This window comes from Phodopus roborovskii, unplaced genomic scaffold, assembly GCF_943737965.1.
Source record: "Phodopus roborovskii unplaced genomic scaffold, PHOROB, whole genome shotgun sequence".
Classification (NCBI taxonomy): Eukaryota; Metazoa; Chordata; class Mammalia; order Rodentia; family Cricetidae; genus Phodopus; species Phodopus roborovskii.
The window spans coordinates 18,362,360-18,434,448 of NW_026126480.1; the positions used below are offsets into that span (position 1 = coordinate 18,362,360).

Here is a 72,089-nt window from a genome sequence, read left to right on the forward strand (position 1 = left end):
TTTAGAATGCCAAGGAAACACACCTGTATATGATAGTTTACAAGACAGCTTAACTGAGGAGGAAGACCCATCTTCATTGTGGGTAGCAGCATCACATTGCCTTGGGGCCCAAACTGAATAACGGGGGCAAACAAGCCAAGTGCTAGCATTCATCTCTGCTCCGTGACTGAACCAGTCCTCGTGGCTCCTGCTGCCAGGAAGGACATCACCAAACTATATGATCTTCCTGCATTAAGTTGCCTTTGTTAGATATTTTGTCACAGTGATAAGAAAATATTAATCATGCCATGTGTACTAGTAACATTCCTTTTTTCAAAGTGTGTTCAGACCATAAATTATTATACCACCAAAGTCTAAGTACAAAGAACATGGCTCTGACAGACTTCTAGAGGTTAAAACCATCTCCATTCCTCAACATACCTCCGAGCCCAATTGTTTTCCTACTATGACCACATTAAGGGATCTTTTGGTTGAATACCCACTTAAGTTACCAAGTATAGTCCTAGGTGACATGCGGTGGCTTCTTAGGCCAGTTACTGCTATAGTGTCCCAGGGGTTAGTATAGACCTATTGGCAAGGCCTTGATGAAGTCTACAGCCTTTAATACTGAAAATGAATATCACAATGAAAACCCTTGATGTTGGTCTCCCTAGACTGAATATACATGTAAAATCATCATACCCAAGGGATACAATTCTGGGAAATTAAAAAAAAAAAAAAAAAAAAAAAAAAAAAGCCTACATTCTAAATTACTGAAAGAGTACACTGAAGTTTCTGATGTATACAGACAAATATATTTCTATATGCAAACTAATATCTAAAGTGGCAAGACCCACAAAGGATTAGTCCTTCTGGCAGGCAGGAACTGTTTCCATAGTTAATCCCCGTTAAAAATCAGAGTTGGCTCTGTAACTCCTTTCAACTGAATATCCATCTACACACCTCAGTTTTCTTGCTAATCCACTCTTTCTGCCAAAATGTTCTCTCTCTTCCTTGTTCATGTTCTTAGCTGCCACAAAGTCTCTTCTGAAATGCATTTTGGTAGTTTGGCAAAAAACATTACTGTTCTTCCATGGTCCTGTAGTTTGGGGTCCACACTGTAATAAAATAGCTACCATATGATATGTTGTTATACAGGAGCTAGTTAGGCTGCCCTACTCACACTGACTAGTTCATTTACATTTATAACCCTGTGAGACCTGCATTTTTACTACCCTTACTTTACAGATGCCCAAACCAGGCTCAGACTGCCTAAGGAGTCAATCCAAAATTATACAGCCAGAGTTTCAGGGTAGGATCAGGACCCAGTTTTCTATTAACAATCTCTAGCCTTCCTATAGTCCACAGAGCATCTGTCAGGCTCCCATATTAAACTGAAACTCTTCAAGGTACAAATTCAGTCTTAGTACTCAGCATGGGGCAACTGTCCGATGAATGTACGAGAAAAACAAATTCTTATAACAGGATCGTATCCTATGGACAAATGAGAACCCAGAGCTATCCTAAATCAATTTCAACCACTGGATAAGGGAACCACACAGAAAACTTTGCCAAAACAAGAGTACCTACACTTGTTTTTACTCTTAGTTATGCCAAGATTATCTTCAGTACACATTAACTATATTCTTGACAATTTCAATCAAATGTTCTACACAGGGATTGATGTAGTACAGTATAAAGTTTTGTAGTAGCTGACTATCTTAGTGTGGTTGCATACCTTCTGATGGCAGCCAGGATGCTCCTGAGTAGTCCAAACTGTCTTCTGGCCTTATATTTGTGACAGGCACAATAGAACACTAATCCAGCTTCACAGATTCCGTAAATTTTGAGTTCTCCATTTCATGTCTGGGAATGTCTTTGGAGACATACCTTTTTTCAACTTGCAGGTCTTACATGTAACCAAATTGATTCACCCTTGTTAGGATTCACAGCCACCTGAACTCCTCATAGAAGGACCACCATACTTAGGCCATCCTGTAGCATCAACAGCCTCAAACTTCAGCTTTGTGAGACACAGACTAGTACTTATGCCTCAAATTTCCCCTAGCCACAGATGACCAGATGTACAAAGGTGCTTCTGGATTGGCAGTTCTGTTCAATAGAGTAAGGACAAGGGAAACTAGGGAGCAAGGCGATATATAAGCAAAATGGTCTCCAGATAGGACTGTGTGTTCATGGCCTACTATTCTGGAGGAGCCAGGAGATCTTAACCTAGAAGGCTAAGGGAGGTTGCAGCTCAGTCAGCTGTCTTGCTGTGCTCTGGACCCCTTAGCCTCACAAATGAGCATGCTCACCTCAGGGGACTACTAACCAGTTCAAGGCCCAAAGAATAAGGCATTTGGGAGTCTACAATCTTAAGTCCCCAACATCTGCTAATCCAATCTCATTCATAGGTAAACCATCTGTTTCTCCTATGAGGAGGGGTCAGACCTTTGCAAAGGTGATACCGCCTCTAAGCACAATCAACTAAGTATAATTATCTAATGGGTTAGTGTCTCTGATGCAGAAAAGCAGGAAGAGAAAGGTGATATTGTCCTGTGTTCACACTAATGTCTACTTTACAAGGTGACAGGTGTGCAAGCACCAGAAAGGATAGATAATATCCATGGTAGTGGCCCAAGTTCTATGATACTGAACACAGAGAAGAAAGTAGAGGGCAGAGGGCCATGGATGAAATTGAGGAAAGATACCTTGGGAGTAGAGCAATGGATATCTCTTCAAACAGGCTGCCTTTACTCTAAACTCTGGGGGTTGCGCTTCCTCAACAGGCCACCCATGGGTGTGTTATCGGTGCTGACCCCCAACCCTTCATTTATAAAGCCTTGGGGCCAGTCTTCCTTGGTGGCTTCCTCTTGCTCACTGTAGCCATCTGCACTGAAACCAGCATTCTCTGCCAAGACAGCAGGATCCTCCTCTTCATGAAAACAGCAGGAGCAGGGTTCTGGGTTAGGGTCACACAGGGTAACTGAATTATCTTTCTGGGCCCCAGAGTCAATGGGCAAATGACCCCAGCTCAAATGCTCTGACCCTTCCTCTTCCATGGCTCCCATACGTTCAGCTATTTCTTCAGCAGAGGGCTCTTGTGGATCAGGGTAATCTACTAGGATTGTTTCTTGCCTACGCTTGATACCATCAGAAAGGTCATACACCGGATAAGTCTCTTCAGGGTAACCTAGAGAGGAAAGTAGAACAAAGTCTTACAAAGAGCATCTTTGAAAAATAAATAATGTCGGGATCAGAGAGGATTCTCTGGCAGCAGCTATCCTATCCTAACAAATCCATTCAATAAATCTCTAAGATGGTTCTAATAGTACTAAAGTTTCACTTGAACAAATTCCTAGCAGTCTGGCTGACTGTCCCTGTGCTCCTTGAAATAAAAACCAAGGCAGAGGAAGAGCCTTCTTAAGGTGCTTGGGGTAGAGGGATGTCTCACCTCTCATGTCTCTGCAGCACTGATTAAGATTAAGCAAATAGTGTGAGCCTTCAGCATTAAAAAAAGAAAAAAAAAAAAAAGTCACCAGTACCAGATGGAGAGGGCTGAGCTTAAGGCTAGCATTTACAATTTCTATTTGGAACCATTTCATCATCTTCTGGTGGGGGTGAGGCTGGGAAAAGGAAGGCTAAATCCTTTGAAAAATAAACATTGGTGCTTTCTACTTATCAAAGCAACCAAAATAGTCTGTCAGAAGCAGGGACAAGTTAGCAAAACATGACCAAGACCACACAGGACAAGAGCTGCATTTTCAGAGACAGAATTCTCATTGTCATCTTCGTCTTCACAAAATGGAACAAAAGGAAAAAACAATATACAGGTAAGCAAAATGAGTATCCCTGGCACTGAACCTCAGCTATGATAATGAGAAAAAGGCTATGCTGCCAAATAAGGAATGAGATGAAATAAATGTGTTTCATTCAGCCAAGCCCAGCCTGAGCAGCAGATGGGCCATGCTGGAGTTCATATGCATTGCAGGCTGACAATGACAGTATATTCAGCTCTGACAGATTTTTGTTCATCAATTGTGAAAAACGGCAATCTTTTGGTACAATGTAAGGTATCTAAAGACATTTTTACAACATTTCTGATTATAAAAGTTATTCTGACTTTGCAGAATTTTTGAGGAGAGTAACATAGCCTTCATTTTGTTTATATTTTCCTACTAATTTTAATTATAGACAAGTTTAAAAAGAAAACACAATTCACCTAGAATTCTACCACAAAGATAAATTCTCTGACTTTTAAAGTCATATATGGATAGTATTTTCCAGCCTTTTTAATAAAGACATTGTTGAGTATGGACTTTTGCTCTATACTTTTTCATTTAATATGTGTTATGGATATTTCTCTATGTCAAACAACTGACATGATATACTTAAAAAAAAAATAGAATGCTTCATGAGTTTTCATGTCATCTTTGCACAGGGCCCATGCTAATCTTCTCTATATTGATCAATTTTAGTATATGTCCTGCTGAAGCAAGCACTATTCTTATATAAGACGTTCAAGCAGATTCCTTTCAACTTGTTCCCATTGTAAGCTATGTGACAACGAGGCTGAATATAAAACCAGACCACCTACCCCAATTCTTCAAAATGGATTTCTAGAAATATAGAGAGTAGGCCAAATTATTTTCCAGAAGAATCATATAAAAAAAATTTCAGTCCTCCCAGAGATGTAAACACTCCCTCTTACCAACCCTCACCAGCACTGACTTGAGTGTCAGAATCTTGCCCATGAACAACTTTAAACAAAGTGCTGGGTAAAACAAGAGTGTAAGCACCTCTGTGGTTTGAATGTCACTTCCAAAACCCTTGTTGAAGCTCAATCCTTAAAGTCATATGTTAATGGTATTTTGAGAGGAGACTAAATCAGGTTTAAAGGTAGGTTCCACATGATGGCATTTATAGATTTGTAAGAAGAAAAACTGAAGACATCAAGCTTGCTCTATCTGACCATGTGATGTCCTCTGACATACAGTGACACTGCAAGAAGGCTCTGACTAGATGCAAAGTGGATGCTGACACCACGCTCTTAGACTCTTAGAATCATCAACTAAATACGCCTCAATTCTTTTAAGTGGACTGCAATAGCTATCCAAGGCTTTTACAACCTCAGGGCAGGAGCTTGCAGCTTAGATCTCAACTCCTGACTTCTCAAAGTAGTCCATTTGCTTGCCTTCAGTCTTCCCCAAGAGCACAACTTACCTTTGCATTTCAATGACTACCTGCTTTGGTATAGGAGGGACAACAATTAGACTCAAGCTCTAGGCACAATTCAGCAGCCCCAGGACTCAGGTCATCCTGGCATCAGGGGCTCTAACACAAAGTCCAGGACAGTCCCATGACCATAGTTATCATGCTTACACCTAGCAATCTCTATACAGGCTCCCACAGAAACAGGGTCCAGGTCCACCCAGCAACAAGAAAGCTTTGGATTCCATACCAGCCCTGAACCAGTTAGCAAACCCAGTCACAGCTTCTAGGTCTGTCCAGAATCAAGATACCCAGTTGTTAAATGCAGAAACCCAGTTGTTAAATGCAGACACAGGCTCCAGACTTACCTACTGATGGTACAGTCCTGAAGCTAATCTCCACACTCTAGTGGATTCAGGACCTATGCTTATTCCAGTAGATATGAGTACCAAACCAATACACACAACTAAGCTTCCAGATCACCTCTATGGATCCCACAGCCCCAAAACCTAAAGGTAGGCCCACAAGGCTTTCTCAAGCAAAATAGGCCTGTAGATGGCCTTGGAACTAGACCTTATAGACTCAAGGTTCCAGGCCCATCCCAACACATAGCCTCTGCAGACTCAGTCTTATGGCCCATTTCAACTCCAGGTCATCCACTGGAGATCCAGGGTTTAAGAAAGCCACCTAAAGATACAAACAAAACAACAAAATCGAACAGAAAACTGACTGGGAGGAAAAGAACAAAGAATCTATAAAAGAAACAGAAAACAACTATCAAAATAATAGTCCGGTTTGTGAGACAGCTCAGTGGGTAAAGGCACTTACCTTACCACCAAGTGTAACAACCTGGGCTCTATCCCCAGGATCAACATAATGGAAGGACAGAAAGAACCAACTTCAACAGGTTGTCCCCTGCCCTCCACACACACACACACACAGACACACACACACACACACTGTTGCTCACCCACATGCATAAGAACACACACACAAATGTAATAAAATGTTTAAATGACACTAGTAAGTCCTTACCTATCAGTTGTTAACTGAATATAAATGAGTTAAATTTTCTAATCAACAGAATGGCTGAATAGATTTGGAGGGGGAGGCCCAAATGAATGCTGCCTATGAGACACTCATTTCAACTCTAAGACCATACATAGAGTGAAGGAGAAAGGACAGAAAGAAGATATCCCATATAAATGGAAAACTAAAAAATCAAGTATTCTTAATAAAATTAATGTTAAACCCCAAACTATCACTAATGACCCACCCCAATGCTGAAGTAGCTCATGTTAAATGACTTACTACTTTAAAACTTTATTAAAAAAAAATATAAGCAAACAAGGATTCACTGCTTCTATGAAAAACACATCAGTTAAAACATGAAAACCAAACTAAGCAAATTATATAACAGCAATCAATAAAACAGTCAACATGGGGAATGGATTTAACATGTCAACTTATCCCTAGTGACATTCAAGAGGATTCAGAGCAATGGAAATATAATTCCTGTAAACAGACATGATCACAAGATGAAAATCTTATACCCAGGAATAAAGTAACAAGATTAAAATGGGCATGGCTGAAAAACAAATCCATGTATTAAAAGTTTACACTAAAGAATTCTCCTGTAACAAATACAAATGGAAAGAAATGGAAATTCTGATAAATTGTGGAGGTTGATCACTGTACCCAATTTTGAATCACCAGACCATGAAAGCAAAGTAAAATAGATCGAAGCACCAATAAAAAATGATGAAAGGAAACATTTATTCACTGATAGGAGGCTCTTAACTGCTGGGCAAAAGTAGTATAAAAACACATTCACGTATCCACAGATAGAACCAATGACTGTGACCATTAAAATGTAAGATGAAAATGAATTCCCAGACAGAAAAATAATAACTACTATAAACAGGCTACCAAGATTTCTTGTTTTCAGTCAAGTGAAAGTACAGAGTGAAAAAGGATTTTCCAACGTTAAGAAAAATGGCATGGCCATGAATTTTCTAGCAGCAAGATGAAAACTCCATATAGATAGCCAAGTGTTCTGACCTATGGCACCTTACACAGAGTAAAAATGTTTGATGTGCTTGTGTCAGCTCTACACCATTACAATGAAATACCTAAGATAATGAGCTCATAAAGAGAAAGGTTTATTGTGGCTGAAGGTTCTGAGATTCCAACCCAAGATTGGAAAGCCCATTGCTTTAGGCTTCTGGCAAGAGCAGCACATTACAACAGAAGCAAGAGGCAGAGCCAAGCTGCTTACATGGGGCAGTAAGTAAAGAGGAAGTGATTAGGGTGCCACAGTCCCCTTTGAGGGCATCCATGAAATATACAATGGACTTTCCCTGAGGCCCCACTTCCTAAGGTCCACATCCAAATAATGGCTGTTTTGGGATCAAGCTTTTAACACATAAACATCAAAAGTATGGCAGGACATTATCTTGACAAATACAAAAATTCATCAAAAGTTAAATTCAGACTTTCTGCTCAAGCCTGAGATCATAGCTACCTAGGATGAAAGGTGCAAGGCAACTTCAAGGCCAGACTGGGCATTTTAGAAAGACGAATCACACCTTTTAAATGGTTTGCAGACGGAGCTTAGTGGTGAAGCACTTGCCTGACATGCAAATTATGTTCAAAGACTGTAAGTTCAATTCCTAGTAGACACAGGGAAGTAGTTAAGTCGTATACAGCCGTGTTAGGATTAGGAGTTCAAGGCTGGGCTATATGGTGAAAGCCTGTCTCAGAAAAAGAAAGGATGGAGAGAGATGGGTAGGGAAGGAGGGAAGAAGAGAAGAATAGAAAAATGGAAAGGGTGACTTATAAATGTAAAATAATTAATCATTGGTAATGTAGCAGGAAATTTAATACCATGGTTAAACTATACTTAAAGCAGAAAAAGCAGGTACCTTTCAAAGTTAGTACCATAGCTAAAATTCTTTGACTTCAATGTAACCTACAATGCAGGGAGAAAGTGATGGGGAAAAGAGTAATGTTTGGGAATAAGTGTGTAATTCTGATTTACAAACTGGAAGAAAAAAGAAATTTTTTCATTGATGATTGCTGAGGTTGAAATATTTTCACAAGTTTTACAGCTGGTAGAGTTTTTTTCTTTTGTAAACTGTTTATGTGACTTCTGCATTAATCATAGAACTTATTATATATTAAACCCATCAACTTGTTTCCATCCATATTTGCCATAGATACTTTTCCAGTTCAGTGTTAGCTTTTAAACTCTTATACCATCTTAACTATAGAAGGTGGAAGTATTATGTATAGAAAGCTTTACTACTAACCTTTGTGTTGTAACTTGTGTTACTTTCAATAAATTACTTTTCTATCTTGAGATAAGTATTGATTGATGTATAGCTTGAAGAAAAATAGAGCATAATATCATAATCAAGATGTCTTAGTTAGGGTCTCTATTGCTGTGAAGACACACCATGACCAAGGCAACTCTTATAAGAAAAATGTTTAACTGGGGTGGCTCGCTCAGTTTCCGAGGTTTAGTCTATGACCATCATGGCAGCATGCAGGCAGACATGGTGCTGGAGAAATAGCTGAGAGTCCTACATCTTGCAAGCAACTGTAAGTTGACTGATAGACTGGGAAGTATCCTGAGCATAGGACACCTCAAAACCTGCTCCCATAGTGACACACTTCCTCCAACAAGGCCATACCACTCTAACAAAGCCACACCTCCTGGTAGTACAACTCCCTTTGGGGGCCTTTTTCTTTCAAACCACCACACAAGATAGCTAAATCAGCAGAACAGGAGCTAGGGAGATAGCTTAGTGGAAAAGCACTTGTCCAACAAGCATGAGACCTGGAATTTAATCTCCGGTACCCAGTACAGAGCAGGTGGGCATGAATGACCTGTCTGTAATCCTAGTGCTTGGGAGGCAGAGATAGGAACCTCAAGACAAGATGGCTAGCTGGACTACTGAAATTGGATAGCTTTGGATTTAAATAAGAGGTCCTACCTTAATACATAAGGTAGAAAGCAATTAAGACACCTGACTTCAACATCTTGCCTGAACACACATGAATGTGCATACATACACATATACCCCACATACATGCATGCATGCATCATATACAACAAGAAAAAAAATATAGACGAGAACATATCCATCTAGACGGATGCCTTATGTTGTTGCCCTTCATGGCCACACCCACTCCTTCATACTGGCATGTTGCTCCTCAGCCCCTACCAACTACTAGTATGTTATCTATTCCCACAATTTTGCCATTTGAAGAGTATTCTAGAATCATATCTTTTTGAATAAGTTTCTACCCTTCACTCAGCATAAGTCTCTGCATGTATCAGTAATTCATTCCTTCTTATTGCTTAGTGGAATACTATGTAATACATATAATAGCATTTAACCATTCACCTGCTGAAGGACATTCAAGTTGTTCCTAGGTTTTACCTATTAGATAAAGCTGCTAATAATATTCATATACAAGTTCTACATGTCCCTGTCTTCATTGCTTGGAGATAAATGTCAATGCTGCAACTACTATGTTACACAGTATTTATATGCTTAGATTTTTTTTTAAAAAACAAACTACTACATTGTTTTCCAAAACATCCTTTTGTGGATTAAATACAAAATGTCCCTAACAGGCTCAAATTTTGAATGCTTGGTTCCCAGCTGGTAGTTCTATTTTGGGAGGCCGTGAAGGAGACAAAGCCTAGTTGGAAGACACAGATTGCTGAGGATGGATACCTGTTCACTTCTCTGACTTCTGGACCCTCCCTGTTGTGAAATGGCATATTCCACTAAGTCTTCCTGCCATTGGCAAGGGAAGTAATTTGGTCACAGAGACAGAAAAGTAACTAATATACATGCATTCCCTTTTATAGCTCACTACTGATGTATATATAATACTTTCTTTGTGTCCTAACCTACTACAATTTCTTATTTCACTCATTCTGAAAGGTATGGAGAAGCACACTATTCTAGTTTTTTTTTTTTTTTTTTTTTTTTTTGTGCAGGGTGGCGGGGATGATATTGTCTCACTATGTAACCCTCTTGCCTGGAATTTACTATATAGACCAGGCTGGCCCCAAACTCACAGCCTCTGCTTCTGCTGGAATTAAAGGTGTACATAACTACACCCATCTATCATATTCTAACTTTAATATGCATTTTCTAAGAAGGAAATTATGTTGAATATGCTTTAATGTGTGTATTTGCAATGTGTATATCATCTTTGCTGAAATGTCTGTTTATATCTTTTGCACATCTTCAAATACTGTAAAACAAGTCATCTATAGTAATCCCTGAGAAGAGATTCCTTTAGTTCCTTTAGTTCCTTTAGTTAGGAAAAACAGACATGAGAGTTCAGAGAAGGAAGGGAAGTCAGAATTTGCTGAGAACTACAGAGCTTCTTAAACACTTCAGAGACATGCAAAGGGAACTTCATGTTTGTAGATAAGTAGTGACACAGGAAGAAACAAGATGCCACTGAGCGTCAGCAGTAAGAACATCCTAAGCATATACACAGATAGGAGCAGTTACTTGTCCCTAGAGTAGAAGACTTGTAAGACACCAGGTTCACACAAGGCTTACTAAGGCTAACTCAGCCCTCGCGTATCCTCCAGAGCCAACCTAACAATGAGAAAAAAACACAGGCCTTTGAAAAGATCAGAGTTATACATCTCTGTCCAATTGATCAAGAAAAAAAAAAAAAAAAAAAAAAAAAAAAAACGAGAGGAAGAAAAGATTATTAGCATTAGTACACACTCCCCTTGTGTCACAGACATTAAGTAGGTAGGGAAGATTATGAACGTTTTTCAAACAAGACATTTGTATGAAGTATGTAAAACTTTTAAAACTACTTTCAAAGCTCACTTAATGTATTAAAGAAATTCAATTTATTCTTGCAAGTCTACCCACATGTGCCTTTACACACATTCCAAAAACACAAAAACAGATAAACTCCACTAATGATTATGGATTAACAGTATTTTACACAAACTCTTCCAGAAAAGACTGCAACCCAATGCAATTTATGAGGCAGTGCCTGGCATTACTCTGAAATAAAGTCCAAAGACAGATTTGGATTAAAGAAAATCACTAGTAAGTAGCCTTTATAAATACCAGTATATATATATATATATATAAAAAAATAACAGTTGCAAACACAGAGACCCACAGCTAGACATTATACAGAGAGGTAGTCCTTGGAACCACAACTCTAAATGGGATGTCCCATCAAATCCCTCCCCTTAGAGCTCAGGGGACCCCAAGGCAGAAGAGGCAAAAAGAGTTTAAGAGCCAGAGGGGACAGATGTAGGACATCTGGAGAACAAGGCCTTCTAAATCAATTGAGCAAAGCTCAAGCAGCAAGCACAGGGCCAACATGTTTCTGTACCAGTTTCCTCTGCATATATATTATGGCTTTCATCTTAGAACTTTTATGGGACTCCTGTGTTTGTGAAAAGTAGGTCTCTGATTCTTATGCCTTCTCCTGGGGCTCTCTTCCTTCTGTTAGTTTGCTTTGTCCAACTTCAATGTGATGGTTTTTGTTTTTATCTTATTATATTTTATTTTGTTATGTTTTGTTCTTATATCTTATTTCTCATTATTTTCTAATGAGATCCAGAAAAGGAATGGATCAGGAGGAGAGGGGAGGTAGGGAAGAACTGGAAGGAGTAGAGGGAGGGAAAACTGTAATCAGGATATATGAGAAAAGAATCTATTTTTAATAAAAGGGGAAAATGTTCTGCAAACTGAGTCTAGCCATATATCATGACAAAGTAGGTTTTAACACATGATTGTAGCCATTCTAGAACTCAAAAACCAGTGTAGGACTCTCTTTCTTCAATGTATGTATGTATGTGCATTCCTAAATATATAAATACAACCTGCTCAATCTGTATGTTACAAGTATGTATATGTTTTTCAGGGCTGACATTTGGTATTGAACTAAGAATGGAGCTCAGCATGTGCCCACATGTGCAAAGCTTTAGATTTCACACCTAGAACACACACACACACACACACACACACACACACACACACACACACAGAGAGAGTCAATTGATTTTCAACCAATGTGCTAAAGCAACTAATCAAATTAAAGGAGAGTGATATAGTATTGATATCTGCAAAAGCAAATTTAAGTTCTGATGCTTCACCATCCATAAAGATTAACTCAAGGGAGGGATTGGAGGGAAGAAAGGGAAGAGAGAAAATGATATACTTTAATTTAAAATATTAATTAAGAAATATTCTCAAAATAAGCCTAAATGCAAGCACTAAAGCCATATAATTTCTAGAGGAATTAGGATTAGGCAAAATGTCTTAAAAAGAACACACAGAAATATGAATTAAAAGAAAAAATATGACTTCATAAAAAATTAAGACTTTAAGACTATTAAGGAAATGAAAAGGTGAGTTACAGGTTATGAGAAAATGTATATAAAATATTTAATTGGTAAAATACTTGCATCCAAGATACATAAAGACCCTTACATCTGGGTATGGTGATACACACATGTAATCCCAGTACTAGGGATGTTGAGGTACAAGGGTGATACATTCAAGACTAGCCTGAGTGCAAATATAGCCCCAAGTGCTACTGTATCACAAAACCTTGTCTCAAAAAATACCTCCATACAATAAATAAATATGTTACAACTTAATAATAACACATTCAAACCAATAATCAAAAATAATAATTTGAATAGGTTTTTCAACAAAGATATAGCATTTGAAAATAAGCACATGAAAAAAATGTTCAGCATCATTAGTCACTGGGGAAGTGTAAATCTAAGTTGTGACATCAATGCCACCCTAATCTCATGGAATGGCTAACATTTACAAGACAGTGGGTTAGCAAGGATTTGGTGGGAATGTGCAGACACTTCAAAGCCAGCTTACAATGTCTATAAATTTAAACACACACTAACTACAAACCTTGAAATTCCAATCCTAAGCATATATCAAGAGAAGCACAGTATATCCAAAAGAAGCCTTGTGAAGTCTTGCATGCTAATCTCACAGGAGCTCAGATCCTAAAGTTCAGAGCTAGAAAGAGTCCAGGGTTAATCAGCTAGTGAGTGGATTAACAAACTGTGGTATATTTATGCAATACTGCCCAGTAGTTTCAGAAAGAACTTGTGATACACTCAACAACACACATGAATCTCAAATGTATCACTCTAAACAGAAGACACCCGCCATAGCATATCTGCAATACGATCCATTTATACAGGAAAAGCTAAGCTACAGGGGTGAAAAGCAACTTAGCTACTGCCAGAGACAGGAGGGAGGGACTTTATAGGATGATGAAATTGTCCTATTCTGAGGCTATAGTGTGATTACAACTGTACACATTTGCCAAACTTTCCAATTGCACGTTTATAAATGGTAAACATTATACAAGTAAGAACAGAGATTTGTCATGCCTCAGTACCAAACTGATTTTTAAGGAAACCCATAAGATGTCCTTTCTGAGTGATAAGCTATAAAAGTAAAGGGACATTTTACCTTCCCAGTCCTCCATGTAAGGGGCTTCCTCTGCTTCTTTCTCTGGAGTAGATGTGTCAATGAACTTGCCTTCTTTCATGACCCTGGTGATTTCTCGGAGCTGATGGAGTAATTGTTTCTCTTGGTCAGATGTCACAGTCTGTACTCTGCTGAGACACATCAGACAATCCAGCCATTTGGTGGTCAGCACTAAGCAACAGGAAGAAACTTCATCATGATCTATCTGGTTCCTCAAAGAGGGGGTCTAACAGCAGGTGATTATTCTAGAATTGATTCTGGAATATCATGGTTGGCACCAGGGATGTTAGTTCCACGTCATGGTTTTATAAACGGGAACCTAGTCTCCAGAATTCTTCAATGACTGCTTGAGTCCATGATGTGCTGACATGGAAACAAGACCCCAGTGGTCTCAGCTATACACCAGTCTGAGTCCCCAGCCTCCTGCAATTTCCCTCAAACTCATATATTTATTCCCTTTACTCTGAGACACTGTCTCTGAAGCAATGATGGCAAATATTCTAGGCTAATAGTCCCAACCACAGAAAAATACTGGACTGGGATCATGAGGCCGATTCTTAGAGATATGTAACTCCGAACATTCCACCATGTAGGTAGAGAAACAGAGGAACTGAGATCCACAAACTGAAATCTATGCATGATGGTTCGTTTGTACCTTTTCTTTTTCCATTTCTCCTTTCCCACTTCCTCTCCTCTCCTTTCTTTTAGAACTCCATCCAATAAGCAAACACTACCAATGAGCCCATGTCCCACGACAGTACTCAACTTCTACAGTTTAGAAGATCTCATCTGACGGCCAATTTAGCAGTGGCTCTGGGCAAATACCTGCAAGAACAGCACAAGGCTTGAGCATAACGACACACCTGAGAGGAAAACAACCTAACAAACTTGACCTAACATGAAAAAGAGGCTTCTCCTTCAAACATTAAGATTGTAACTGAGGGGGACTGGAGAGATGGCTCAGCGATGAAGACTACTGACTGTTCTTCCAGAGGACCTAGGCTCAATTCCCAGCACCCACATGGCAGCTAACAAATGTCTGTAACTCCAAGATCTGACACTCTCACACAGACATGCATGCAGGCAAAATAGCAATGCAAATTAATTAAATAAATAAATAAATAAATAAATTGTAACTGTGGAAAAGGAGGGTGTGCTACTTCCACCATCCTCACTGGGAAAGAAACAATATTAGCTCAGTTCTCCAACTTCCTCTAATGAAAATGACCCATTTTGTGGGAGAATTTAAGGGCAGAATAGGACAAAGCTCTATCTAACAGCTTTTACAGATCATTTCTCTAACTGTACATGGAGTATTCTGACACTTACTAAACGAGACAAAATTGAGCCTCTGCTTCCTAACTCCTGGAAAATGGAAACCTTTAAAATAGAACAGATAAAATTTCAAAGTAAAACATCCTTTTAACTTTGAAAATGTGTGTCTCTGCTACTGAGTGCAGGACACACATGATCATATCTTCAGGATTTACTACAATGAACACTTAATGGAATTCTTACTGTCTCAGCCTGCCTTGAAAATGCCGAAGGGCAGTCAGACATGTTCATGACAGCACGGCCACAGACTCATCATTCTGAATGCCTACACACCCATCTGGCTGGTTCTCACTATTTGTTTTCTTCTACCACTCTGAATTGTGGTCTTCATTCTATCATTTACCAAAACTTAACAAAAACCATCAGTGACTGTTTTACTCCTGAGTCCAGGAGTCTTATCTTCCAGTTTGTTCATTGTGATTCTTCTTACTACAAAGCATCCTTCTGAAACTCTCTGCTTTAGCCAGGAACACACCTGCATCCCTCTCACTTCTCTAACCATTTCTTTTAGTTCTGACCTTGACCCACTCTGTCCACATACCAAAGCCCGGCCATCATGAAAGGACTCCCAAGTCTCCATTCTTACAGTCACACTCCAGAAAGGATAACCCAGGATCGCAAATTAAGCCATTACCCTAAAGAAAAGATGTCCTAACCCTATCTTTAGTCTTTACTTTTTACCCAGATGTCCATGTTGACCAATTATTTCCTCAGCATCTCTACTTGGGGCCTTGTCATCACATTAAATTTTAAATTACTCTTAAATTCAATCCCTCAAAATGGGGATCCACATGGCCAAGAATCATGAGAAGCTACATGGACAAGCAGAGCAAGATAATAGGTTATTTATGGCAAATTCCAAAATGCTATATGATCACAGGTGTAAAAATGATGTCATCTGACTTTTAACCAAAGGAATCATCAAGCCCAAAGCCAAGAGTTAAATATATAAATATAGAGAGAACAAAACAGAAAGGAAAGACCAAGGCTAACTAACAACAGAACATGATGGCCTCAAAGATTTGGTGATCTCTTCCTACATCATGACCTTAATCTTAGCACCAACAACACATAGTCCTCTTGCTGTTACATATTTTATGTAGATATTCTGACAGCATCCCAACCATATTCATAGTTCAGTCCATGTCCACTATCTCAAAATCTCTTATCTTCTTTCTTTTCTTCTGTGTTTTATCTTAGTTAATGCCAGAATCTCCTAGAAAGTACTATAAATCTTCAGGCATCTTTGTATCTTTTTTTTTTTTCCCCCTTCCATGTTCTTATCTAATTAGTTTTCCTTTGGAGGCAAGTCTCTGAAGAAAAAAGGAAAAAAAAAAAAAAAGGTAATTTGACTCTACAAGATTTACAACTTTCACAAACTCTCACAATAATTTGTACTACATTTAATGCTTGAAAAGAGGTTTCTCAATAATATGAAAATGGAAATGTCAATTGAGAAAGAATACATATATTCATATATTACACCTAAGCTGACAATTACATAAGACAAACATGTAGTCTAAACATCAAAAGCAAAGCATGTAGTCTAAGTACTATTTGATGAAAACTTACCTCTCAAGCCAGGCATGGCAGCATGCACCTTTAATCCCAGCACTTGGGAGGCAGAGGCAGGAGGATCTTTGTGAGTTTGAGTCCATTCTGGTCTGTAGAGTGAGTTCCAGGAGAGCCAGAGCTACACAAAGAAACCCTGTCTCTAAAAAACAAAAACAAACCAAAAAAAGAATCTTTATGTGATGAGCCATCACAATGCCCCATTTCTTCCACTCAGAGGCAAAGGCAGTCAGATCTCAGTGAGTTCAAGTCCAGTCTAGTCTACAGAGCTAGTCTTAGGACAGCCAGGGCTACACAAAGAAACCCTGCCTCAAAAACAAACAAACAAACAAAAGGGAAAAAAGAAAACTTACCTCTCACCATTAGGTCCCACTCTATTGATTAATTTTTCCATGGCTTCTTCTGTCTCTTTTAGTTTTTCTTGCAGTTGAACAAGCTCAAAGTTGGCTGAAAAACAAGCACCAATCTAAGAACCATTATATGCGATTCCCTAAACCCTTCCAAGAAACGGCTAGCAGAAATGATCTGTGATAATCTAGGCTTCTTCAGAGACTCAAGAGAATAGACATGAGCTTCTCTAACTAATACAGTCAGCACAGAAAAGGCTTGGAGGTCTGGCAACCAGGATCAACAGGACACATACTCACTTAGGGAATGATAAATAAATCCCTCTCTCCTCCACAGAGTAACCCAGTAGAGCCAACTAAAGAAAACATCCAACACTGAAAACACACCCTGCAAAGTCACCCCATAATAAATGAAGGTAGCAGATGACTGGTTGTGATCCAAACAGTGCTTCTGGGTAAGGCACCAAGCATAGACAGTACTAGAAAAAGGATCAGGACTCTGAGGTGAGCACTGTTTGCCTATACTTAAGGTCTGGAAGAGTCATTGTTACGTTTCTTCAAAAGGAAATCCTGAACTATGGTTGAGACCTCCATGCCCTTGCTGTCTAGGATAAAGAATAGACTGCTTTAGGGTGTAACTTTGTCCCCTAGATGTAGTTATTTTTGCATGATTTCTATGTAAAGGATAAAGCTGATTCACTGCTATTGTTATTGTTATAAAAAGCAGTCTTAGGAGTCCATTTGACATAACATCTTTCTGTCTCTGACAAGAGATAGTTTTAACAGTCTTTCTTTTTTCATTTTATTTATTACTAGAGTGTATGTTTTGGTTTGTTTTTATTTACCTTTGTGTTTTGTGTATGTGTTGAGTATATGTGTACACGCCTGTGTGTGTGTATGTGTGTGTGTGTGTGTTCGTTCTGACCTTCCACTCTACTAAGGCAGGGTATCTCTCATTTCTGGTGCACTTCATACTCAAGGCTAACTGGCCTGCAAGCTTCTGGACAATTCTCCTGTCTCTGCCTCCCATGTCAGTAAAGGAATGCTAGAATTAAGAAGCATACCACATCTTGTCTTTTCACATGGGTTCTGGAGATAAAACTCAGCAAGCATTTTCACCCACTGAATCCTCTCATCAGTTCAAGACTTCCTACTGTCTACAATTTCTTTTAATTGCTGATATATGTACCATTATTACCTCATGATTGGACATAGCAACTTTTAGATTCTTGACTATTTAAGATTTCCAAAAGGAAATGGAATGTGACTGAGGATTTAACACAACAGGGAATACACAAATAATTCCTAGGGCAGATGCTTCTGTGGCTCACATTCATTTCATTCTACTGATGCCTTTCTTTTAAAAACTTTTGATGAGGAAAATGTCTTTTAATTTGAAAACTTTAAAAATAAATGTAAAAGCAAACAAGAAAACCTTTGACGGTCAGGTGGAACAGACCTTTAATCCTAGTACTCAAGAGGCAGAGGCAAGCAGACCTCTGTGAGTTTGGACTCCACAGTAAGACCCTTTCCACAGCTGCTGCCCATGAACACCATCCAGCCCTCAACAAGCTCAGGAGTTCATGTTTTCCATAAGTTTTACTCAAGAAATTCAGACATGATTCCATAATGCCTTTGACAAGTCCTCTCTTTCTAGGTAGTGCCTTCTCACAAGTTATTTTTTTCCTGTGTGAAGTATATGTGTGTGTGCAACCCATGCAAGTTAGTGTGCAGAAGTATCCTCCTCTGTCACTCTCTCCCTTATTCCCTTGAAATAGGGTCTCACAGCAAACGAGAAGCTCACTATGTTGGCTAGGCTGGCCGGCCAGGGAAACCTAAGGCTCCCCAGTGTTAGAGTTACAGGCATGCACAGCCATCCTGGCTTTTCACATGAGTCCTGGAGCTTCCATCTCAGGTCTTCATGCTTGTGTAGCAAGCACTTTATGCCACAGATTCTATTTCCTGGCATCATTCTAATCTATAAATTCTTAGAGAAAGGACTACACTATATACATTTCATTTCCCCTGACAGCACAGAATACTCAGATGGGAACTATTATGACAGCACATTTCAAGACTCCAAAGTGTCAACAGCTAATACTGGACTGTGACAGTGATGCAATTTCTCTCTCACTTTTCCTCAGAGAAATAAACACTTTTGCTACAAATATTTTGAAGTCTGAAAGTGAAAAGTAACTAAGCCAAATGTTGACCATTAATTCACTAACATGTACCAAAGAACTAGCAGTCCTGTGCTTTTTTTTTCAGCATTAGCCCTTTAAGGTCCCATATCCATGCACTTTTGAGAAATGCTTTAGGGACGTAACCACAGACTGTCCCTCTGGCTGTGTTCCACTCCAACTCAGTAACACTGAACACAAGGGAAGGAGCACTTACTAATCTTCCTGTGGGTGTTCCCAGGTGGGGTAGTGGAGCAGTTGCGAGTCTCTGCAGTTTTCCCCTTTGAAAGCTGAGGATGAAGGAGGTACAGCACATCAACAGCAGCTCAGAACCTCAAAGTCATGGAACACCACATGTTAAATGAAAGAACAAAAAAGGCTGGGAGACAAAAATTAAGTCAGAAATCAAACCAGGTATCAACAGTAGAGAAGTGTCTTTTTAAAAGCCACTGAAAGAGTCAAGAAGGTAAAAATGATCAAAGCAAAAATCAAAGCACAAAGAAAACACTGTCTCTTTATAATCATCTGCTGTACCTGTGCAGTCATCTAAGCGACAGGTGATATGTAGCACCTGGGGACATTCTCATACTCAACTCATGTTGCCTGCAGAATTCCCAGGTGAGAAGAAACTAACATCTCCTCACTTTACTAGAAGCATGAGTATAAGGCAAAGATTCTACACCTCTTCACAGAGAACAAGCCTGTAGCCTACAAAAACCTGCTCGGAGTTAAAACTAAATTGGGGGTCTGCCTTAAAAGACCCAGCAGAACATCCCAGAACCAGGAAATATTGGGCTTAGTGTCTAGATATGACAGTTTTGTCTTGGGAGAATTACAGAGGTAACATCAAACACAGTATCTTATATCCTGGTACCATTAAATATGGCCTCACAGTGGCTACTTGGAAACCCTGGTTTTCATCCTACAAACAAGCCTCTCAAGCCTAGTCTTTTGTTCTTTTCCTTTGAATTATGGTGCTGATTGGATCATGAACTAGAAGATCCAAGTTTAAACCCTGACCTTACATTTTAGTTGTAAATTCATGCTAAGATTTCTCATCTGTAAAACTGAGATGACAGCAATTCTAACTAGTTCAAAGAGATAAGATTTTTAAAGAGATGATGGCTTTGAAAGGGCTGTGTGACCTTTTCAGGGTTTTACTGGAGATGATTTTTATTACAATGACATTAGCTTTTTCTCTGACACATGTCTAAAACAATTCCACTTACCTTAAACAGAATGTACAGTATGTACAAAAAAATTCCAAAGCCATAGATTGGAATGATCTGGCCCATCAGGCCTCTTCCATTACCCCCTCCTCCAGCACCCCCACCTGCTCCTTTGGCCTTTGTGAAGGCCTCTGCAAGGTGGGCCCTCTGGAAATGAGGCATCTGACCATCTGAGGGTGTCGAGTGGTGATGCATCATAGGTGGAAACCGGCCCAATTTTCCTGAGAAAATTAATTACTCAGTTTTATCCCTTTTGTTTTAAATATGGATAATGCAAAAACATCTTATGCATTGAAATCCAAATAACAGAAACAATTCAAATATGCTTACAGAAAAAGTAACAGGAATTTGATTAGAAAGAAGTATCATACAGACACAAAGCATGTTGTGGTAATCTCTACTTATTCACTAAGCCCATTTCCTCTTCCTTCTGGGTACATAGATAAACTACATTTCCCAGCCTTCTGTAGAGTTAAATGTGGCCATGTGACAGAGTTTCAGCCAAAGGAACTTGGCCTATAAAGCTTCCCATGGGTTCAAATACATGATCATTTCCTTATGTACGATGAATACTAATAGCCAGGGAGACCTTGAAAGTCATGTTCCTAAGTAAATGTAGCACAGGCCTCTACTGCTGCCACCCTGCTTACAGCCATCTTGTCCTGTCTGTGTAAGTGAAAAGTGAGCTTTTATTGTGTAAAGGACATTATATACTTTGGAGTCTATCTGTCACAGTGGTTAGCCACCCCTATCTAATACAAAAGTAAATGTAATGTAGCCTCAGGAGAGATCAGAACCAGAAACTGGAAAGCCATCAGGATTCAGGCTGGCTACTTTCACATTCCAACTCAAACTCTCTCCTCTCAATGGGACCACAACTTTTTCCCTTTGTTTCTTTGTTCACATCTTCAAACTCTTTCTTCAGATAGTTCTTCCAGTTTGTGACCACAGTAGAAGATAGTCATTCCAAATGTCTCAATTTACAACTCCCTCAATAAACTAGCTAAGACTTCAAGAATCTAGCTAAGACTGGCCTAATTCCAAATTCCTTGGAAGAAGACTGAATACACAGCTTTGGGAGACAAGTGTCTCTTTGAATTGGCAATAGCTGAGCAGACAGGGTTCATACAATAGAAACCGGGTCAAAAGCCAATCCTGGAGGAGCTTAGAGAAGGGGAGGTTTGTCATCCATTTTCTTGCATTTTTAAAACTCATTAAGAACAGCCAAAGTTAACAACCAGGCCCAATTGGAGACTAACGATAAGCCTTCAAAAAGCCACAAATAAAAGTGTTTGAAAAACCAGTGTTGGGATAACACTCTAAAGTATAAAACACCAGAAGTTAGAAGAATCTTAAAGAAACCCTGAAAATACAAGTTTTCTGCATTTGACTTCAACAAAATTAAGGTGTTCTGTCCAATACAGAAGACTATGAACAGAATTAGGAGGAATAAAGTCAAGGGAAAAAAATCCAGCATTTAGAACTGAAAAAGGATAGATATCTACAATATGAAAGAAGAGCCTTCCATTTAGTGACACCACAGGAAATTCACAACAAAAGGGACCAAAAAAATGAAGAAAGAACTTACAGAAAGGGAAGCCTAAGTGGCTGCCAACACATAAATGGTGAGATTCAAAGTATGACAGTGGCTGGTCAGTGGTGAATTATCAATACTAACAGGGTGTATGACCAAAATGCATAACTAATGAGAAAGGACTTTTTATCTTGCAGCAGGGTGGTGGAAAGTAGCAAAAGTTGGCCAAGACATGGGAAGGTAAGACTTGTGCAATGAGGTAAGAATGCAAACACACAGCCACCCTTCTCTGTGGCACACCTGTCCTTTGTGATCCCATACACAGGCTGGATGATCCTAGTGGTCCCTCCCTGGTAAATTCGGGAGACGTTCTCAAATACAGTTGTGGCAGGGTGGGCTGAATGGCTCATTACAGATCTGTGATGGAATGCTCACCATGATGATGTAGCAAGGAGCTTCAAGTGCCTGAACTCTCTAACTGGAAACGAAAAACTGAAATGGAATTGACACAAATACAGAATTCTTTGCTTTTGGAAACCATATTGTAAGAATGCCTACAGACAGACATGGTGGCACAGATCTATAAGCTCAGAACTTGGGATATGAGGTGGGAGGACTGTGGGTAAAACTGGCCTGACAATATAGCAAGATACTGTCTCAAAAGTGGGAAAGGGAACTGATATATAATAGCTCATAGGTAAACAGCTAGCCTGTCATACCAAAAGCTTGAGATTGGTATGAAATAAGCAGGATAGAAAGAGTAAAGAAAAGGACAGAAAGGCAAAGGATGCCTCACCACCTCCTAGTCTGCTTTGCCTTTCTTGCTGGCTGAGAGTCAAGAATTAATAAGCAGCTAGGGTACAAAAGACACTGTCTCAAAACAAAATGGGGTCAGGAAAGGGGGGCACAAAGAGATGATAGATAAACTAATGACCATCCTTAAGTCCCAAAGGACAAAGTTTAACTTTATTACCATTCTTTTCTCATCTCTGAACTGTATTTTTGTGAGAAAATCTTACAAGCAGGTGTGTGAACCATATTTATAATCAAAATGCACGCCTGGACCTACCTCTTACTATACAGTAAAAACTACTTTGACTTGATGGGAGATGTCATTCTGTAAATATGTTTCTTATACTGGTTAATGAATAAAGCACTGTTGGCCAATAAGAAAGCTGGCCAACAGCATTATATCAAATACAGAGTCTCGGTGTGTTAACTGGGGCTGGCGCGGCAGCAGGACAAGACCAGCAGCGGGCGGAAAAAACCTACTCCTTACATTGACTTTTTTTTTTTAAACCTATGTCTTTATCTTAACAGCATTCCTTTCTCTTGTTTTGTTTTTGTTTTTCAAATCAGGGTTTCTCTGTGTAGCTTTGGAGTCTGTCCTGGAACTAGCTCTTGTAGACCAGGCTGGTCTTGAACTCACGTAGATCCACCTGCCTCTGCCTCCCGAGTGCTGAGATTAAAGGTGTATGCCATGACCATCCAGCTCCTTTCTTATCTGTAAATATGTACCACTTATCTCATAAGCCACCTTTGGATAAAAATCCTTTAAACAAAAATCCAGGGATGTGGTTCATTTCACAAAGCAGCTACCTAGCTAACATGCATAAGACTTTCCAAGGTAAATCCTCAACACTATTCCACAAAAAAGTACACCAAAATATTTTTACTTAATCTTTTAAACTTAGATATCAATAGCATCATTTAAACAGTGTAACTTCAAAAGCCACAAAAATCACATCACACAGAGAGAGAGAGAGAGAGAGAGAGAGAGAGAGAGAGAGAGAGAGAAAGAGAGAGAGAGAGAGAGAGAGAGTTAAGGTACCTAAATGTGACTCTCTTAAGAAGCCCACACCTACATATTGGATTTGTAGTATCCTTTTCTTAGTAAACTCAGTTCTGCTTTATAACTCCTGAATTCTTTCCTGTGGCATAAGTGAAGATCCTGGCTACACACAATGTGAGAGTATCTCTGAGGAACTTCTCAGGCAAAACAACCAACAACCATGATGCATTGCATTTCTTGCTTCAAATGGTTGAACACACATAATTTCTTTTAAGCAAAAACACAAAGGCGTAAGAGCTCAAAATAAAGACATTAGAGAAGATACATATGACCTGAGGAAGGGAAGGCCACATGGCTTGAGACTCAGTAGATAAAGTGCCTGCCTGCTTTGCAAGCAGGAGGACTAGAGTTTGATTCCAAGACCAGGCATGGTTATGTGCATTTGTCATCCTAGTGATGGGAAAGTAGAGACAGAAGGATACCTGGAACTTCACAGCCAGCCACCTTCACCTACTTGGCATGTTCTAGGCCAGTGAAGTACCCTGTCTCAGATAGAAAGATAGATAGACAGACAGATAGACAGAGCCCAAGAAAAGATACCTGCGGTTTTCAATGGCCTCCAAAATACACAAAACACACTCAACACGGGTCTTAAAAAAAAAAAAAAAAAAAAAAAAAACAAAGGAAAGAAAGAAAGAAAACTTTTGTCCTTATAAAACAAATTTTGAAGTTCTATGAAGAGAGCTGTCTGTCTTTAAGTGTACTCTGAAGTAGGAGGAAGGGAGGCAAGGATCGTTAGCTACTGGACATAGGAGCTGCCTTCTGCTTTGCATTCCTTCTTACCCCCACTCCCCTCCAATAATGAGGAAATTTAATTAATAAATTAAGTATAATAATACATACCAGTAACTAAAAATTAAATTTCCTCATAGCTACTTACATGCAGGAAAAATACATACACATACATATATAGACATATTTAGAAGGAATGGATTTAGCCTTTGAACAAATGTGTAGGGACAGCCATACCACATTCCATAGTCATGTGTAAAAATAAGGAAATGGATCTATATTAACATGAAATAGATGGAAGACTTAAGTATAACAATTAAAAAAAATATTAGAGAAAACAATAAAGTCTTCATGATCCTTAATTAGGTAGTGGCTTCTCAAATATAATACCAAAATAATAAACAAAAAGAAAATGAATTTGACATAATTAAAATTTTAAAATGTGTCCTGTAAAAGACACCATCAAGGAAATGAAAACAACCCAGAGTGGGAAAAAGATTTACAAATAATTTTTCTAATGAGGGCTGGTATCCAAATTATTATTGCACTCTGAACATTCAATAGTAAAAGACAACCCAAGAACAGAATGAGAGCTCAAAGCCAGCAGTGCGTGAATCCTGATGAGGGAAGAAGTTAATACACACCCATCAGACCAATTCAACAGGTCATTGACAAAACTCATTTTAGAATGAAAAGGATGCTCATGACATCGCAAAGCTGTTGAAAAACTTGATAATACTTGGGAGGCAGAGACAGGCAGATCTCTGTGAGTCCAAGACCGGCCTGGTCTACAGAGCTAGTTCCAGGACAGCTTCCAAAGCCACAGAGAAACCCTGTCTTGAAAAACCAAACAAACAAAAAACAAAAAAACAAAAACAAAACAAAAAAAAAAAACCAAAAGACTTGATAATGCCACTTTGAAAGGTGGGAAAGTAATTTGGATAGAAATGGAACATATGGAACATATAGGCTAGATGGTAAAAATAACTTTTATAACCCAGAAGTAATTCTTCATTCTAACAGTTTACATATTCACCACTGAACACTTTACAACGTCTGGTGCTGTGGCAGACAGACTAAAATGGCACAAGGCTAAGCCACAGGCCCAGAACATTTGCAAAGGAGAGGGTTCTGAAGCACTTGTTCCCACTGCCTCAACCAAGTCAATGGCTTTCTTGGTTCTCAAGCATATACTTTCTCTGTAACACAAGAAAAGTGGCTATCAACTGTCACACAGTCACTCCATAAGCTCTGTCGGAGTTTCCTACCTTGATCTGTATCGACATCTCTCTCCCAAGCTGCCTGGTCAATTCAACTTGATCCCTTCTCAGTTCTTTAATTCTAAGACTCTGTCTCAACCCCTCCCCCTTTTGCAAATGTGTTCATTCTTAAGGAATTCATTATAATCTCCAAAATGTATAACCATGATCTTGATTTTTCCCCCTGAGCTCCTTGTTGTATCTCCAACACCACTTTTTGTATGTTTATCATCTCAAATCCATTTTCACCTTCTAAACCCTGCTTTTGCAGATTCATTGTCTCAAACTTTGTCTTTGATCTAAAACCTCTATAACCAAGGATGTACTTGAGCCAGTAGGCTATAGTCAGAACATCAAAGATGAAGGGATTTTTCTCTTTATACAGATAAATGGCCTCCATGGGGAAACCTCACCTCTCAGAGTTTGGTGAATCAAGTTTCTTACAACAGAAAAACCTCAAATGTTTTAAAAGTGAACAACAATAAGACATGTGGAAACCACATATGATATTTGCACACCTAGCACCCAGGGCTCCTGCCCTCACTCTCTGAGTTTGGCGTTCATCACAATCATTTAACTTAACAATAGGAATACACTCTGACGCTGCAGTGTTAGCAGCTCAGATATGTGAAAATCAAAGTATACTTACACAAATTAAGATGACAATGCCATCATTAGGCAATATAATCTTATGGCAGTGGTTCTCAACCTGTGGGCCACGACCCCCAAACAACCATCAGAAAATACAAACATTTACATTGTGGTTCCTAACAGTAGCAAAATTACAGTTATGAAGTAGCAACAAAAATAATGCCATGGTTAAGGATCACCACAACATGAGGAACTGCATTAAAGAATCAACGGCATTAGGAAGGTTGAGAACCATTATCTTATGGAATCATACTATCTATATGGACTTTATGCAGCTTCCATGGGCCTATTCTCATATTCCCCTTCCATCTAACTTGTTTGCTGTCTAATATTTTAATGTTTTCTGCTATTCAGCCAGGCCTTTTTATCCCCACCATCTTTTATTAACATCTCCATAGCCAATTCACCTAACAAATTATTATGTGTCCAAGCTGCTTGGCACAGGGCCTATCTCATGCACTCAGTGTACAGTACCAATACCTAATATATGACTTAATTTGAGTGTGTACTTTTACATTTCATTGAAGTAATCATGATTTGTAATGATTAAGTAATCATAAAAACATATGTACTACTGGGGCTGGAGAGATGACTCAGTAGATAAGAGCATTGGCTGCACTCTGCAGAGGACCGGAGTTTGGTTACCAGCACCCACATGGCAGCTCACAAATCTATAACTCCAATTTTATGGAATACAGCACCCTCTTCTGGCTTCCATGAGCACTGCATACATAAAATAACATATATACAATATTATTTGAACAACAAAGACATCTGTTCAACTATGTTCATAGCAGTATTATTTGTAATAGCAAGAACTTGGAAGCAACCTAGATGTCCCTCAACTGAAGAATGGATGAAGAAGATGTGGCACATTTACACAATGGAATACTACTCAGCAGAAAAAAAAAAATGAAATCTTGAAATTCACAGGTAAATGGATGAAACTTGAAGAAACCATCCTTAAACTTGAAGAAACCATCCTGAGTGAGGTAAACCCAACTAACAATCTAAGCAATAGTGGAGAAGCTACCTTAAATGCCTTTCCCTGATAATGAGATTTAACTTATATGCCATCATAGAGCCTTCATCTAGTAGCTGATGGAAACAGAAGCAGACACCCACAGCTAAACACTGAGCCAAACTCTTGGAATCCAGTTGCAGAGAGGGAGAAGTGATAAGAAAATGAGGTCAAGTACAGGCTACAGAAACCCACAGAGAGAGCTGACTTGAACAAGGGGGAGCTCATGAATCCCCAGACTGATAGCTGGGAAACCAGCATTGTACCGACTCTGACCCCCTGAAGGTGGGTCTCAATTAGAAGGCCTAGGCAATCTAAGGGACCTCTGACAGTGAAACCAGGATGTATCCTTGGTGCACAAAAGGACTTTGGGAACACATTCCCCATGGAGGGATACTCCCTTAGCCTAGAGGCAGGAGGGAGGGCCCAAAAGACTTGACAGATTTTGATGATACCTTCTGGAAGGCATCACCCTCCCTGTGGAGTTGGGGGGGTGGAAATAGGATGGAAGGGGGTTGGAGGGGCATGGGAGGGAAGGAGAGGGAACTGGGACTGATATGTAAAATAAGAAAAAATAATATATAAAATATGATTTGAATGTTTTGAAACTTTATATTATGAAGGGAGGTGATAGTTGTAAACATGTACTTAGTGACACTGAATTGCTACGTAAATGTATTTAAATTTTAAGTTTTGTGGTACATATATGATCTACCACATTTTTTCAGCCAGATGGTTTATGTCTTTCATTCTAATATTTTATCACTTTTGTCCTAAATATATGGCCTTAACTGGTTGCTATGAATTTAATTTCTTCTTGCCTTAAATCATTTACACATTTCAAAGTGCAAATATTCCTGTCAGGATGTAACAGCAAATGCTCTGTTTTATTTGGTACTAATGGCTGTCATCAAGGTGGCTTCTTCCACTCTTCTGAGTTGCTCTTGATTTGGTTCCAGTCTTCATCTTGCCTGAAATATCTTAACATTTGTTACTTGGCCACAGTGCTTTCTGCTGCAGAGGAAACTGTCTGGCATTAAGATCTCTGGCCTTTCCCCATATTAAGCTACCAAGGCTTTCAGAAAGTAGCAAAGTTGGTACACTTTGGTTAGAAATCAAAGCCATGAAGCAGAGCCTGGAGGCTTGGTTACTGAAGATCATTACTGTATTCTGGGTCCTAAATGTCTCCCAAAAGCCAGTGTGTTAAAGCTTTGGTTTCCAGGGTTGTGCTTTTGGGAATTTATGTGACATTTAAGGGATGGGAATCTGATGGCAGGTCTTCAAGTCACTGGAGGTATGCCCTTAAGGGTGATTGTGGGAACACAGCACCTTTCTCACTCTATGGCTTTCTGGATGCTTCTATAAGAGGTTTTGCCCTTCATATGTTCATGGCATGATGTATTGCTCACTATAGGCCCCAAATAGCAGGCCAAACCAACACAGAACCTCCAAAACTAAGAGCCAAAAATAAACCTTTCTCTTTTATAAATTGACTGTCTCAGATAATTTGTGTCACAATTTTTTAAACCTGACTTAATGACACTATACTATACTCATGTTACTCATGCCACATGCCACTCAACTCTACCTTTTTTTTTTTTTTTCCTTTTTATCTGTGAATGATTAACTCAATATCTTGGCCCAGAAATGATGTAGCCATGCTAATAGGTATAACTCAGTTTACCAATGCCATTGGCCAGCATCTTAATAAATCTCCAGTTTATCTGCCCATTCTCCACATAAAGAACATTTAAGATTATTTCCAATCACTTATTATTAAGAAGTTTTATGTCACAAATAGGATTTTTGAAATTTTCAAAGATTTGTTTTAATGGGGCTTGTGGACGGCTCAGCAGTAAAAACACCATACAAGCGTGAGGACTTGAGTGTGGATCCCTAGAACCCACCTACAGCTAGCAGACTAGCTAGCCTGGTGTACCCAGCTGCAAGCAAAGACATTGTGTCTCAAACAAGGTAGAAAGCAAGGACTGACACCTGAGGTCCTCTGACCTCCACACACGTGGCACACATGCATCACATGCATGGGTGCATGTATGTGTGTGTGTGTTTACATGCACATATGCTACATATATGCATCATACACAAATCAAAGAAATGGATGAGGCCAGTAATGGCTAGGTGAGCAAAGGTCCTTGCTTCCAGACCTGATGTCTTCAGTTTGATCCTCAGGATCCACATAATGAAAGGAGAGAACTGGCTCCTGCCTTGTGGCTCACACCTTCTAACTACCCCACTGAATAAATAGATGTATAAAAAACTTTAAAGACACAAATAAAAGATCAGAATAAAAATATTAAAGATTAAAATTTATGGTTTTTCTAACACTGGAAGTAGCCATGTGACAATCTCTAAAAGTACTTACATATTCAATAAAATGTAACTTGACTCAATCCAAACAGTCTATTGAAAGCTTTCCCATATTTAGGTTTAAGTTTTCCTTTAGCATATCATTTAGATTTGGCTAAAAGCATAATGGCGTTCCAGAGCTGAGTTTTACTTTCACTTCTTAATAACCACCCCACTGCTCATGAGACAAACACAAACGCACTCTCACACTATTAACAAAAGAACTTTCTGAAAGTAGCATTAACCATCTGTAGTATTTCATTCTTGGGCAAATAAATCAATAAAGAACTGGATGTGTTTATATTTCTCATTAGAGCAGTTCATGAAAGGTCTTAATGGGGCAAATAAATCAATAAAGAACTGGATGTGTTTGTATCTCTGCTAGCCACAATTCAAGAACAGTCTTAATGGCCAGGCCCTCAAGATGCAAAAGCTTTTTCCTGAACATTGACAGTTTAGTGGCAATATTTAACCAATATTTAACACATGCCTTAATGTCAGAGCTGGAACAGCTCTGACTTCTTCCTCACCTGTCTCCTGCAAGGTTCCCATCTCCTATATTCTTGAACACTCCTTCAGAGCGCATGTCTGTTTCATAAGGTTAACAGACATGATAAGACATCTGTCCTTGGGCACTTATATATACCAATACAAAAGTGCCGATTAAAGTAATAAAGAGTAATGTGATATATGTGGCATATAATACATATGTATGCATCTCTCCAGCTCAAAGATATCCGGACTCATGAGCCCTACACCACTGAAGTACATAGTGGCAAAAGAAACTGAGTTAATTTTCCAGGGAATACGTTTCCTGGGAAGTGGCCAGTAAGGAACCATTCTTTTTTTAAGTACAAAAGTGAGGGACTTAAGGACAGCATATTCAGTTATGGGACTGGAAGCAGCAAAGTTTCATGGCCAGTGGTAGACAAGACTCTCCTGATGATAATTCTAGCATCTTGGAGGATTTGAATACCCTGAAGTCATTCCAAGTCTGATTTAGCTAACACTGGACGGAGTGTTAGCTTGACCCATTGCGCTGATGTTTATGTAAGGTAAGCAGAGGGATTGCTACCATGACCAAGAAGAAATGAATGCCCTCTTAGCAGCTATAGCAACACGAGTAGGAGCTGTGTAGTTCAAGCTCAGGAAGACAGAGTTAAGTTTTTTTTTGTTTTTTTTGTTTTTTTTTTTTTAAACAGAGACACTCAATTCCACGGCATGAGACCTTAAGAGGAAAACTCTTCAAATACATTTGTGGCTGGGCATTTCAAAAATTTCAACAAGTAGGGAAAGAAAGATGGAAAAGTAAATATAAAGTGAAGTCAGGAGATAAGCCTTTGTAAAAGGTCAGAATGATGAACAAACAGAAGCAATCAGCATGAATGACTTGGACTTCCAAATGCTAGGAAGGAGGCTATGATCCAAACCAAGTTAAGATCTGCAAAAATGCCAGCAAAATAAACGGTGTTCTTAGTGAGATTAGAGCAAAAAGGGAACTTTCCTGGTGATAAAAGTGATGCAGAGAAAGCAGTTTCTGTGAATTCTATCAACAGAGGCAACCTTCAGGTTAAATGGATAATTAACAATACTAAGGGGATAAAGTTCCAGAGGAATGTATGATCAAATTTATTTATCAAATAGTTTCTACCAATAGAACTAAGAAATAAAGTCACTGGATTAAAGAAATTTTTATGAATTATACAAGTAAAGATGAAGTATGAAAAAAAAATCAAAATAATGATTGCTGCATTTTGCAGAGCACAAAGGGACTGGTGAACTCTATCACTATAGAGAGAAGCAGGCATGCTATACCTTTCCAGTACATTCTGAAAAGAATACTTTCATTTGGGGGGCTAGGGGTATGGGAGGGAAGAGCCATTATATATTCTTTTCTGATCATAAAAGAACTTTACACCCATATAAAAAGCACAGAAACATGGAAAGAATAAAAGCCACCCATAATCCTACAGTACAGATATAACAACTGTCAAAATGTGCACATATTTCTAATAAATATATATTTTTATCTTAATTTGGATCATACAAAATTCTCATCTCACATAAAGGTCTTTGTGAATATAATTTACAAAATCCTTGGTAGTTTAACACATGGAGGCAAAACCAATTAAAACCAATGTAAAGAATGACATAATGGCAATGATTATAGCCCACAAACTCTAATACTGGAAAATCTTCATACCAGGAGGCAGCATGCACTAATTCACTCATTCTCCCATGTGTACAGTAAATACTATCTACAGTATGTACCCCTGATCTACTGCTGGATATACAGCCATGAGGAGATGAACTGAAATCCCTGCCCTGATGGGGCTTCCTTCCTAAGTGGAAAAAGAGACAATAAAGATAATGATAAACACTAAGAAGAGAAATAAAGCAGGAAGGATTATTTCTATAATATTTTGTTGAAGAAAGTGGCTGCTCTTTGCCTTGTCCAAAGAGTGTGCCTGAGGCTAAAGTGAAAGTTTTAGATAATTCTGTTGGCAGAGGAAATCTGAAAACAACCTAGTATAGACTCTGTCATGTGGTTATTAGTAATAACTCTAATGAAGATTTATAATGAAAAGGAGCAAGAAAATGTAAATTTTGAGGAGAAAAGGAATGAAGTAGAATGGAGCTAAGTTCTGTGTTCAAGGAGATAAACAGATTAAGAAAAGAAATAAAGGGAATGGTGAGCTCAGGGCAAGATCCCACCCCACTAAGTTTCCAATTTGGGAAAAGGAACTAAAGAAGAACTTAGAGCTGGGTGTGGTGGGGCACCCCTTTAATCCAAATACTCAGAAGGCAGAAGCTGGTGAATCTTTGAGTTTGAGACCAGCTTTGTCTATAGAGCAAAATCAAGGACAGCCAGGCTTAGTGAAAGACAGAAAGCTGGTGGAGATGTAATTGAATGAGGGAGGCATGTTCCAGTCCCCAAAAGAAGCAGACGTTTGCAGCTTCAGCCACATAGTCCTGGCTTTAGAGTTAAGGACAGAAGAACTGGCTTATAAAATTTGCATCCTCTCCTAAGGAAAGATGCTGAGACCTGGCAGGTGTCAGGGGTTTCCTAAATGGACACCTAGAGAGGCCATTTTGTGAATCTGTGAAGTTGAAGCCTGGATTGCCTTGGAGACCTCAAGATGTTAAGAGATGCCAAAGTCAGGGGATACCTGCTGCTAACAGGGAGTAGAACCAGCCCAAGAGAAAGAAGTGTGTTGTAGTCAACAAAGTTGAAAGGAGTTGGAGATCTGAAGAACATTTTGACATCAGACATGAGATGCAGAGTTTGGAGTTTACCCAGCTGGTTTTCAATCTTGCTGTGGTCCAGTATTTCCTTACCATGTTCCCTTCCCTACGTTTGGAATGGTAATGTATATATATCCTGTGCCATTTTATGTTGGAAGTATGTGATCTGCTTTTTTTAATTTTAATTGTACAAGGGATTACAGTTAAGATGCTGCATGAATCTCAGAAGAGATTTAGAGCTTTAAACTTTGAAACACTGTTGGAACTGTTTTGGAACTGTACTAAATGCATTTTGCATTATGATATTGTTAAAAGCATATGGGAGCCAGAGAATGGAATGTTACAGTTTGGATGCAATTGCCCCCCCCCCCATAAGGTCACAGGGAGTGGCACTATTTGGAGTTAGGCTTTGTTGGAGTAGGTATGGCCCTGTTAAAGGAAGTGTGTCACTGTGGAGGTGGGCAATACTCTCAGCTACTTCTCCAGCACATGTCGGCCTGCACACAGCCATGCTTCCCACCATGATGATAGTGGACTGAACCTCTAAAAATGTAAGTGAGCCACCCCAATTAAATGCTTTCCTTTATAAGAGTTGCTGTGGTCACAGTGTCTCTTCACAGCAATAGAAACCCTAACTAAGACAGGCTTGAATAAGATCATTATGGTTTCTGCATGGAGAACACACAAAGGGAGAGGGAGCAAGCAGGCAGAGAAGGATGAGAACCACAGCAATGCAAAGACTAATAAATTCATGAAGGCCTTCACACAAAAGAGTTTCTGTGACTTTAAAAGTAGTAACTAATAAGTGTTACATTTTAAAAATAATCTACAGGGTTCAGCACAAAGGCACACTGATCATAGTTGAGGCTGAAGTGGGGTGGGGAGCAGTGGGAGGAGATGGGAGGGGGTGGGAGGGATGTAGACACTGCATATCCTACCTTTGCTTGTGCTTGAAACATTTTAACAATTTTTTAAAAGCAATATAGTGAGATAAAGGATAAAGACATGAATTCAACAATGAATTCCCTTTAAAGAATTCCAAGATACTGAAGTGCTCAGGACAAATTTACACAGGAAAAACGCAACAGAGAAAACCATGAAGTCCCATATTTAGTTCCAAAATGCCAAGTGAACAGTACAAAATGCACAAACCTAGAAGAGTGCTAAAGAAAGTGAAACAGCCCAGAGTTTTAATTCACTACAGCAAAGTCAATAGACAGACTGCCAAAAACTCACAGCAAACTCAGTTCATAGTTTTTAAAAGGAATACGAAGGGAGATGATTGTCTCAGAGGAAGACTGCTTCTTGCAATTCTAGAAACTCCTTATAATTTAGCCTGTGCTCAACCATTTCCAACTACATTGATATGAAGAGTGGATGAGGGTGCTAGACATACCATAGCAGGAAGAAATAAACTCTGGAGATAGGAGTAATAAAGTCTCATTGCCTTTCTTCTTCCCATCACTTGGCTAGTCATCTAAGACTGGAACAGTTCACAATGTTTCCCTCTCCTTCTCCTGTCACCTCTATATAAAAACATTCTGTGTAATTGCTTTTCTCCCCCCTCGCACAGGCAACAGCTTTCCTTACCCTGATGCCATATTTTCCTTTGGAACCAGGATATCCAACACACCCCTTTTCCTCATAGCATCACAAGTAATTTAATTTAAGACATTAAGATGAAAGGCTATTTTCTCTGGAAAAAAACGGAATAGGGGTTAGGTGTGAGTACAGAGAAGAGACCCTGTTTTTATGGACAGTAGGATGTGAGCACGCAATGCCTTGAACATTTGCAGCCCTTGTTCCTATCCTGAGATAGCAGATAGAGATAGATGAGGGGGAAGGACCCAGAGGTGAAGACGATGCAGTATAAAACTAAGCTCTGATGAGACAATCCATGGCTCAACCCACTGGAAAGCCAGTTCCATTAGTCTTCTCATTTACACAATACAATAAATTCCTTCTTGTCAGACAACTCAGGCTACACCTTCTCTCACTTAAAAGCATGCTAACTGATGAACTCAAGGAGACTGTCTTAGTGATGGTCATGGTAGCACACCTGGATATGACAACAACCTTCTTCCTGAAGAACATTCTCCAAACCACTCCTATTCTAAACCTGCATGTTTTTCTTCTCTTATAACATACGATGACTAGTATAAAATCCAGACTCCTCAACTATAGCATAAAATTTTTTCCACAATTTTGTCTTGTCTGTCAACATCTTTGGTCTCAGATATCAAAACTCTTATGCCTTTTTCAAGACCCTATGTTTCTTCTACCTGAAATTCCCCTTCCACTGGATGGTTAATGACCTCAACCTGCAAGTCGTTCTTCAATGACAAAGTCTTCAGGGAGAGCACCAGGAGATGAGAAGATAAAGAAGATAAGAAAGCTGGGGCCAGGAGTATTGTATAAAATGGTGTCTTATACCAAGCAACCTTATTGAGAAGTACAGCACAATTCCAGCACTTGGAGGCAGCAGCAGCTAAATCTCTGTGAATTTGAGGTCAGCCTGGTCTACAAAGTGAGTTCCAGGACAGCTAGGGCTTTTACACAGAAAAACCCTGTCTTTAAAAACAAAAACAAAAACAAGCAAACAACAACAAAAAGAAGGATGGCATCTTATATACAGTTTTTCTCCTGGAGGGAAAATGGGACAATGTCAGAAAAAATAAATAAACAAACAATGGGACAAAGTCAAAGTCAGTGGGAATTTAATCTAGCAATATTGCAAAAGGAGAATATAGGATTATCTCAAGGGCCTTAGAACAGATAACCATAGCACCTTACTGGAGACAAGTTGGGTTCTCAGGATTCTAAACCACAGTTCCCCCAAGGCCCTACCCCACACTATTACTGGCTCTACCAAGCATATTACTGGTTTAGAGAAGGAGCTACAGTACTTCTCCATATATCAGGGCCACAGGGGAACCTCAGGTCAAGTCCTAGTCCTCAACAATTAAAAAAAAGAAAAAAGAAAAAAGCATACACCTACACTACACCACACACACACACACTTCATTTCAGCCAAAGTGTGCAAGGTTGGTTTAGTATCTAAAAACCAATTAATGTAACACAATCATCTTGACAGTAAAAAAGCATTTGGTAAAAACCCAGTATCCAACTCATGATCAAAAACACTTAAAAACTATAAACAGAAGGAAATTTCCTAAATCTGATCAAGGACAACTAAGTCACCCCTATCCACACTATATTTAATGATATAAGAAATTTCTTCTTGAGATCAGAAACAAGATAGAATATTGGCTTTTATCACTTCTATTCTACACAGCCTAGAGACTATAGCTAGTCTAGTTAAGCAAGAAAACAGAAGGGATGTAGATGAGAACAAAAAAGTAAAACTCTCTCATTTGAAAACATGATTATGTTCAAAAAGCTAATAAACAAGTTCATAAAGTGGCAAAATACAGGCTCAATACATTAGTTTAACAAGTAACAAACTCAAAATATTTATAATATAGCATCAAAAAATTTAATAAAATAAAGGTTAAATACTGAAAACTAAGTGTTCTTTCAAAGAAAAAGATCTAGACAGAAATTTTGTGTTCACACATTGAAAGCTTAGCATTAGTATGACAGCAATAGTCTCAAAACGGATTCAACACAGTCTATCAAAGTCCCAGCTACCCTTTGGCTCTTTGTTGTTTTCTTTCAGGAATCAATGAAATGGTGATGAAATTAACACTGAAATACTGGTCACAGGACCCAGAAAATCCTATACCATCTTGTAAAAGAAAAACTCAGGGGGCTGCAACTTCATAGTTTCAAAAGGGCAATGTATAGCCTATTGGGACAGAATGAACATGTAGGTATGAACTCGTGTTTATAGCTGAACGAGTTTTACAAGGGTGCCAAAAACAATTCAATGAGAAAGCAGTCTTTTCAATAAATGCTGCTGGAACAACTCTACACCCATATGGAGTTGGACTCTTGCCTCCTATCATATGCCAAACAATAACTTCAAGGCCCAAAGATGCAAATGCAGGAGCAAAATCAATAGAACTTGCAAACATAGGAATAAATTGTCAGATAAGACAATGATTTATTTGTCTTAGACATATCTAACACTAAAAGTAATAAAAGAAAACTGAAATTCACCAAAATTTAAAACTTTCCCTTTTTTTTTTTGAATAAAGTGAGCACAACACACTGAATAAGAGAAGATAATGGACTAATAAATGAAATACATAGTAGCACATACAACTCAACAACAAAATGACCAGCTCCCCAATTCTTAAAAGATAAACCACTTGAATAGATATTTTTCTACAGAAGATATGCAAAACACACACACACACACACACACACACACACACACACACAATCCCTCAATACCATCAATCCCCAGAGAGGTACAAATACTAGAGATGCCACTTCCGATTTATTAGGACAATTGTAAGCAGAAGGGCACGATCACTGCTACACCAGCTGCAAGGTGCGAGACCAAAAAAGGTAGACAGATCTAGGACTACAGTGTCATATATTTTGGGACTTTCTGACAGAAGTATGGTGATCAATACAGCAAAAAGACTGGTGACTTTCCATTACCTGGGACAGAAGGACAACCTAAGAACACACCATATTCATCTCAAGCTAATGCCACAGGCAGCAGACATATGCTCACCACTAGCCTCTGCTCATACAGTCCCACACACCACTCTAAAGGTTTTGTCTAAAAACTATGCCAGGAAGTTCACTAGGATTACTCCAGGGCAATCATGGTGGTTATGATCTAAGATGGCTGTGGTCATTTCAACTTTGACCCTAAAGTTTTCAAGATGCAGGGAAATCAGAACTGCCATATACTGTAAAGTGGTAAAGTTGTTTTGTTAACTGTCTGGCAGTATCTCACAAAGTAAAATATAATTATAAGACTAGGAAATCACTCACATTCTTAGTTCTAATCACAAATATAAGTCCACACAGAAATCTTTAAACAAGTGATGGCATTTTCCCAAAGAGCTGAAAGGAAAAAAATAAAAAAAAAAAAAAAAAAAAAAAAAAAAAAAAAATAACTAAAAAAAAAAAAAAAAAAAAAAAAAAAAAAGCCCACACACAAAAAAATGTCCTCAATAAAATGTGACCTATTCGACCTATCAACACAATGGATTAGCATTCAGCCATTAAAAGGAATGAAGTATATACTAGAAGATAAATGAACCTTGAGACATTGTGCTATTTTTAAAAGTCCAGTCAGGCCAAGCAGTCGTGGTGCACACTTTTAATCCCAGCACTCAGAGGCAGAGGCAGGCAGATCTCTGTGAGTTTGAGGCCAGCCTGGTCTGTCTATAGAGCAAGTCCCAGGACATCCAAGGCTAACAGAAAAATCCTGTCTCAAAAAACCAAACCAAACCAAAAAATCAGTTAGGAAGAGCATAGATAACTCTACAGAGGCATTAAAAGATGATTGGTTGCCCTTGACTACAGACAGGGAAATGAGGGCGGTGACAGATAAAACGAATAGAGACTACCTTGGGTGCGGTGAAATGTTTTAAAACTTATTGGGGGGATGGCTACACAACTGTGAATATGCCCCCCCAAAAAAATTGACTCATGTGCTTAAATAGACAAATTGCATGGTACGTGTATTAGATCTTGGGTGGGAAAGAAAGAAAAAACTCTATAAAACCTTTGTTAAGTTCTAATAACAAGCTGTTGCAGATGCAGATCTCCACTGTTCCCAGTGTAGACCAGATGAATACCAGTAACTGATACTTTGGTGCTCATCTGTTTTCCTCTACTAAACCAGGAGTTCCCTGAGGCAGGGATTTAACTCCTGTTCCTTGGAATTCAGTGAGTATATGCATACTGTGTATATGACATATGTTAGGATGTTCCATAACTATTAGTCAAGACTACCTTTAAAGTGGTCCTGAGGGAAGTTTTACTTTAACTGGGTTCATCAGCAAAGTCTAAATGGGTACATCTGAGTAGAAACTTAAATGATGAGAAAGAAGCAAGAGATGAGCATACCAGGAATAAAGAAAACAGGAATGACAAAAACCTCAAGATGGGAACACTGACCATCAATACCTGAGTTCTCAAGGGAAGGAAGTCACATCTACAATGAACTCTATACCCTCTACAAGACTGAATACAGAAGTGTCTTCCATTCACATTAAATAGTACTTCTTTAAGCTATTTCAACCAGGGCAACGAGGGTTTTACAATTCTTCACTATTCAGGATCATCACAGATTTTGAAGATGACCTTGATGATCATCACTTTTCAAGACAAAAAAAAAAAAGGATAGAAAAAAATGAGAAAACTTTTTGTAATGACGGAGGAGGGAGTGGCAGATTTACAAGCACAGCTCACCAAACACATTTTACAGGCAGAATACTGTGCTCAACCTGCCTTCAGCCCCTAGAGCATGGAGCTTTGCATTTATAGTATTTTTAATCTCTAATGTTCGGAAGGATGGAAGGACAGCCAATATGCACAATTTCAAAGAGGATTACAGTTCAAAGGGAGCTGTCCAGCAACCAACAGGCTGAAATCAGAGGAAATGTTCACAGACTGTTAACATGGCTCAAGGATGTTTCAGGGATTATTCACAAAACGTTACCAGCAGAACTTCGAGAACAAAAGCAAATTGTTCCAGTCCCTTCTCCCAGCATTCAGGACCATGCATTTATAGATTCTGTAAAACTGCCAAAATGTCAAGAGGGATGACTTTGAAACATTACATTCATGTCAAAAAAGAAAAAAAGAAAAGAAAGAAAGAAAGAAGGAAAGGAAGGAAGGAAGGAAGGAAGGAAGGAAGGAAGGAAGAAAGGAAGGAAGAAAGAAAGAAAGAATTGGCGGGTATGAAGAGTACAGTAAACTTGCTCATCTCTACCTCAGGAACCAAAAAAAAAAAAAAAAAAAAAAAGGTTTAAATTACTGAGCAAAAATTTGATGTTTTTATTGTTTTGCGCCCTGGCTGGACTGGAATTCATTAAGCAGGCCAGGCTAGCCTTTAACTTAAAGTGATCCTACTTAACCGTGGAATAGTAGCATTCATTACAGGTGTGCCAAATCAAGGCAACAAAAGGCTGAACCAGTGACCACCCAAAACCAATCTGAAACGCCACTACCAACTAAGGTTCCCACACACTCATGGTAGAAAAGGCAAACCCAACCTACTGACTCTAAGTTCAGACACAGGTGACAAGATGACAAGCAAGCCATTAGGGGAATGGTGTGGGCCTGGGAGGTCAAGTCCGTCCTCTAGCATCCCAGGCGCTCACCTTCGGGGTCCGGAGGCGGCTCCGGCCGCTTCCCGCGGGACAAGAAGGCCTTGGGCAGCAGCAGCGATACGGCTAGGACGAGCCCCGAGGCTAGTGCCACTCTCTGTACCGTGGAGTACGCCATGGTTGCGTACTGCGGGGCCCTGGAGTTGGAACCGGAACCGGAATCGCAGCGCGCAAGCCGGCTCACGACCGACCCGCGGGCTGCGCAGACGGCGGCGCGTGAGGGACAAGACGCTTGTGCCTCCGCTACGCCGAGTGCCCTAGGGTGGTGCAGTGTGTGTCAACCTCAAGCTTCTGCCTTTCATCCCACCCCGCTTCCAGCTGTCATCCAGGCACGAGCATCCCAGTGCCTAAACCTGGTGGTTTTGCGTTACTCTCTATTCCTGTTCATCACTCAACTGTACATTCTTGCCTCATTTGCCAGAGTAATTCATTTTCCCAATCTGCATTCATGCACATCCCTTCCACAACTCCATCTGTAACCAAAGGCGATAAAACCAAAACACAAGACTATTGAGCTCAAGCCATACCTCAAAGCCTTCCAGAACCTACCACCTTCAGAATGACATCAAACTTCTCTATCTGACCTTAAGGGCCTTACCAGTGTTCTTTGGTAACTGGATGACTCATTTGCTACCAAATTTCTTGTTTCGAGGGGACTTTTGTTCATTCTGCTTCCTATACCTGGAAAATTCCGGATATCATCTTCCCCTGTCAAAAACTCATCAGAAGAAGCAGCATCCTAATGAAACTTTTCAGCCAGCCTCTTTGTGTTACAAAACCCTGGCTCTATGTCATCTGCCCCTACTCTTTTAACAAATGTTCTTTTAGTTTTAAAGTACACATAAAACTCTGAAGTTAGCATCACAGGGTGTGATGAATCAAATAGGTTCCACTGGGAAACAGGTAGGTATCTAAACAATATCCAGACTCCATAGTCAGCCCAGCTGCAAAGAGGAGTCAGGAAAGGCTCTGCTGGGGTGAAATTTGAGCTCTTTATTTAATGGGCAGACAGGTGGGAGGGGTTAGGGTGCATTCCAGGAAAAGCAAGCAAAAAAAAGCTAAGGTGGGGAAGCCCCAAGCTTCCTGCCATGCTCAGAGAACTACCAGTAATTTATTTTAGCTGGACATGCAGTTGGTGGCCAGTTATAACTCTATAGAGTGGTGAGGTGGTGAGATTGTCAATCTCAGAACTAGGTCCTGAAAAGGTATAGAGAGAAGTTCCAGTTAAACATGAAGGGCATAACAAATTAATCTATCTTTGCTTTCCCCCTAGACACCTCCCAAAATGAATAAAAGGGTATAAACCTACAAGACTAAAGAGAATGCTAGGAAAAAAGGATAGCAGATGAGAAGGGTCAAAACTGTAAGGTGCACAGCAACACCATCCAGTAGAAACCCAAGTCATAATTTCTAATATCCATATTAAATGGTTAAAATAAATATGTGAAATTAATTTAAGTAAGTTTTATTCAAATGGAGATAACCAAAATATTATGTCAGATTGTGTAGCACTAGTCAGTCACATTTTAGTGACCCACTAACCACCTACCAATTGGATAGTGAAGGTGTACAACACAAAAAGTTAATTAGCTACAAAAGGAAATTAATTTGCTCCCAAGAACCTATAAATTCTAGTAAGTAGAAGCACTGGTTATCTTTGAAGGTCAGGGTGTGGCATGCAGCTGAATAAAGAAAGACTGGTTGAGGGTCTAGTTAAGATAACCAAGCAAGGCATGGTGATGCACACCTTTAATCCCATCACTTGGGAGGCACAGCCAGGTGGATCTCTATGAGTCATGGCCAGCCCAGTCTATATAGTGAGTGCTAGGATAGCCAAAGCTTTATAATAGAGACACTGTCTTAAAACCAAAACAAAGAATTAAATATCCTTCAACTTTCTTTCCTAAAAATGTTTGTCCCTGCTGGCGCCCTTATTTATGTCATCCATACTACTAAAAGCTGTGAAGTATTTACAGATATTCACACATATTGCCCTAGTTAATTTCTGTTGCTGTGATTAATCCATGACTAAAACAAACATAGACTAGGAAACGGTTTCTTTCACTTAAAAAAAGTTTCTAGTCCATCATCAATGGAAGCAGAGACAGGATCTGAAGCAAAATGCTGGCTTGTTCCTCCGGCTTGCTCAGCTACTGCTTTGATATAACTGCCCATGGATGGCACCACCCACAGTCGGCTGGGCCCTTACATCAACCAGCAATCAAGAAAATGCTTCCACAAACACACCCAATCTGATAGAGGTAATTTCTTAATTGAGGTTCCTTCCTCCCAGGTGACTCTACTTGGTGTCAAATTGGCAAAAACTAACCAGCAAATATAACTCAATTGTCCTAGTAACTATATGAAGTAAGCAATATTATACCACCATTTGAGAAATGAGAAAAACAAGGCACAAAAAACTTAAGATACTTGCCCACAACCTGATATAAATTGGAACCTGTGATCTAAACCCAGAGATAATTTCCCTAGTACTACTTATTGGTTTTACTATCTGCAGAGGCTGGGCCAAAGAAGCTCTGAGCTCATGCACAACAGATGTAGGTTAGGAAGTTATTACTGATGGAATGTGACCACCAAGAGATACAGGGGAATCTGGAATCAAGAATCTCCCAAATTCTTGCTTTTATGACTGGATCAGCATTGATTCTATATAACAAAAAGTTTTATAACAGGGATATAATAAAGTTGTTAACAAGATCATGATGTTGATGTTCCATGAAATACCTGAGGGGCCCAGACCCTCACCCAGCCCCCTGCTTTGGCAGCCATGACAGGCTGGAGGAAAGACCCAGAAAGACATAGGTCTCTGACTCAGCAACATGTGCTGAGCCCCCCCCCCCTTGCCCAACCTTGCCCAACCTTGCCTTAATCACTAGGAAGCCAGATACCCTCCACGTGGCAAGGGACCAATCAGAAGTTAGCTGGCAGGCTCTGAATGTGATTTACTGATAATACTGGAATGCAGAGTTCAGCAACTGCCCTGGGAAAGCCTCTAGGAATAGCAACCTTTCTGCTATCAACCCATGACAGGTTGCCCAAGCTTGGAGGTATACTAATCCTGAGACTGTTGCTATGCAACTAGCAGACTCCCAGACACTCCCCTTGCTCTACCCCAATATATGTCCTGCCCTACTGCTGATCAGGGTCCCGCCTGCTCTGCCCACTGTGTCGGATGGACATAGGTTCCAAGCTAACTACAGTTACTTCATCAATTATAAAGACTCTGTTTTTGCATCGGATCTGGTCTCTTAGTGGTTTGGGGGAGTTCGGTGTCTGGGCACAACATACCCACATAGAAATATTTAGAACATATGCTCAGAAGGGAAGTGATGTGTAGGTTGAAGTCAGTTGGTAATATAGTCAGTAGTAAGTGAAGTCTGGGAGAAGATGACGTTAGCAAGAGTGTTCTATGGAAACTAAAAGGGTAACAATGGAAATTTAGTTAACAGCAAAGTTCCCATGTGTGGACAGAAATTGGCAGATGAAGATAATGACCCAGATGTTAAAATCTTGAGTGAGAGTTAGAAGATTGGAAGGTAAAATGTATAGAGATATAACAAACAATTATGATAAACAAAGAACTTGGTGATAAGTTCTCTTAAGGAGGTGTGGGAGGAGTGTGTGTGTGTGTGTGTGTGTGCGCGCGCGCGCACCCGCGCACGTGTGCAAACACACACATGCATACGTATGTATAATAAAATGCATGTGGACTTCAAGAAGATAACCTCAGGGCACTTCAAGTGTCACAGAAACACCATCCACTTTATATTTTGAAGCAGTGTCTCTCACTGGCCTTGGAGGTCACCAAGTGAATTAGCCTAGGTAGGCTAGTTGGCCAGCAAGCCCTAGGGATGCACCTATTTCCATCTACCAGCACTGGGCTGAAAATGTGCCACTATACTTGTTTGTTTTAACAGGTCCTGGAAATTGAATCTAGTATTTCACACTTGTAAGACAAAGCCTTTTGCTGTCTTAGTTGTCTTCTCAGCCACTGGACCTGTATTTTTGTTATTGTTAGTGGTAGTGGCAATGGTTTGCTTGTTTTTTTTGTTTGTTTGTTTATAAAGAAGCATCTATTTGAAAGCATCAAGGAGGGTTGAGTTGTATACCTATTATATTCCTAGGCTTTGAGCCATGGGAAAAAAATAGATCTTGTTCAGGAAAGAAGTGCAAAGGAAACAGCCCAGAGGAAATAACCAAGTGTCCGTTAGAATAAGGAAAGTTAAGAGAAGTACAGAGAGAAGGAGAGGAGGCCCCAGGTGGGGGTATGGGATTTTGGCACACTGTGTGAAAATGTATTGATGTGATTGGTGTAGTGAAAAGCTGAACAGCCAATAGCTATGTATGAGGTATAAGCAGGAATTCAGGTCAGAGAGAGAACTCTGGAAAGAAGAAGGTGGAGTTGACAATCAGATTCAGAGGAAACAGTGTGAGCAGGACAGAGAGATTGGGTACTTGACAGAATGTAGATTAAAATAAGTGGGTTAATTTACATAATTGCTAGTTAGAAATAAACCTAAGATATAGGCCAAGCTTTCATAAGTCTCCATGTCATTATTTGGGAGCTGGCGGCACAGAGAAAGATTCATGCCAGGGGAGGGTAAGAAATGAAATACATCATAGTAGTATGTGGGTGGAGGACCATGTGGAGACAAAATGGACTGGTGGCTTAAATTTCACCAGTAGCCACAGAGAATAGACAGAGATCATGATCACATTAGACCAGGGAGTCACCTAGTAAAAAGTGAAAACACCAAGTTAAAAGTCCTAACTGGGTCCACATTCGCTATTGCAGGCAGATGAAGTGTGGTCCTGGAAGTGGCAAGGGTCTGCTTAGGGGACATCTTGGATCCAGATGTACATTATAATTAAAATCCTCTAGAAAAATGCAGGTCTTATCTCAAAGCAAGAGCTTAGGTTTTGAAATATAGTGTTGGAGAACGAGGATTGCCAGTCTGATGGGTATAATCCAAATACTAAATAAATGACAGGGAGGTAGAGCTGGTGAGTCCAGCCCATTCTTGTATGATTTGCATGGAGAGAAGTGAATAGAGTACAGTGGTGATTTGGGGTGACTGAAGGTTGAGGAAGGCCTGTATTCATTCTTTGTTTTTCAAAGACAGGGTCTTATATAGCCCAGGGTAGCCTAGAACTTGCCATGTAGCTGAGGCTGTCCTTGAACTTCCAGTCCTCTTGTTTCCACCTAAGTGGTAGATGTGCCACCAAATCTGGTTAGGGCTTTTCTTTTTTAAGGGAAGAAACCAACAGCAGGAAATGTCAGGAAAAAAAGATGGTGGAAAATCTAGCAGCAAGAGGGGCTAATATTAGAGCAAAGGCCAGGGCTAAATCAGACATGAGGGTCCCACACCAAGGACTTAGCAGTGGAGTCAGTGTAGGCAGGAATGAGTTCAGGCACACATTAAAGGAATGGTGTAGTGACAATAGATCAAGGGAGTGTGTTTCCCAATGATGCAATTCTCCTGGCAAAAGGATATATTCAGCCATTAACTGAGGAAACGGTCCTAGAAAGGATTTTGGGCGTAGGAAATCATTCCAGTGTGACAAAAGGTTCATAAAGATAACCAGGGACCACAGACAACGATGGATTGCTTGTAATCTCCCTGGAAACAAATAGTATCTTCCTACCTGTAAATTCTAGACTGGCTTTGGCATCCCAGCAGCATCCCGTAAGACTTGCAGCCTCCAAGATACCCATTCTAGAAGAGCAAAGGTGGGCAGGAGAGAGGAGGGGAAACCAAGAGACCCTCACTTATTAGACCAAAGGGACAACTGAAGTTCTCAGTGAGGGATGGGCATTTCCCGTTGGTGGCCCTGTTCATGAGGTTCTCAAAAAGGGGTGACTCTGGTTATTAGCAGCTGAGCTAGGTCTATGAAATCAATCCTGAAGTTAAAACATCTTTAACATAAAGCTACTTCCCGAGTTTTTACAGGAAGAAGGGCGGTGGGAAATATAATTCCAGAGTATTTACTCATAAGTAACTGTCAAGTGATTGGATTAAAGTGACGGCTGTTTCTTTGTTTCCTAAACGTGAGGCCTGCCAGGAAGGCAGGTGCACACGGGACTGAAGAGAGATGGACAAGGACGAAGACCTCTCCCGGGAAGTCTGGAGGAGGAGGGATTTCAACTGAGATGTGAAAATGAGATATGAAAGAAACCCGCAAGAAGAAAACCAGGGAAAAGCAGAGAAAGAAGAAAACAGATATCCTTAAACAGGCTTCCTGTCCACAGGTTCCAGTCCCATCTACCTCACACCCGGGTCCATCGAGGGCTTCCTGATCCTGACCGGCAGAGTAGAGGCCACACAAGTCTGGGGTCAGTCAGCAGAGTTTCCCAGGAGACCAGTTCTGTAGTGGAACACTCGGAACCCATCCACACTCTAGGGAACCAGTGGGTTTCTCATCTGTGTCACAGAAACCGGGTTTCTCTCCCACTAAGCTCGAGGGAACCTGCGCATGTGTAACAGAAAGAGCAGGTGTAGCTGATGCTGAAAGGCAGGCCTGGAGGAAGAAAGTTGGAATGAGAAAACTTTGGGGAGAAAGCCGCTAGAACACCCAGATTCCTTCCCCAACAGGTCAGGGTAGGCAGAAGTCAGAAATATAAAGACAGACACTTTTAGGTGGCCAGTGGACAAGGGGCCAATGACCTCTCTACTTCCAAAGAGAAGTCATAGCCAGATACCTTCTTTCTGCCCTGAATAAGGAGAAATAGTCTTTGGTGCCAATTAATTAAGCAAACTAATAGAAATTCCCCGCTTAAGTCACACTTTGCATATCCATAATCTCCGAACTACATTTTCTGTATACTTTACCCCTGGGTAAAAATGGGTGAGCATTTAAATGCTTCCTCACATAATCTCGCTAAAGCACACTCTTGCCTATAAATATTCATGCCACTGCCAAAACATTTGCAAGCCTTCCCCAATGGTGAAATGTGTAGAATGTACTTTGTCTTCTGGGTATAAATATTACCCAATACATTTTGGTTAATATGAATACACTAATTATTCCCGTAACCCTTTTTAAAAGGGTCATCTTCCTGATGTGAATTTTTAAAAAATGTAATTACAGTAATTGGATACTTAATCTAATTAAAATTTGCTTTATCTTTAATGGAAATTTTTCTAAAGAGGCATAACGACAACTGGCTTTTTGATAATGACTGTTTTCTTTCTGTGAGGGGATCAAGTTGCTGAAAGCTGGAGAAGTAGGCAAGTTCGTGTCTGCTGGAGCCCTGACTGCTGGGCAGAGCAAAGCCAGCCCTTCTCATAACTCAGTACGGAAGGGGTGGCTGTGGCTTTAGGTACATAAAAGCATAAAAGCGTTAGGAAAAGGAATAGGGAGAGACTGGTTTTTCTATTCCAACAGATGAGCTACCCTCCTTCCTAAAAACCAGCAGCCCTCTCCTCTGGACCTGTGATTGGTCCACGGTAGTCATATGACTTTAGCCCTCTCCTTGCAAGTAGCTCGCTCTCTGCACTCCTGGATGTTCTGGGGCAGGAGGTGGAGAACAGCGCCATGCTGTTTTGGGAACTACAGTATTGGAAGGAGTTGTAGTCATAGTAGGTGGTGTCTATTCTTGAAGTCAGGATATTCTTGGGTTTTTCAACATAAGGCCATTCTCTGGCCTGGGAAGCAAGGTAGGCCATCACTCTTAGGCCAGCTCTCAATGAAGAGAGCAAGGAGAAAAAGCCTGAAGACAGTTCCATATTCTTTCTGAGGCATCCTGGTAAGACTGAGATCTAGCTGCTCTTGCTGTAGCCACCTTCCTGACATCTATCCGCAACCACCTAGGCTCATTTTCCTACTCCCTCATTACCTGTTTTGAGATTGCCCTCCAAATAAAGCAGTTCACTTGAATTCTTGACTCGTGGTGGTAGGGGGGAAGCTTGTGGAACCCACAGAGAGAATGAGCTTTCCAAACAACTTTTCCTTTTTGTCCACTAGGTGGTGTACTCTTGCCTGAAGGAGGGAGCGCGAAGGGCAGTTTGCACAGTACAAAGCTGGCCAGGGAGCCTGAGCAGCCAAGCACTGAACTCCACCTAGACTGCCTATCCTGTTTCCCTAGGCTGCCCCATCCCTCCTCATTAAGTCAACACATTCCTCCCATTTGGGGGTCATTATTAAACTTGTTTCAGTTTCTTCTTCATCTCTACCAACTCAAAGTTTTGTGCAAAGAATAAGTGAGTTTTCACACAGAGCAATTTGAATAGAGCCTGCCTCCATTAAATGCCACTGGTACTCTTATATAGAACAACATCTTTACTTAATGTCAGACTTGTTTCCAGAAGGGTCTGTGGATCGAGGACCTACATAAAGCCCTGGAAAAGAACCATCAATAGTCAGCTTAATTTTACCTCTTCATCTTTTTTCATAGCATGAGTTGATATCTGGCTACCCTCCCAGTTAGAGATATTTATAAAAATAACTGTAGGTATACCATCTTCTTGTTGCTAACAATTGGCAATCAAATACCATTCTAGTTTACTTATGGGGTGTTAATGCAATTAAATCAGAAGGATCTGAGAGACAAACCACCCAGTCAAGTTCAATTCCTGGAAGATTCTGCCTGGCTCCAGGGTCTTACTGGGGATGGACTCTTAGGTTCCTTTGTATTCACCCCATTAATAAACATTTTAAATTCTATTTTGTTTCTTTCTTTTCCACTTCTTTTGTTTTTCATTTTTCTTTTCTTTCCTTTTTTTTGTTTGTTTGTGGTTTTTTGATTTTTTGTTTTGTTTTGTTTTGTTTTAAACAGGGTCTTACTATGTAGCTCTGGCTGTTCTGGAACTTGCTCTGTAGACAACGCTGCCTCAAACTCATAGAGATCTGCCTGCCTCTGCCTTCCAAGTGCTAGGATTAAAGGTATACACCACTGTGCCTGTCTTTAAATTATTCTTTATACCTGAATTTATATCTTTATGCCTGATATAAAGACAAACACATTAATATTTTATGTAGCAGCAAATCTCTGATCTAAAAATTATTTTCAAAATAAACAAACGCATAGTACTTTGAGACACCCTGCCTGGTTGAATGCATAGCCGATGCTTGGCAACAGCTTCTACTCCAGAGAGTCCAGTGTGCAGTGAAGTAATATTCCTGCCAGTTAATGTTTTCCACAACCCACTATGGATGTGTGTGTGTGTGTGTGTGTGTGTGTGTGTGTGTGTACCCACTATAGGAGTGGGGGGGGGTTACACATCTGTGTTGTATAATGTTTGTGTCTATGCACATAAATGTGTGTGTGGAGGCCAGGGGTCTGACAGCCTCTTCCTATATCACTCTACCTCGATTTTCAAAGCAGGATCCTTCTCTGTATTCTCACTGATTTGGTTTAGATTGGCTGGACAGCAAGCCTCAAGAAGCCTCCTGTCTTCACCTTCCCAGCACTTAGATTAAAGGCACAAAGGATTTTGGGGGGTCAAACACAGGTCCTCATGCTTACACAGCAATGCACTTTACTAGTTGAGCCATTTCCCCAGCCCCATAGTTTTTAATGGTGTCAAGCATTAGAGGAGTTCAAAGTTGGCATTTTTAGAAAAACTTCCAGTAGAGGCTTCTGCATTCTCAGACTGCAGGAGGCTTTCCTAGGCAGTGGGGAAGCACTCCCAAGAATTTTCTGGTTCTGTACATACAAGGTATAGCCTCATCCTAAGTGGAATTGGAGTAGAAGTTGAGACAATGAAGACAGAAGAGCTCTTCCAAATAAATGAGTGTTTTCCTTCAGCACAAGACTCATCTATGATGGCTCAAAGACAAGAATCTCAGTTTGGGGAGTGTCAAGGAGAGGACAGCTTTGAAGACATATTATTGGTGGGGGGCTGAGAGATAGTTGGACTGGGCAGGTAAGAGCTCCTGTGCAAGATTTCCTGGGGACTCGGTTTCAGGAAGCTGACATCATGTTTGCTTACTGCATGTTTTCCCGGAGCCTATAGAAAAGCCTGTCATAGTGGCAATGGTCCTAGGACTAAGGGAGAGTTTTTTTTCCCTAACTCCTGTCCCTGTATTGGAAGGTATGATGGGTAATCATTGCCAACTCAACTGGATTTAGACTCACATGTGAAACATACCTCTGATCTTAATATACGTGAGGGTATTTCCAAAGAGGTTTAGCTGAGAAGGGAAAAGACACCCAGAATGTGGGTGGCACCATTCCATGGACTGGGGTCCTGGACTGAATAAAAAGGAGAAGGTAAGCTGAGCACCAGCATATATGTCTTCTGCTTCCTGACTGTGGAAGCGATGTGACCAGCCACCTCATGTTCCTGCCACCATGCCTCCCATACCATGACAGACTGTATCTCTTTTTAAACCATAACTTAAAATAAACTTTTTTTTTTAAGTTGCTTTTCAGGTATTTTGTCACAACAACCACACAGAAGGCAACAGCAGTAACAATGGCATTGAATGAGTGGCTTATCCTAATCTTGACTGCCAAAGTGACCAAAAATTGCAAGTGAAGGACTGAGCTATAAGTGCAAGCAGAGGAGCAGTGTCCGTCCAGGTCAACGATGCCCTTGAGACTTTGGTTGCTTGTCCCTCCCCCAAAACTGGCAGATCCTTGACTGGAAAGAGATGGATTGGATCCCACTGATGGAGATAAGCAATATTCATAGAACCTTCCCCTCTCTGGATGTGCAGTCTCTGCTCCCAGCTCCACCTTAAACCTCACTCAAAACATGCCTGGAAAGCACTCACTCTGAGCCTATACTTTGCCCTCTTCCTGGAATGCTCTGTCCCTAAATATCTACATGGCTCAATCTCTCTACTCCTCCAAGGCTTTGCTCTCAGGGTGCTCTCCTTAGCGAGGCTGACTAACCAAGAATGCAGCCAGGGCAAGGCGCTCACTTGAAAACATGAGGATCTGAGTTTGGATCCCCAGACCCATGTAAAAATCTTGGCTGTAATCCCAGTGATGGAGAGGAGGGAGGCAGAAACAAATGGATCCCCGGAAGCTTGCTGGGACCCACTTAGAAAACCTGGCAAAGTTACAGGCCAGTAAAAGACCCTGTCTCAAACAAAAGGTGGAAAGCACCTAAGGAGCGGTACTTAAGGTTGTTCTCTGACCTCCACACCTATGTCCAGACATGCGCACATGCACCACCCCACTCCCACAAACACAATGCCCATCCTCTTGCTCTGTTTTGTCTTCCTCCATTGCCCCTCTCACCTTCCAATACATATCAGCTTCATGATTTGCCTGGCCCTCCTCTCCAGAGTGTAAGCTGCAGGAGAACAGGATGTCTCTTTTGCTTACTTGTGCTTCCCCAACAGCTACAACACTTCCTGGCATATAGCTCCAATAAATATTTGTCAGATGCATGAGTGAAGATGACAATAGCTAGACTCTATAGATGAAGTGCTTTGAAAAAGACATCTGTCTGGAAATAAGTTTATATCTACATTACACAGCAACTGAGAACCACAATTGGGTAAATGAAGTGGGAACAGGTTTGCAATGAGTGATGGATCACCCATGTTCCCATGTTGGACCGAGACAATATTTATCAAGCTATATGTAGCTGGCTGTTTTTAAATGGTGGTTCATAGCAGCATGGAAAGTACAGGCCTTCCTTCAATGTCTGTTCTTAATTTTCTACTCAAATATGTTTTCAAATATTTTGAGAATAAAACATATATCTAGACATAGAATATATTAAATTTGAATATAAGAGCAACTCCTGGTGTCTAGTACTGTCAAGTTAACTCACTTCTAAAAAACACCTTGGGAATAAAGATTATTTTGCCATTTCCATGAATATTTTGGGGGCTTCTTAGAATAGTTCAAAAAGCATTGTTGTGAGGTGGCACTCCCCGTTTGTCACATTTATTTGTGACAAGGAATGTTAGCAGTTAGATAAGCAGAGTGATGCTCTGTTGTAAAAATGAAAACAAATAAAAGCCAACCAGTTTTCTATTTCCTTTTTTCTTCCTCTTTCCTTCCTCCTCTTCCTCCCTTTCATCCTCCTTCTCCTCTTCTTTTTTGGTTTTAGGCAGGATTGTATTTTTTGTTTGTTTATTTTGTTTTGTTTCGCTTTTGCCTGGCCTAGAACTCACTATGTAGATCAGGCTGGCTGGGTATGGTACTGTTTTCTTGTAATCCCAGTACTGTGAAAGCAGAGACAGGCAGATCCCTAGGACTTGCTGGCTAGCTCCTCTAGTCTACTTGGTGAGTTTCAGTGCAGCGATTGACTCTGTCTCTAAACAAACAAAACCTGAGGCATGGAATCTAAGGTTGCCAAGGTTGTTCTCTGGTCTTCGCATGTGTGTTCACACACAAGCCTGTGTATCCAGATGTGCAGCTACACATACTTGAGTGTTTGTGTTCATACACACACCAAATGAAATAATGGTCTGTGCCTTTGCCTTCCTTGAACATGTAGGTATAGTTTCCCAATGTTCATTCTCACAGCTGCTGGGCACATCTGCTCAGCAGAGTTTTTTGTTTGTTTGTTTTGTTTTCTCAAGATCTTGTGGGAACTCAAGGCCTTCTAAGCCCACTTAGTTGCAAACATATAAATATAAGCTGTGACCACAAGCTGGGCCCCACCACAAACTGTTGCATTCGATCTTGATCTTGACTTGCTTTGGTTCACACATCCCACCTCACAGGGTGACCTCTTGGTTCCACTGCAGTTTTTGCACATGAACTGTGGTCTCTGCCTCTGCAGCCCATCTCTGTGGTGGCTTGTTTGACTAGCTTGACTTCCTCCAGACTAGCTTGGATTCAGCCCAGACAGTCTGAGGTAGCTGTTGCTACAATCTAACCCTCCAAGTTCCACTCAGGAAGGGGGGGGACACCATCCTGCAGTTTCCCTGCAGGTCCCATCTTCTCCCACTTCTCCTTTTCGAGCATGTGTATGTGTTTGCATGTTCATGTATATACAGGTGTTCATGTACATGTGGGCACATGTGTAGGCCAGAGGACTAGTCTTAAGGCACTGGCTACCTTTTTTTTTTTTAATTGACACAGATTCTTTCATTGGCCTGGAGCTTGCCAAGTAGACCTTTATCTGCCTCTCCTGTGCTGGGATCGAAAGCTAGTGTCACCACACCAGGCTGGCTAAAAAGAAAACAAACAAACAAAACAACAACAACAAAACAGATTCTGGGGTTTGAACTCAGGACCTTATGTGTCCATGGTGTGCAGTTTATCATCTGAGGTTATTTCCTCTCTTTTTTGTGCCTCTCTCAAGAACTAAAGGTCAGATGCACATACTAGGCTCAGGGATTGGGTGTCTAGATGGTCCTAATTTCTGCTTGGCACAAGGAGTTTCTGCATCCTGATGGGAGGGCTGAGGGAAGAAGGAGACAAGATGCAGCTACCACCACCACCATTTTCCCAACTTCAGAACAATCTGGATTCTTGGGCTTTTTCCTAAAGAGGGAGTGTGGGAATACATATGATTTATAATGTAAATAATATACAGTGACAGGATGTGAATGAATAAAAGATGAGTAAATAAAGGCATGGAAATAAATAAGGCTTCCATCTTGGCCCTGCGCTGAGCAGTGAGGCAGGTGTTGGGAGCATGCCTGCAGGACAGGACACAGTGACTGCTGCTTCGGTGTTCCTCTCAGCAGCCTGGTCAGCCTCGCACCCTCCAGTCCCCACCCCTGAGTCCACTGTCTTCCGCAGACCCTATGTTAGGGTGCTGACCTCTTCATGCTCCAGCAGTCTAGTGCCCAAGAAAAGCAGAACAGATATTGCCTGACAGTGTGCCAACTTTCCTCTCTGCTGTCATCCTAGAAGCTCAGTTTCCCCATGTACAAGTGAAGAGATTAGACTAGCCATTCTCAAGTCCTTTCATAGAGCTTCCATGGTGTCTCTTATCAAGAGGTTGGTACAAAATGCATCTTATTTCTGATTCTCGGTTTTCTCATGCATGGAATGTGCAGTTCTGATGGGAAATCTCAGACTGCTGTCCTCCTCCACTATCCACTAGGTGTTTCTATGGTGTGTGTGTGTGTGTGTGTGTGTGTGTGTGTGTGTGTGTGTGTATGTGTGTGTGTATGTGTGTATTGTATTGATGTGAGGTATATATCTGTCTTTATATGTTTATGCGTGAGCATGTGTGCATGAAAGTGCACAAGCACGCATGCCTGTACATGTGGAAGCCAGAGGTCAATCAATGTCAGTATCTTCCTCCTCAATCAGCCTCCAAATCATCATCATCATCATTTTGAGACAAGGTCTCTCTCTGAACCTAGAGCTCTCTGATTCAGCTGGTATAGCTGGCCAGTGAGCTCCAGGGGTCCTCCTGGATCCATTCCCCTTCAGTGTTAGAATTACAGTCATGAAAATACATGCCACTTCACCTGTCTTTTTCACTCAGGTTCTTATGCTTATGTAGGAACTACTTTACTAAGTCATCTCTCCACTATGGGGCTTGACTTCCCTAATTCATTCCCTAAGTTTGCAAGCAGATAGACAAGACCCACACCCAAAGAGCTTTGGGGCAACTCAGACTTGTTCAGCCTTGTCCTCTGGAACTGCAACCCTTGAGCAGACCAGAGACAGTACATTCATGTAGCTTCCACTCCAGACCTCCAACATGTTGGGCTCTGTGACCTTCTCCCTCCCATGCTTCACGATCAGAGGGCACCACCACCCTAAAAACACATACTTCAAAGCTTCCCTCTTGCAGCCCTCAGCAATCCTGTGGTGAACCTGCTACCTCTGTGCCTGTACCTGTGTGGTGGTCTGTCCTCGGGAATAACTACCTAAAGTAGGGAGTCAGGAGCAGAACCCAAGAGACAAAGGAATTGGTTCCCCACAGGATGTGTGAGATAGTTCTTGAGAGGCTAGAAGAGGTAGGCAGGCAAGGCCACTAGTGAAATATAAATTCTGCCTTGGTCCCAATCTCAGTGTAACTTTGGGATCACTCCTCCTTGCCCCCAGCAGATGGCAGTGTGTGTATGGCGATAGTTTGGGATCTTTGGATGAGAATTTTGCAGGCTACAAGAAGAGGAGTCATTGCTCATTTTATCACAGGGTCAGTAGTCATACAGGGGTCATCTGTTCTCTTATAGAGTCACCCACTATGTGTGTGCCCTGTGAAAGAGATGCCTATCCAGGAGCTCTGTGGTCAACATGGTTAGCCCCTTCCCACTCTCCAGATGATCCAGTTCACCCTGCTCTGCCCTGTATCCAGGTTCAAGAGGGCCTGGATGGGGGACAGACTTGGCCCTGAGTCCTCATGGCACCACCTACTAGGGAAGCCCACCTACTACCCAGCCAGCTCTACTGCTGCAACAGTGACCCCACTCTCAAGTTAAAGTTGCTTTTTGATAGCTCTCCTCACCACATTTAACTCTGTGTCATGACCCTGCAGTAATGGCAAAACTGCTTGCCCTGGGTAGTGTGAATTGTCAGCTTGTCACTCTTAGAATCATCTGAAAAGAGCCTCAATGATGGATTTGCTAGATCAAGTTGACCTGTAGGGGAGTGTCTTGATTACATTATGATAATGGGAAGACCCAGCCTAAAAGCAGATCCTCAGTTTGGACCTTTGACTACAAAAGAGTAGAGATGGTGAATCCAGTATCTGCTTCAAGACCCCGCCATTACTTCAACTGATACACTGTAAACTGAAAAACTGAAATTAGAAGCTGAATAATCCTCCCCCCCCCAAAATTGCTTTTGTCAAGGCATTTTAAATTACAACAAAATGAAAATAGAATACTGCCCATGTCTACAATTGTACCCTGAAGAATAGTATCTAGAACAACAGCTGTTGTCCACCCTACATCCTGAGTCCCAGATCCTCCCACCCCTGGACCTTGAAATATGAGCTCCCACAAAGGCAGAATGTCCTAAAATGATTAACCTTCGTTGTCATCTTGACTGACTTAGACCCACTTATGAGTCACACCTCCATTATGTCTGTGAGAGCATTTCCAGACAGTTTGGCTGGGAAGGGAAGACCCATCCTGACTGTAGACAGCATCATCCCATGGAACTGAGAACAGAGGAGATAGGTAAGTAGCTGAGCACCAGCATCCTCTCTCCCCCCTTCCTGAGTGTGAGTGCAATGAAACCAATCATCTCACATTCCCAACGCCATATTTACCCACCATAGATGACTGTACTCCCTAAACCATAAACCAGAGAAGAAGAGAGGGGAAGGGAGAACTTCTTGAAGTTGTTATGTGCTTATATTGGTTTGCACAGCAGTGAGAAAAAGGGAACTAATACAGCCTCACCCCACCCCAGTCTGGGATTCAGGATGCCAGGTTCAGACTGAACGTTCAGCTCTAGTTAACCCAGAAGGAAGCAGCCAATGGGATCCCAGATCTTCAGCTAGCCTGAACCAAGATGAAACACTATCTTGTTCCTGCTGTCACCGCTGCCACCAAGCACTGCTGCTTTGCAATTTTCAGAGGCCCACTGCAGCATCATAGAAGTAGCTAGAGCTGTGGAGTCAGACAGCTTCTCATCTTCACCATACTTGCTGACCTCTGTGGCATTGGTGATTTCATCTGTGAGTCTCAGTTTCCTCCTCTCCAGCATGGGAGTCTTAGACATATATACCACCAGAGTTGAGAGGTATTGGATGAACTTCTGCAGAGAGAAGCTGATCTGCTCTTGGTGAATGTTGACTCATAAAGACTGATAAGTGGAGAAGGAAGGGAAAATTCCCAGGTCAGCCTGTCTCAGGTCTCTTATTTCAGAAAAGCAGAGACCAGGACTCTGGGGTAGTATTCCTCCCGCACCACAACATGGAAACAGAAGGCTGATCATGGCAGCTATTCCTTGGTTGCCTTCTACAGACCTCTGAGAACTGGCAATTTAGACTTTCTGGGTTCTGGTTCTGCCACTGGTGCTGAGATAAACTCTGGATTGAATTGGTCCAGAGGGAATGTTAAAGATTTGTGTGTGTGCCTTTTCTTTTTATTTAAATACTTGTTTGTTTGTTTGATATTTTTTTCTTATTTTATACATTGATCCCAATTCCCTCTCCCTCCCATCCTCCCATCCCCCCCCACAAAATTCCCCATCCCATCCCCCATCCACTCCCCAAGGAGAGTGAGGCCTTCCATGATGGATCATCAAAATCTGTCAAGTCATTTGGGGTAGGGTTTACTCCCCACACACACACACACATCTCTAGGCTAAGGGAGCATCCCACCATGGGGAATGGGCTCTTTAAGCCTGTTTGTGCACTAGGGAAACATCTTGGTTCCATTGTCAGAGGTTCCTTAGACTTCCCAGGCCTCCTAACTCAGACCCATATTCAGGGTATCTGGGTTGGTCCTATGCTAGTTTCCCAGCTACCAGTCTAGGATTCATGAGCTCTCCCTTGTTCAGGTCACATGTTTCTGTGGGTTTCTCCAGCCTGGTGTTGACCCCTTTGCTCATCACTCCTCCCTCTCTGCAACTGGATTCAAGGACTTTGGCTCAGTGTTTAGCTGTGAGTGGGTTTCTGCCTCTGCTACCCTTAGCTACTGAATGAAGGCTCTAGGATGGCATAGAGAATAGTCATCAATCTCTTTATCAGGGAAGGGCATTTAAGGTAGCCTCTCCATTATTGCTGAGATTGTTAGTTGGGGTCTCTGGACATTTCTCCAGTGCCAGAATTCTCTTTAAACCTATAATGGCTCCCTCTTTATGGTATTTATTTTCTTGTTCTCCTCTATTCTTCCCCCTACTCAATCTTCCTTCTCCCTCATGTTCTCCTTTCTCCTCCTCTTCTCCCGTTCTCTTTCTCCTAACTCCCTCTCCCCTCCCACCCTGCTCCAAATTTGCTCAGAAAATCTTGTCCCTTTTCCCTTCTGTGGAGGACCATGTATGTCTCTCTTAGGGTCTTCCTTGTTTCCTAGCTACTCTGGAAGTGTGTATTGTAGGCTGGTGATCCTTTACTCTGTGTCTAAAATCCATACATGAGTGAGTACATGGCGTGTTTATCTTTTTGTGACTGGGTTGCCTCACTCAGGATGCTTTCTTCTAGTTCTATCCATTTGCCTGCGAATTTCAAGATTTCATTGCCCCCCACACACACACTGAGTAGTACTACATTGTGTAAATGTACCACATTTTCTTTATCTGTTCTTTAGTTGAGGAGCATCTAGGTTGCTTCCAGGTTCTGGCTATTAAAAATAATGCTGCTATGAACACAGTTGAACAGATGTCTTTGTTGCATGAATGTGCATCTTTTGGGTATATGCCAAAGAGCAGAATTTCTGGATTTTGTGGTAGACTGATTCCCAGTTTCTCAAGGAAACACCATACTGATTTCCAAAGTGGCTGTACAAGTTTGCACTCCCACCAGCAGTGTAGGAGTGTTCATCTTTCTCTACATCCTCTCCAGCATGAACTGTCATTGGTATTTTTGATTTTAGCCATTCTGACAGAAGTAAGATGGTATCTCAGAGTTGTTTTGATTTGCATTTCCCTGATGGCTAAGGATGTTGAGCACTTTCTTAAGTGTCTCTCAGCCATTTTAGATTCCTCTATTGAGAATTCTCTATTTTGTTCTGTACCCCACTTTTTAATTGGGTTATTTGGTGTTTTGGTGACTAGATTCATAAGTTCTTTGTATATTTTGGAGATCAGCCCTCTGTCAGATGTGGGGTTGGTGAAGATCTTTTCCCAGTCTGTGCGCTACTGTTTTACCTTGTTGACTATGTCCTTTGCCTTACAGAAGCTTCTCAGTTTTAGAATGTCCCATTTATTAATTGTTGATCTCAGTGTCTGTGCTACTGGAGTTACATTCAGGAAGTAATTCATGAACCAATTCATTCAAGGGTACCTCCCACTTTCTCTTCTAAGAGGTTCAGTGTGGCTGGATTTATGCTGATTTATCTGCAGTCTTCTACACTACAGCATCCAGTTATGCCAGCACCATTTGTTAAAGACACTTTCTTTTTTCCATTGTATAATTTTAGCTTCTTGGTCACAAATCAGGTATTTGTAGGTATGTGGGTTAATGTCAGGGCTTTCAATTTGATTCCATTGGTCTACCTGTCTATTTTTGTGCCAATACCAGCTGTTTTCAGGACTATAGCTCTGTAGTAGAGCTTAAAGTCAGGGATGATGATGCCTCCACAAGTTCCTTTATTGTACAGGGTTGTTTTGGCTATCTTAGGTCTTTTGTTTTTCCTATAAAGTGTCCTTTTAAGGTCTGTGAAGAATTGTGCTGGGATTTTGATGGGGGATTGCACTGAAACTGTAGATTGCTTTTGGCAAGATTGGCATTTTTACTATATTGATTCTGCCTATCCAAGAGCATGGGAGATCTTTCCATTTTCAGGTATCTTCTTTAATTTCTTTCTTCAAAGACTCAAAGTTCTTTCACTTGTTTGTTTGGCATTATTCTAAGATACTTTATGTTGCTTGTGGCTATTGTAAAGGGTGATGTTTCTCTGATTTCTTTCTCAGCACATTTATCTTCTGTATATATTAGGGTAACTGATTTTTTTAAGTTAATCTTATATCCTACCACTTTGCTGAAAGTGTTTATCAGCTGTAGAAGTTCCTTAGTAGAGTTTTCTGTGTCACTTATGTAAACTATTATAACATCTGCAAATACTGAAAGTTTGGCTTCTTCCTTTTCAATTTATATCTCCTTGATTTTTTTTGTTTTCTTATTGCTCTAGCTAGAACTTCAAGTACAATATTGAAGTGATATGGAGAGAGTGAATAACCTTAGCTTGCTCCTGATTTTTTTTTCCATTTAGTTTGATGTTGGCTCTTGGTTTACTGTATATTGTTTTATTATATTTAGGTATGTTTCTGTTATCCCTGATCTCTCCAAGACCTTTATCATGAAGGGGTGTTGGATTTTGTCAAAGGTTTTTTTTCAGCATCTAATGAGATGATCATATAAGTTGGATTACATTAATAGATTTTCATATGTTGAACCATCCCTGAATCCCGGGGATGAAGTCTACTTGGTCATGGTGGATGATTTCTCTAATGTGTTCTTGGGTTCAATTTTTCAGTATTTTATTGAGTATTTTCGCATCAATGTTCATGAGGAATATTGGTCTGTAGTTCTCTTTCTTAGTTGTGTCTTTTTGTGGCTTGGGTAACAAGGTAATTGTAGCCTCGTAAAAAAGAGTTTGGTAACCAACCTTGTGCTTCTATTGTGTGGATCAATTTGAGGAGTATTGGTATTAGCTCTTCTTTGAATTTCTGGTAGAATTCTGCACTGAAGCCATCTGGCCCTGGAATTTTTTTTTGGGGGGGGGTTGGGAGGCTTTTGATGACTGCTTCTATTTCATTAAGGATTATTGGTCTATTTGAGTTGTTTATCTGTTCTTGATTTAATTTTGGTAAGTGATATCTATCCAGAAATTTGTTCATTTCCTTTGAATTTTCGAATTTTGTGGAGTACAGGTTTTTTGAAATATGACCTAAAAATTCTCTGTATTTCCTTAATGTTCATTATTTTGTCCCTCTTTTCATTTCTGATTTTGTTAATTTTCATGTTCTCTATCTTTTGGTTATTTTGGATAAAGGTTTGTCTATCTTGTTGATTTCCTCGAAGAACCAACTCTTTGTTACATTGATTCTTTGTTTATGCTGTATTGATTTCAGCCCTCAATTTGATTATTTCCTGGCATCTTCTCCTCCATGGTGAGTTTGCTTCATTTTGTTCTAGAGCTTTTAGTTGTGCTGTTAATTCTCTAATGTGGCTATTCTCCAATTTCCTCATGTAGGCACTTAGTGCTATGAACTGCTTTTCAAGTTTTGGTATGTGTGTCTTCATTCTCACTGAATTCTAGGAAGTCTTTCATTTCTTTCCTTATTTCTTCCTTGACCCAAGAATAGGGCACCTGCACATTGTTCAGTTTCCATGAGTTTGTAGGGTTTCTGCAATTTGTGTTGCTGTTGAATTCCATCTTTAATGCATGTTGATCTGATAAGATACAGGGGGTTATTCCAATATTTTTGTATCTGTTGCCAAGTATGTGGTCGATTTTAGATAAGGTTCTATGTGGAGCTTTTGTGTTTGGATAGAATGTTCTATAGATGTCTGTTAAACCCAATTGGGTCATAACTTCTGTTAGTTCTTTTGTTTCTTTATTAAGTTTCTGTCTGGAGGTCCTGTCTAGTGATAAGAGTGGGGTGTTGAAGTCTCCCATTATAAGTGTGTGAGGATTTATGTGAACTTTGAGTACTGTTTCTTTTACAAACATGGGTGCCTTTGTATTTGGGGCATAGATGTTCAGAATAGAAACTTCATCCTGATGGATTTTTCCTGAGATGAATATGAACTAACCTCTTTATCTCTTTCAATTGATTTTAGGTTGAAGTATAATTTGTTAGATATTAGGATAGCTACACCGGCTTGTTTCTTGGATCCATTTGATTGGAAAATCTTTTCCCAACCCTTTACTCTGAGGTCTTTGAAGTTGAGTATGTTTCTTGTATGCAGCAGAAGGATGGATTTTGTCTTAGTATTCATTCTGTTTGCCTGTGTCTTTTTATAGGTGAATTAAGACCATTAATATTGTGGGAAATTAAGGGCCATTGATTGTTAATTCTTGTTTGTTTTGGATTTGTTGCTGTTTGTGGTATTGTGAGTAGATTTACCCCACTTTTTCTTTTGGCTTTTCATAAAGTGGGATTATCTATTGCCTATGTTTTTGTGAGTGTAGTTAACTTCCTTGGGTTGGAGTTTTCCTTCTAGAACTTTCTGTTGGGCTGGAGTTTTGGATATGTATGGTTTTATCATGGAATATCTTGTTTTCTCCATCTATATTTATTGAGAGTCTTGCTGGATATAGTAATCTCGGCTGGCATCTGTGGTCCCTTAGTGTTTGTAGAACATCTATCCAGGACCTTCTGGCTTTCAGAGTTTCCATGGAGAAGTCAGTATAATTCTGATAGGTCTGTCTTTATATGTTACTTGGCCTCTTCCCCTCACTTCTCTTAATATTAATTCTTTATTTTGTATATTTAATGTTTTGATTATTATGTGGTGAGGGAACTTTTTGGAGGGGTCTAGTTCAGTAAGCTTCCTGTACTTTCATAGGCATGTCCTTCTTCATGTTGGGAAAGTTTCATCTTCATGTTGGGAAAGTTTCATCTATGATTTGGTTGAATATATTTTTCTGCACCTTTGAGATGGGCTTCTGCACCTTCTATACTTCTATTCTTAGGTTTGGTGTTTTCATGATGTGCCAAATTTACTGGATATTTTGTGTTAAGGATTTGTTGCATTTAAGATTTTCTTTGGTCAATGAATCTATTTCCTCTAGTTTATCTTCAGTGCCTGAGATTATCTATCTCTTCCATCTCTTGTATTCTGTTGGTTATGCTTTCATCTGTAGTTCCTGATTGGTTACCCAGCTTTTCTATTTCCAGCATTCTCTCAATTCATATTTTCTTTATTGTCTCTATTTCAGTTTTCAGGTCTTGAATTGTTTGAATTGTTTCTTCTGTTTGATTGTTTTTTCTTGGCTTTCCTTGCTTTAAGAGATTTGTTGTTTTCTTGCATTTTTGGTTCACCTTTCCTCTGTCTTCCATTTTTTTTTTTGTTTTGTTTTGTTTTTGGTTTTTTTTCCCCCTTCCTTTTCTTTAAGGGATTTTCTCATATCCTCTTTGCGGGCCTCTAGCATTTTCATGAAGTTGTTTTTAAGGTCATTCTCTTCTGCTTCATCTGCATTGATATATTCAGGTCTTGTTGGCATAGAGTCCCTAGATTCTGGTGGTGTCATTGGTTTTTCTATTGTTGAATGCGTTCTTGTATTGCCGTCTTCCCATCACTTCTTCCAGTGGGGTCTCTCTGTCTCCTCTCCCAGTGAGTGTAGGTGGGTCAGGAGTTCGATGTCAGTAACTCTGGATGGTCTGAGCTCTCTTAGAGTTCTAGGCAGAAGACATAGGGAGAGCCAAGACTCAAGCGGAGGACATAGAGGGGCCAAAACTGAGATGGGAGCAGCTTCGGAAGGGCCAGCATGCCAGGGCCGTTCACTCAAGCAGTGGGTGTAGGAGGGTGAAGACACAGAGCCTGACTGAGATGAGAGAAGGCTCCTGGTGGTCCATGTGCCAGAGTGGGTCTGCTACGTGCAGAGCTGACTCAGGACGTTCTAAGGAAAAGATGGTGTGAGGGAGGCTGGACCTGAGCTGGCCCCAGACTCACCTCAAGCAGAAGGCATGGGGGGGGCAGGATTGAGATGAGGGCAGGCTCTGGTTGGTCAGGCATGGGGGGGCAGGTCTACTATGTGCAGAGCCAACCCAGGATGTTCTGAGGAGAGGGTGGAGGGTGTTGGACCTGATGTAGCCAAACACCTGAGGCCGAGGGCATAAGAGGGCAAAGACTGAGAGGAGGACAGGCTCTGGATGGTCCTGAGTGTCAGGGTGGGCCCATTCAAGCAGAGGGCATAGGAGGTTCAAAATGCAGAGCCAACCCAGGGGGTTCCGAGGAGAGGTTGGGGGGTTGGTTGGATTTGAGCTGGTCAAACACTCACCTCAAGCAGAGGGCTTAGGAGGGCCAAGACTGAGAGGGGGGAGGGCAGGCTCCAGATGGTCAGTGGGGCAGGTCCACTGTGTGCAGAGCTGACCCAGGAAGCTCCAAGGAGAGGGTGGAGGTGTTGGACCTGACCTGGCCAAGCACTCACCTCAAGCAGTGGGCATAGAAGGGCAGAGACTCAAATGTTGAAGATTACACTACATAATGATGATTGCAGTAAGTCTTGACCAATAATGAATGGTCCAATTCTTACATGGCTTACTTCCTGTTTCTGTCTGGTACTGGTGACCTGGGATACTCTCTTTTGTGAGATCCTGCTTTCACACTGAGAGGTGTGACAGGGTGAACTTTATAGACTTCTCTGGCTCTGAATAAACCAGATCCTAACAGGAGAATTAGGAGAAACTGAGAACATACAGCATTCTTACTGGTACAGAATGGGGATCTTCTATACCAGAAGGTGATGTCAGCTTCTCCTGATATGAATTGACAACAGGTATCAAAAGAGTATTTCCCAGTAGGAGGGAGAGAGGCATTGTGGGCAGGCTCAGGAGAGACTGTGAGGATTGAAGATTGGTGTTTATGTGCTTCCTGATGGCTTTGAAAGTCATTGCTCCTATATCTGTCCCACCAAAACTTGGGGAGGAGCTAAGGACGTATGAAGCATTGTGATGGGCAGTGTTGGGGTTTGTCTGCCTTTGGATCTATAAGGAGATATGGTTCTCTGTTACTAGGTTTACCATGCAAGGAGTAGTATTATTTGGATCAACCCAAGTATGGGAAGTGAATAAGCAAGGAGTCTGGGTATTCAGAAATCCAAGGACAGGACTCTAGCCTGGGTGAAAACTGGTTTTTGATCCTGGTAGCTGAAGGACCTTAATAGCAGCTACTCACAGTGCTTGTCCTGTCCTTAACCCAATGGATCCATAGCTCCTGTGCCTGCTAGTTGTTGTTGTTGTTGTTATTGCTAATAACTTCTCAGTTTCAGCTTGCCATAACCTGCCATGGCCCTTCAGGATTCAAACCCAAGCTTTTCTGGAAGACCTTTGTAGATGCATCTTTTAACCATCTAGTCATGCAATAAAATTCATTTTATCATTTCCAAAAGCAAGATTATAACCTGCCTTCTCCAGTCAGATCCCAGGTTCCTATCCAATTAGCTATGCTGGGGGACAGCATAGTACACTTGCTTCCTGAAGAGAACAATATTAGGCTTCTTGATGGCAAGTAAGGAGGCAACTACAATTTGAGCAAGTTGTGCCTTTACAAGGAAGTCTAAGGGAACAAATGGGAGCTGTAGCTTATTTGCAATGCCTTGAAAAGCCATGTCCTTTTGTGTAGGACTCTATCAGCATAGAGGAAGAAAGGGACAGAATTGTGCAGAAGACAATGGTCCTATTATGTGTCAACTACTGAACATAATCTTTTCATTATTTACGACAATTCACTTCTATGTCTTCTTCACTCCATCCTGTACCTGCTAGCTTTTTGTTGCAGAACAAACCACACATCCCCTAAAGTGTGCCTTCTCATGATTAACTATCATTTCTTGTGAGTCTGTGAGACTGGTTGGCCCTAACAATTTGTGTCTTGTTTGGTTGATCTATTTTTAGCTTCTTCATAGAGACTCAAAAGGGGGCCAAATGATCCAGGATGGCATCATCCAATGCTCAAAGTACTAGAAGTGAGCTGAATTTAAGTTGGGGACTATAGGTTCCCCATCAATTAGCAACCTAACCTATATTTATACACATGGGCTCTTGCATAAGCCAAGGTCAAAACTTGCATAAAATTTCTTCTGCCATGTTCTTTTGGGCAAGTCTTCAAACCACTCTAGATTCAAAAGTCAGGAATCTCAACAGGGTGTTCCAAGCCACACTGCAAAAAGGAAAAGACTTGTAACCACATCTAAAATCTGTCACACTCCACCAACTTGTTCATGATGTTTCATTGCAGGCAGGGAAGAGGTGGCTGAGGGGACTTGGAGTTTTGCATGTGGATCTGATATTCTGAGATGAGGACTCAGCTGGATAAGGAGTTGGGGAAAGACACTATGTAGATAATTTTCAATAGATGTCCCCATCTTTGCTCTCATGATTTATATAACACAAATCCATATAGTTAGAACCCTGAGATTTATGTTCCCTAAGTCATCCTCTTCAGGGTAGAAGCAGGAGGTTCAGAGAGCCATGGGAAGGAACTACTCTATATTCTGAATTCCCAGATTCTCAGCCTCCTTCCATGTAATATGACTTTGATCTGTTGTCCTGTCTGTTGCTGTGCTAAAGGCCATGAGCAAAGCAACTTGGGAAAGAAGGGGTTTGTTCTTTCTATTATCTTACATTCCACCATGAAGAAAATCAGGGCAGCAACTCAAGGCAGAAACATGGAGGGAGGAACTAAAGTAGAGGCCATGGAAGAACGCTAGCTTGCTTCCCCATCTTACTCAGTTTCCTTTTATTTATTTATTTATTTATTTGTATACAGTGTTCTGCCAGCATGTATACTTGCATACCAGAAGAGGGCACCAGATCTCATTATAGATGGTTGTGAGCCACCATGTGGTTGCTGAGACTTGAACTCAGGACCTCTGGAAGATCAGCCAGTGCTCTTAACATCTGAGCCATCTCTCCAGCTCCCCTCAGTTCCCTTTTTTATACAACTCAGGACCACAGGTCCAGGGGTGATACGAGCCAAGGTAGACTGGGCCATCCCACATCAATCATTAATCAGGACAGTACTACACAAACTTTACTATTATGGAATACTCTTTTTGAACACTGTAAGATGTGTCACTGTTACTGGTTTAATAAAAAGCTGAAAGGCCAATAGCTAGGCAGGATTTTCAGGCACAGAGAATACTGGGAAAAAGAAGGGTAGAGATGCCAGGAATCTTGAGCCAGACAGAGAGGGAGTAAGACATGGAGGAGGGCAGGTAAATGCCACAAGTCAAACGGCAACATGTAGATGAATAGGGATGGGTTAATTTAAGTTAAAAGAGCTGGTTAGAAACAAGCCTAAGTTATTGGCCAAGCTTTCATAATTAAGAATAAGTTTCCGTGTCATGATTTGGGAACTGGTATGAGGGACAGAAAAATCTGTCTATATTTTTCTATAGGCAATCTGAGTCAATCCCTCAACTAAGATTCCTTCTTTCCAGATGATGCTAGCTCTTGTCAGCAAAACAAAAACAAAACAAAACAAACAAAAAACCAACTAACCAGTACAATCCTCACATTGTCTGGCAGCCTGTGCCCATAAAAACAACTTTAGTCATGACCCTTTTCCAAGCTGTGCTACTTATAAATCTTTTCTTTCTATTATTTCCTGAGATGGCCAAAGCCTCATGTTCTGAGGGTATCTGTACTTATGTCCTCCTGATTCTATATATTGGGTTTTTTTTTTTTTTTTTTTTTTGTGGCTTTCTTTTTCTCTAATTGTACCTGGCAGTTTCTCATGTCCCCCTTTTTTCCTGGAAGTTTTTCAGCCTTCTCCTGGCATTAGTTTTAGTTTTTTTCTTTTTTTCTCCACTAATCTGCTACATTTACTACTGTTTGGCCAAAGCACTTAACTTCACTTACCTCCATTTTCCATTCTACTATTAGCAAACTTCCAGCTTTCTGTCTATGCATACAGGGAGCTGAGTGCTACTAAGGACAATTGCCCAGGCACAAGAACTAGAATCCTACAAATTTTGGCACCATTTGTCAGGTCCTTGATACTGCACACCCCTCCCTCTCTTGGTCCCCAGCATCTCTGCCTCCTGCTTTTCACAGACTATTTCAGAATGTATTTTCTCTCCTCTCATCTCCCTCACCATCACCCGCCATTCCACTTATTATTTAAAAAGAACCCTAAGACAGAACCCTTTCTGCAGGAAATCATTTCATGTGCTCCTCTATCAGTAGCACATTGCTGCCTCTTCCTGGCTGTGACTCTGACACCAAATGGTTCTCAAATTGCAGCTTTTTCCTTTTCTCCTGGGTGAGCAACTTCAAAGCTATACCTACACAAACTATCTGTCTAGGTTCAGCTTAGAGGAAAATGTAGCTGCTACCTGGGGTACGTGGAGGTCTGGGTGCCATATCAGGGGCTCCGATCAAGGCAAAACAAGGGCAAGTTAAACCCGAATTGCTTTAGAAAAAAATCAAAGTCACAGGACAAGCTCTCAAGTCTGAAAGATCAGTGGAGGGATTGGATTTGGGGTTATGAGTCAAGAGCTAGGTCATGGGAAATGGTGTCAGGAAGTGAGGAGAAAGAAGGACAAGGAAAAGTGAATCTAGGTGACTTCTGTAAGTAGCCTTGGAATAAGCAGACAATCTTGTTTGACTTTTGAACTACTTAAGCCAAAAAAAAAAAATACAGCTATAGATTGCCTTAAATGTGTGAAGGATGGAGGTCATAAACCTCCTCACAGGGAAAGGCCAGATTTCCCCAGTGCAAATGAAGTTGTTCTACAGAAATAAAAAGGAATATGTGGGCTGTGGGGGTGGAAATACCACTAGTTTCCATCTTCTTAGCAGGCTGAATGTACTCCTTGATGCCCTGCACTGAGCTCTCTGTGGTACCAAGTTCTACAGTCCCATTCTAAGTTGTGAGAAACAGGGGAGAAGAGGATTGAGACAAGGTACTATGATGGGATGTCATCCAGAGCAAGTCTTAGCACCTAGTAGGATTGCAGGCAGTGTTTGAAAGAGGAATGATTCAGATACTCAGGGATTGTCTGGACGACAGTTTATCTACTTGTTGCTTTCTTCCACACAGGGAAGGCTGTCTTGGATCATGGCTCTTTGAGCAGATGCTAAGGGCCAGGTGATTGGTCCCCAGTGTCACCACACCACATCCATCATGTCAGAATGATAGGCCTCCTGTTCTGCCATCCCATCCCATTGGATGGTATGCTTTGAAGGGAGGAATTTTGGCCTAGCAATTAAGCAAGAGTGTCCTGGTCCCTTTACCATTAACGACTCATGTAGGCAGAAGTTTCTGTCCCACAAGTCACTCCCAGGTAACCACACAGAGGCTTAATATTAATTATAAATGCTAATATAATAGCTCAGGATTGTTACTAGCTGACAATTACATTTAAATTAATCCATATTTCTTGTCTATTCTTTGTCACTTGGCTCAGTACCGTCTCTCAGTATGACATGCCCATCTTCTCTGTGCATCTGCAAGTGACTCCTCTGACTCTGCCTTTCTTCTTCTCACCTAACCTTATCCTGTCCAGCTATTGGCCAGTCAGCTTCCTTATTAAAAAAAATCACAACAACATATATTCATACCATATAAAGGAATAGTCTACATTCCCCCCTTTTGTCTAATTAAAAAGGGAAGGTTTTAACTCCATCCCTTTATACTTGGGAGCAGCTTGTGGGACAGAAACCTCTGCCTACAGACTCATTGAGTACAATTGGAAGGATCTTCTACCTATGAGGCTTCAAGTACCTCATGGAATAGTTGTATGAACCAGACTTTTGTCACTTTAGTGGAAGACCTGAGGTTATTAACTTACAAGAAAAAAGGTTCATTATTTCTCAATTTTGGAGATTCTTTTCCTTGACTACATGATCCCATTGCTTCTTTAGGCCTTTGATCATGGTGCCAGAAGACAATGACCTGACATATGTGACAGATAAAAACACATACATCATGAGCTATTGAGCAAGCAGAAAGGAAGATGCATATAGCAGTACCCTACAACTCCTCAAATCACTGGTATACCCCAGTGACTAAGGACCTCTCATAATGCCTCCTCTCCTAAAGACCCACAGAATTTCCTAATAATAACACTCTAAGAACCAAGCATTTAACATGTGGGCCTTTAGAGGACAGTCAACATCCAAACTAGAGCAGTAATTATCTTTTTTAATGAAGTTATTGCAAGATTAAATGAGCTAATAAATCAAAAGAGCTTTACAGCTCATACAGCTCTTATATGTTGCATGAGGATAGGACTTTACTCTGGCTGATAGTTAACCATTTATTATTTAATTTTATCTGGAGTTGGTGTGTGTGGGTGTTTTTTGGTGGAGGGGTATACTGTGTGTGTGTGTGTGTGTATGTGTGTGTGTGTGTGTGTGTGTGTGTGTGTGTGTGTACAGAGGTCAAAGGAAGTTTGGTATACTTCTCTATCAATTTCTGCCTTATTCCTTTGCAGAAGGATCTCTCACTAAACCCTGGAGTTAGGTTGGTTCACAGCAAGACTTCCCAATCCAGTCTATGTCCCCCACCCAGTACCAGGGTTATAGGCATGTATACAATCATAACCAGCTTTTTAGAGGGGTGATGGGTCTTCAAACTCAGTTCCTTATGCTTGCACAGCAAGGGCTTTTTCCCGGGTATGATGGGTAATCAATAAAAAATGTCTTTATATGTATGAGTGTTTTGTCTGCATTTATGTCTATGTATCATATGCATGCCTACAGAGGCCAGGAAAGGGTGTCAGATCCCTTGAACTAGAGTCACAGGAAGTTGTGATCCACCATGTGGATACTGGTAACTGAAGCTGGGTTCTCTGCAAGAGCACCACTGAGCCATCTCGTCAGCCCTTTGGTAGGTTATTTTAACTGTTAATGTGATTATATCTGAAATCATTTAAGAGACACACCTGTGAGTGGGTCTGTGCAAGCATTTCCAGGAAGGATTAAGTGAATAGAAAAGAATGTCCTTCACAGTGGGGCAGCCCCTGTTGGCAGTGGCCCAAACATAAAGAGGTCCTCAGGAAAAGTAGAAATGCATGCTTACTTCTCTTCATATGAGTATGCATACCCTGGGGCTGGAGTTACAAACAATTTTGAGCCACCTGATGTGGGTGCTGGGAACTGAACTTGGGCTCATCTGGAGGAAGAGCTACAAGTGTTCTTAACTATTGAGCCATCCCTCCAGCCCACATTGCTGGTAATTGTATCTATCTTGTTGCTGCTGCTGTTATTGTCATCCTTTCCTACTGTTAGAACTTAGTCCGTGTGGCTTTCCTATGTGGACCAAATACCAGTGGCTCTCTGAGAATCCCCCAGGCCTTCAGCACCATATTGGAACTGCCAAAGCATCCTTGCTACCAGGTTCTCAGCTTCTCCAGTATGCAGGCATTCATTGTTATACTCAGCCCCATTGTGTAAGCCAATATAATAAATCCCTTTGCATAGATGTTCACTCTTAGTTCTGCTCCTCCAAGGAACCAAGCAAAGACCCAAGGACAGTTCAGCTTTTCATCCCCTGCTGTTCCCTAGGGACCAGCTGCTCCTCCTTTGTACACATCCATCCACCCCTGAAGCTTCAAAGAGACCCTGGGATCTGAAGTCTCCAAACTGACTGTTTTCTCTATAATAGCGATTAATGGATCACTATTATAATCACCATGAGTAGGGGCTTAGCCACCCAAGGGAGGCAGATGCCCAGCATCAGCCTTTGCTGGCCAAGATTCCCCTTTGAAACACTACTTGATCCAAGACTGAAAGTAACATTTATGCTCTCTACATCACCTTCTTGTTATTGGACTTTAGTCAACAGGGCTGCTATGATTATTGTGTACCATTTTATAGATTTAAATTTCTTAGTTACATTTAGCTAAAGACTGATAATTACTATTTCTTCCTTGATTTATACCATAGACTGTTATATAAGTCATTGATGTGACCAAAAAAAAAAAAAAAAAAAAAAAAAAGAAAAGAAAAGAAAAGAAAAAAGAAAGAAAGAAAGAAAGAAACCTTAAGGAAGAATTTTCATGGCTCATGGTTTGAAGGGACATGCTGCATGGTGACAGGGAAGGCATGGCAGCATGGATGTGAGGAGGCTGGTCATATTGCATTCAATTCACTTTCTCCTTCTTTACTTTTTATTTAACTTAGGACCCCTGCGCACAGGATGGTGCCACCTATATTCAGGGTGAGTGTAGTTCCCCCACCTGTCACTTTGAACTCTCTGGAAACACCTTCATATTCAAGGCTACTACTGTGTCTCCTAGGTGATTCAATCCAGTCAAGTTGACAATGAAGATTGACCATAATAGATACCCTTCTGGAGTATTTTTTGTGCCTTTCTGTCCTTCCACTGCAGGCCACAATGTCTCTACTCTGAGAACTTGTAGGGCAACATAAGGTGAAGAGAAGACATTGTGGCGTTTAGGTGGCTGAGGGGACAGATTTGATTTGAGTACAGGGAACAGATCTGAAGTTCAGACACACATTAAGAAGAACTCATATACACAAACATATACCCGAGCACACAAACACTAACATACACAAATATATCATTGTACACACAAGCATGAACACACAAACACACATATAAAAATACATAAACTGTACATAT

At 40.7% G+C, this 72,089-nt stretch overlaps 1 protein-coding gene and 1 non-coding gene across 3 annotated transcripts; both read right to left on the reverse strand.

Annotated features, from left to right (window-relative positions):
• Positions 1-2,530: 2,530 nt before the first annotated feature.
• On the reverse strand, positions 2,531-40,490 carry Ric3 (RIC3 acetylcholine receptor chaperone). 2 transcript variants are annotated; one of them, XM_051192597.1, is made up of 6 exons: positions 40,309-40,490; positions 20,391-20,611; positions 19,379-19,451; positions 16,988-17,081; positions 13,710-13,858; positions 2,531-3,172 (listed from the first exon to the last, which is right to left on the reverse strand). In XM_051192597.1, exons 1-6 carry the CDS (start codon positions 40,430-40,432, stop codon positions 2,733-2,735), a joined length of 1,101 nt encoding a protein of 366 aa, XP_051048554.1. In that variant the 5' UTR covers positions 40,433-40,490; the 3' UTR covers positions 2,531-2,732. The 2 variants fall into 2 exon arrangements, with proteins under 2 accessions (XP_051048554.1, XP_051048555.1); XM_051192598.1 differs by having other exon boundaries at positions 13,710-13,855; positions 40,309-40,488.
• Positions 4,376-4,481, reverse strand: LOC127228992 (U6 spliceosomal RNA). Its single transcript, XR_007835084.1, has one exon. It is a non-coding gene; the product is annotated as a U6 spliceosomal RNA (small nuclear RNA).
• Positions 40,491-72,089: the final 31,599 nt, after the last annotated feature.

Excerpts from the sequence above, each read along its gene's own strand:
- Ric3 (XM_051192597.1), bottom strand. The coding sequence starts at position 40,432 with ATGGCGTACTCCACGGTACAGAGAGTGGCACTAGCCTCGGGGCTCGTC. Across the intron at positions 19,452-20,390 it reads TACTGTACATTCTGTTTAAG|CTTTCAAAGGGGAAAACTGC; the intron begins GTAAGTGGAATT and ends CTTCATCCTCAG. Across the intron at positions 13,859-16,987 it reads GTGGGACCTAATGGTGAGAG|CAGAGTACAGACTGTGACAT; the intron begins GTAAGTTTTCTT and ends GATGTGTCTCAG.